At 43.3% G+C, this 72,089-nt stretch overlaps 1 long non-coding RNA gene across 50 annotated transcripts; it reads left to right on the forward strand.

Moving 5' to 3' along the window:
• Nucleotides 1-7,578: 7,578 nt before the first annotated feature.
• On the forward strand, nucleotides 7,579-31,628 carry LOC123128546 (uncharacterized). Of its 50 annotated transcripts, none has more exons than XR_006463197.1 (20): nucleotides 7,579-8,435; nucleotides 8,522-8,609; nucleotides 8,813-8,972; nucleotides 9,103-9,147; nucleotides 9,445-9,553; nucleotides 10,433-11,244; nucleotides 11,329-11,369; nucleotides 11,873-14,626; nucleotides 14,710-14,809; nucleotides 15,292-15,371; nucleotides 15,622-15,701; nucleotides 15,855-16,001; nucleotides 17,111-17,541; nucleotides 17,689-17,874; nucleotides 17,954-28,115; nucleotides 28,450-28,693; nucleotides 29,315-29,707; nucleotides 29,788-29,896; nucleotides 30,000-30,143; nucleotides 30,612-31,628. It is a non-coding gene; the product is annotated as an uncharacterized lncRNA (long non-coding RNA). The 50 variants fall into 50 exon arrangements; XR_006463204.1 differs by having other exon boundaries at nucleotides 18,806-28,115; XR_006463201.1 differs by having other exon boundaries at nucleotides 19,099-28,115.
• The last annotated feature ends 40,461 nt before the right edge of the window (nucleotides 31,629-72,089 follow it).

Raw genomic sequence — 72,089 nt, forward strand, 5'->3', positions numbered from 1 at the left:
GTCTTCGCCCACATCTCCTCACGCCGGTGGGCGTGCCGCCTCCGGCCGTGACTCGGTAAATGAACAGAGCATGTGCTCGCGGCGGAGGATGCTCTCTCACTCCCGCGGAACGCTCGCCTCGCCCACCACGACGGACAAGGTAGATACCCTCCTACAGCGTGATGTTGTTGCTTCCCAGCTGTTTGCCGCGTGATGCTCCTGCTTCCCACTGTTTGCCGCGTGATGCTCTGCTGCTGCTACTACTTTGCTACTGCTGCTAATTTGCCCCTCTGGAACTCACAAGGAAGATACAAATTTTGTGACTAAAGCATATTTGATCAGCTGTCCTATTACAAAACATAGATTTTTTATAGCATCAGGCAAAGAATCATAATGTGCACTCAGTTCACACAGCACACACTCTTTTTCTTTAGGGAAACATATACGAAATTGTGATTTGAAAGGACTATCAATCTACATAAATCATGGAAAGTTTCCTAGTACATTTTTCGGTGCGGGTTCATTGAGGAGATTCAAGATACAATCTGCTGCTGCTAATTTGCTTTAGTGCTATTTTAAAGATGATGATGACAGATTACCACCATCAAGCATTTGCTAATGTCGAGGTAGAAATTTTCTATAGTTGCTAGCCAATGGAAAAAGCAAATCAGCAAGAGTTCTATTTCTCATTAGATGAATGCCAGAAATGGATTATTTCTTTAGATTATGAACTTAGCACGCTGTGAAATAGTACAACAATGTGTAGAATATGAAGTTCAATGAATGGCTGAAGATCATTATGGACAGGCTCAGCTTGCACCATGTCACTTGATTCGTTTATTTAGGTGATGATGTCAGAAGAAGGTAAATTGTTAGGTTTTCAAGTAGATTCTCATACGGTGTCCCTGGTTATAGTTAGTGACATGTGTTATCAGTAGGTTCTCATACGGTTGCCAGCTATCTGTTCCTGAATGGTTTGTGGCAAGATAGTGGGAAAACACATCAGTTGTTCCAGCACTTATGATGAATGCTGCCCTCCTGAGAAGTTGATCAGCTCTTCTTGGTCTGACTAATCTTTGGAGGTTTATTCTGTTACGCCATAGGTCCTCGACTTGATTGGAAAATGATAGTGTATTCTATCATGGAGAAAAAAAAACACAGCTAGCTAATTAGTACCTAAAATACTGGCTCTGGATAATCGGAATAGCTTGATTTATAAACTTGCTATCCACTCTTTTGTGATCTTGCAACTAGTTGAATTTGGTGAATGTTATTTCTGTATGTAATTGGCATGTGCTAGTAGAATGTTACTCCCTCAGTTCACATATATAAGATGTTCTACCTTTTTCTCTGATTCAGATGCATATAGATGCATTTTAGTGCGTTTGTTCACTCATTTCAGTCCGTATGTTGTCCATATTGAAAATATTTCTCTTTCGTTTATCTTTTGTTTTTTTACTTTCTTTTGATTGTTCTTGGCATTTTTTTGTGTTTTCTTTTTGCTGTTTCTTTTGTCTTTGTGTTTAAGTTGGAGACGTTAAAAAAAAGCTGCAAAACCCAAAAATTCCACAAAGATATCTCGTTTGAGTCTTAAGTGTTTGTAGTGTTTTTTTGCTTCCTATTGTTTCTTTTGTTTTTTGTTCTTTGCTTTTAAAAGAAACCCCAAAAGATTTCTTTGTCCTTTTGTACTTTTGTTCTTTTGAAGTTCTTTGAGAAAATAATAATATATTTCTTTGTTCCTTTTGCTTTTCCTTTGGATGTTTATTTGATTTCCTCTTTGTTGAAACTTTGGAAATCTTTTATCTTCGCTTCGCTTTGCATTCTTGTTTGCCTTATTTGAGAAAAAATACCAAAATTATTTCTATTGTGTTTCTCTAAGTTCTTTGCCTTTTATGTTTCAGAAAATCCAAAAATATTTCTCTTTTGTTGTTCTTTTATTTTTCTTTGTTTTTTTTGCCTTTTTCTGTTGTTTTCTTTTTGTCGTTTCTTTTGTCTTTGCGTTTATTTAAGTTGCAAAAGTTAAAAGTTCCAAAAAGATTTCTCGTCTTAAGTGTTGAAGTGAACGTACTTCTGATTGGCTCTTATGTGCTTTATTGTTGAACTAATGAAAAGACCAAAAATATTTCCCTAGTCTACTCTTTTGTACAAATTGTCCAGTAGTAAAACCTGCAAAACCTATCGATGGAGAACCAAAAGAAGCAGCTAGCAGACACTGAAGTCGTGTAATCTCAAGTGTAGTGAGGGGCTCAACTGAAGAGCTTGACGAAGAAGCACAAGGCTATGAATAAAAACTAAAAGAAGTAGGTGTCGAAGTCATGTAATCTCTGTTCCTCCTTGATCCGGTTTGGCGTCCTTCCCCTGGTTGCAGGTTTTGTGGCACTGACTTGATGTTGCATCCCATGTTCCCTTTGGTGGCCCTTGGCCCTGGTGGCAGGTAGCGTCGTGCACACATCCTATGGGTTAGACTAATGTTGAGGAAATCGTTAACTGGTAACTGCTCGCTCAGCTTGGGATTAGTGATTAATCGTTGAATCGGTTTATTAACTGGATTAATCGGTCAACCACTAGAAGCAAATTTTGTATGGAGGGAAAATTTAAATTGCAACTAGGAGGCAAATGGCACCATTTCTTTTCTCAATAGATCACAAACATGTATAGAGCAACAATCATCCATGCGGGGATCAGAAGTCATCTACGAACATGTATAAAACAACATTTTTGCTAATTTTTGCCTGCGTCACAACTCTGAGAGATGGTGGCCACACGATAACGACAGATAGAGGGAAGGTGGCGGCCTGCACGCTGGGCATCTGAACGAGTCGGTTGCCGGAGGTGGTAGGTCATGAAGGAGGGGAAGTAGCAGCGTGTAGAGGGAGAAGAGGAAGCGGCGACACACAGGGGAGGAAGGAAGTGGCAGCACGTCGACGAGGACCTGGTCAGTCGTCATCTAGGTCGGGAGGGGATGAGAGGAGCAGGAGGGGTTCTAAGCCCTAGATATTTAGGAGCGAGAGGGTTTATGGGCCAAATAATTAGGCTTTGTTTGCCCACAAGTTAACAGGCCAGCAACGATTAATCAGCTTGACAACAGATTAGTCGGTCCAATCAACCATTTCATTGGCCTGGCAAGTTAACGCGATGAATATGTGTTATTCGAGTCGGCCACCCGATGAGTAGCGATTAACTGATTAATCGGGTGAATTCTTGAACAATTGGTTAGACATTGCGGTGACGACTGCCCCTGCTCTTGCTTCGCCGATAGGTGGTGCTTGAGCATTCGACTATGGCGCCCACTAGGGGAAGATGAGTTGTGGGATCGAGACAGTGACAGAGGAACCCGTAGCCAGACAAAGGATGCTCAACCGGACTGACATGGAGCGGAGCGTGCATGAGGGGTGTGGTGGAGGGGTGAAAAAGCCGTCGAGAGCGGACCGCCGCCGCCATTTAGCTTTTGGACCTGGAGTTGAGCGGTGAGGGGATGGCGACAGGGAAGCAAGGAAGGCCGGAAGAGGGCACCGAGAGGAGAAAGGCATCATCCACCCTACTATTGTGCATTAGCCGCTACGGCGGGCGGTTGTGGGCAGATCCGGTGTCTACATGTGGATCTACTACTCGGGATGAGATGACATGCTTGTTGAGTGAGGTGTCACAACTATTGGGCCGTGTGGGTGGGTTTGGAGAGTCTGTGTTGTGCTCCGGTTAAGCCTTCATGAAGAAACAGACCAAGTGTAAATCAAAAGGCACATATTGAAGAGTAATAATATGATCCTGCACTATGGAGTGCATGAATGCACGAACGAGGCATGCACATTAATATGCTTGGTGAGCTCATGCTTCATATGGTGAGGTGCAATCTTGATAGCACATATACTGTATGGTGTGACAAGAGAAGAGTAATGTAGTGATAGAAAAAACAAAATCCTCAAGGTCGTTAATCGAAAGGCACATACTAAACGAGAGAGAGGGAAGCCGTGTGCTGTGCTCTGTCTGAGTCTTTGTGAAGAAACGGACCAAGTGTAAATCAAAAGGCACATACTAAACGTAGTTTGTTTCTTTGTCTTCCGTGCAATGAGAAAACCATCAAGAAAACGCAGTAAGTAGAAAGGGACGAGTGAACTTGAGCATAGGATTAAGAGAGACGGGGAGAGGTAGTTCCACAAAGATATCATAGAACAGGGGGGAGGTGACTCAAGTGGATGAAAGTGGGAGCAGAGACAAACTGACTTAGAATGAGAATGTGATATGAAATGTCTGGACGAGTGACATCTAAATAGACAAGACTCCCGACAAGATGACGACAGCGCGTCAGATACAACAAAGGCTCATTGTCGGAAGCACAAAGGTGGACGTTGAGTTCCATGGGAGTGTCAACAGTGACCTTATCACTAAGAGCATCACAAGTAGGAAGATACTGAATGTACTTCTCTTTGGGAAATAAAGAAGCCATCAGAGGCAGAAGAAACCTCAATTCCAACGAAGTAGGGAAGAGGACCAATATCAAACATAAAAACTATTCACTAAGACGAGCCTTCAAAAAGGCAAATGCACTTAGAGTTGTTGGCAGTGATGGTCATGTCATCGACATATAGAAGCAATGTTCGACCTTGAGCTGAAAGGTGGATATAGTGTAGATCATGCATGAGCATTGGCAAAAAGTAGTTGCAGTCATTGCTGAAACAGAACACTCAAATCGGACGATACGGGCTAAAGGCATAGGGATAGCGACGAAGACGCCAGATTGTGCCATCAGGAAAACGATATCTAGGTGTTGGCTACATGTAGACCCTCTCATGCAACTCACGATTAAGAAAGACATTCTTGACATCAAGCTGAGAGACAGATCAGTGGCGAACAAATATCACAGCGAGAAGTGTGAGAAGAGTGGTCATGTGGGCCATATGAGAAAATGGTTCATCTTAGTCATAGCCATGATCCCGTTGAAAGCCACGGGTCACAAGATGAGCTTTCTTACGCAAGAGAACCATTAGAGTCTAAATCTTGTAGACCCACTTACAAGATACAAGTGATGGGATGAGCATAGGGAAGAAGGGGAAATGAGATCCCACGCGTCGGTGCGTTCAAGAGCAGCAATCTCCTCTGCCATCGCATGTCGCTGTTCGGGATGAGCATGGCGTCACGGTATGTCGTATTGAGAAGAGCAGCGCTAGAATACCCATAGTGATCTATATGCGGAAGCGGGCGAGCGCAGAAGCCAGAAGTAGGTTGAGCTAGAGGCGGTGCATTGCCAACAGAAGGAGATATAATAGTCGAGGGAGATGGCTCATTAGAAGAATCCGCAAGATGCGGATGACTAGTGCAGTAAAGAAGAGGATTGGGTGGAATTATCGGGGAAGTCTTAGGGAATGAATGAGGTGGGGAAGCCGCAGGTGATGATGACGTGGGGTCTACGACAATAGTACAAGAAGACACATTGGAATGGAAGAGGGCAATACGTGAGTGATAGGACGCATCAACACCATTATGGTTGGTGAGTTCATGCTTTTCATGGTTATGCGCAATATTGGTAGCATTTGTACTGTCTGGCAGATGGACCCCTGAGATCATATTGAACAAGGTCAAAAGGACGACGAGACACTGTCTCACTATGAGTATAAAGTAATTGGACAGTGGATTAGGGACATCATCGGAGACGGATCCAAGAAGACCAAGTCGAACTAAGGATGAGAGATAACAAGTGATCCAACAGGATGATGCCAATCCTGGAAATAACTGGTAGACAAGGCAACAGAGGTAGAGACTGGCGATGGTGGCAGCAGAGGGACTTGATCCAGCATCCCATGTGCCTATGCACTCTTCGTACCCCACCGATGCGGTTTGGCGTTCTTTTCCTGTTTGCGGGTTGTGGGTCGCGCACTTGATTAAGCACCCCATGTTCTCCTACTGCGCCCTTGGCCTTGACTTTAGGTAGCGCCTGTCCTCGGCTCGTCCCGTGCATAAACCAGGTACGCGTCGACTGTCCGAGCTCTTGCTCACCATTGGTGGTGCTCGAGCGTGCGGTTATGGTGTCGCACATAAAGGGAACACGAGATGTGGGATCGAGACAGTACTCATAGCAGCCTGCAGCAAGGCAAAGAATGCCCATCCAGACTGGTAGGGAGCAAAGGTGGACATTGGCTCTAGTCTCAATAGTGCGCTCATTAGTAAGAGCAGCATTAGCAATCTCAAGGAAGTAGCGAAGAGGACCAAGATTCAGTTGTGACCTTATCACTATGAGCAGCATGAGCAAGATCCTAAATGTACTTCTCTTGGGAAATAAAGAAGCCATCAGAGGTAGAAGAAACCTCAGTTCCAAGTAGTGAAAGGGACCAAGATCAGACATTAAATCTATTCACTAAGACGAGCCTTCAAAAAGGCAATGCACTCAAAGTTGTCGGTAGTGATGATCATGTATATAAAGCAGAAGCTCGACCACGAGCTTAAAGACATATAGGAGCAAAGCTCGACCACGAGCTTAAAGATGGATATAAAGTACAAAATGATGAGCATTTGGCAAAAACTAGTTGCAGTCATCGCTGAGACAAAAAACCTCAAACCGTGCACGAGGGCTAAAGGCATAGAGAGAGAACTGACTTGGATAGAAAGGACGAGGCTCATCAAGAGCAGCACGAGCAAGAAGATACTAAATGAATTCTCTTAGGAAATAAAGAAGCCATCAGAAGTAGAATAAACCTCAATTCCAAGGAAGTAACAAAGTGGACCAATATTAGACATAAAAACTATTCACTAGGACGAACCTTCAAAAAAGGCAATGCACTCAGAGTTGACCCTGAGCTAAAAGATGCTATAAAGTGCAGATCATAAGCATTTGGCAAAAACTAGTTGCAGTCATCGCTGAGACAAACACTCATACCGGACACGAGAGGCTAAAGGCATAGAGAGAGCGACAAAAAGGCAGATCGTGCCATCAGGAAAAAATATCTAGGTGGTGGCTAAATGTATGCCTTCTCATGCAACTCACCATTAAGAAAGACATTCTTGACATCAAGCTGAGAGACAGACCAGTGGCGAACAAATATCACATGAGAAGTGCGCGAAGAGTGGTCATGTGAGCCATATGAGCAAATGTCTCATCGTAGTCATAGCCATCTTCATGTTGAAAGCCACGGGTCACAAGACGGGCTCTCTAACGCAAGAGACCATTAGAGTCTAAATCTTATAGACCTACTTACAATATACAAGTGATGGGATGAGCATGGGAGGAAGGAAAATGAGATCTTACACGTGTCAGTGCGTTCAATAGCAGCAATATCCTGTGCCATCACATGTCGGTGTTCGGAATGAACATGGCGTCACGGTAAGTCGTATTGAGAAGAGCAACGCTAGAATACCCATAGCGATCAATAAGCGGAAGCAGGCGAGCGTAGAAGCCATAAGTAGGTTGAGCTGGAGGAGGTGCGTTGTCAACAGAAGGAGACATTGAACATATAAACCTTGCTAGAGTGGTAGTCACAACGAAGGCAGCCACATCGCCTTTAAATCGCTCGTGCCACCGCCTGTTATTTTCGTGCCCCGCCGAGGGCATTTTTGTCATTTCGCATCCGGGCGTATAAAAGCCAACCGCTCCTGTGGAGAGGACCTGGCCGCCGCTCTCCTCTTCCTGCCGCCTCGGCTCACTCCTCCCACCTCAGCTCTCTCCTCCCTCCAAACCCTAGCCCCACACGCCGCCGGTCGCGCGGCTCCGCCTCCTACTCTCCTCCCCTCGAAGCCCGAGCGCGTCTGACCATGGGGCGGCCGGCGGCAGCGGGCGAGCGGGGGCGGCTGGGCGCGCCGAGCGGGGGCCGGTGTGGCAGGCGAACAGCGGCAGCCGGAGGCGAGGCCAAGGGCGGGCGAGCAGCAAGCGCACGGGGCTGGCAAGGCAGCGCGGGCGCGGGCGCGTCTGCGGGCAGCAACGGCAACAGCGCGTAGCAGCAGGCAGCGGCGACCGCGAGCGCGCGGGGCTGGCGAGGATGCGGCAGCGTGGCAGGGCGGCGAGCAACGGGAAGTAGCAGGAGCTCGCCGCGCGTGTGGAGCTGCGTGGACCAGCGGGTCGACGCTCCGTGCTCTCCCTACGCCGCAGCAGCCTCTTCGCGTCTCCCCGCCCCTGCCGCCGCCGGTGACCCCTGTGCCCCTTCTTCTCCGTGCTCGGCCACCCCGCGCCACTGCTGCACCTGTCGCTTCTCCCTCCGCCTCTAGACTGGGCATGTGGAGCGCGGCGCTGTCGCCATTGTCCTCGACGTACGGGGAGCGCTGGCTGCAGAGAAGGCCATCCACGGTGCCGTCGCCCCACAACAGAGAAGGTCGAGAAGGATTCTGGGTGGTTTGGCCTATCCCTTATGCTTTTCCCTTTTCAATTTACGCTTTGCTGCTCTTCGATTTGATCCATTATAGTGTTGTAGCTGCAAGTGTTGGACTGGTCGTTCCTCTAACCGGAGGCCTTGCGATGGTTCTGTTGGGTTCAGGTTAGTCACTTTCTTTTGCTCCATTTATTTTCTGAATATCTAAATTTATTCTGGATAGTCATGTTTATATTGTTGGTTTATTATAGGTAAAACCAGGCAATGAACTTTGGAGTTAGTATCCTCAAGTTACTTTTTAACTGCATTACTAGACAGCGGTTGGCTTTCAGTTACCAGGTTAGTATCATATCTGAAAGAATGGCAATTGTGACAGTAACTTTATGCTGCTTGATACTGTGCTGTACTACACATATATATCATTACCAATCTATTTTTTGTTTACCTTTTCCTGACTTTAGAAAGGTGATGTTTCATTATGCTTGGTACAACCAACTGGCAGCTATGGTGCCTTCCTAATCCAAGCATATGTTATTTTTCAGGCTTTTCAGGTTTTGCTGCTGTTAATTGTATTTGGTAAGTTGCCTCTCATTGTGCTTGTTGTCGGAACCAGCAACAGCAGAAGCTTGCCTGCTGCCCTACCTCTTCAGCAATCTGATGGATTTACAGGCTTGTTTGTTTCATTGGTGGCTTGCTGCTCGGGTATGCGATCACATCAGTTGGTTATTTGCACTCGGAGCTAAGATCTTTTCTTCTCGTCTCCTGAATCCTGTTCGATAAAATGTGTCTGAGCTGAGACATTTTTTTCTTCCATGTTCCTTTCTATGTGCAGGTTCTTTGTTGATTTTGTTGGATGTGTGTGTTGTTTACCAACAAGGTTAGGTTTCCTATTGGCTTGCTTGATTAGGTCTTGGTACATATTCCATGAACTGGTGCCTTTGTGCGGTCAGCTTGGCTATATATAAATTTTGAGGTTCACCTGCTATGGATATGCTTTTCTAATTGTAGTGTGACAGCTTTAACCAAAGTCTGTTTAGTTCACTCAGCCTTCTATTCATTGATTTTGTATATGGTTCTTGGAAGTAGAGCTTGCTAAGCATTTGAGAGTGTTCCAGTTTGCTTAATCACTGCGACTATGTGCTCTGGGTTAAAATTCTAAATTTTCTCTTTGTAGGAGCTTCATAAGGGTTGCTCACCAATGAACTAGAAGATTGTTTTGTCCTGGGCACTCACACGATTAAGGAAGAAATTGGTTATTCCTGGATGTGCTATGCAGATCAAAGGTGAGCTCATCATATTTTCTTTCTTCAATCTTAGCCGAAGATTTATCTCCGGTTTACTTGCATTTGTCATGTTGGTTCTTTGTGTAGATGTGCCAGCTAGCTTAGAATCTGTATCATCATCTTTGTCTTTGAGTAGAACTGAACTGGGGATTTGCTTTGTTCTGTATAGTTTTTATAAAAGATTTTAAATTCCTGCTCATTTCTGTCGACTTTACTGTAAATGTTTTACATTTAAATTTATCGCATGGACAAGAGCAAAATTTCTTCTGAGAGTTATATTGTTTTGCGTCTGTTACAGATTTTGCAGGTTATTTAGCCATTCCCGTGCTTCCAAAGCAACTCATGACCCCTCTTATAACTCTGCCTGCAATACTTAGGTGTTACAATAACAGTTTGACCATTTTTGCCTTATAATGAGAGTCCTTTCACTATTTTGGAGATTGGTGCATTCTTTCTGCAGTTTAACACCTGCATTGGTACTTTTAACCTTTCATTTAGCGAGTTGACAAGGTCATCGTGTTAGATTGCGCAGAGCTTCTGAGGCCATCTAAATATATTCCATGCACTGAATGAAAGCACGTACCTTGTTGTGACCAGAAACTGAAGTGAGTATAGCCCAAGTCGACTCTGGCTTTTTGTGACCAAAAACTGAACTGAGTATAGCCCAAGTCGATATTTACCTATTCTGTAGTGCAGACCAGCAGCTGAGAATGTTCATTAGATGTTTTGTTCTGTTCCAAACGCGCAAGCAACTTGCAGGGGGGTCCATTTCTTAGAAACGCGTCGTCAGTTAACTATATGTATGCTTATTTCATAATGTAGACTAGCAGCTTGGAATTTCTAATCAGATGATTTGTTTAGTTGTTTCCAAATGTGCAGGCAACTGGAAGGAGAATGCACATCTCTTGTCATTATGTTGTACAAGCTCATGTGGAATTCAATTTTAGGTTGTTTGATATGGTGCAAGGGCATGCCCTAAATGAGAGAAAGAACCAACACAAGGGGAGGAGCAGGGGTCAAACAACCGATATCTTGGCAATCACTCTATTTCTGACTTTCTATGTTATTGTTTTCATTCGTTATGAGGAAGGGGATAACCATCTGATTCGGATATACAAAATTGTGTATTAAACCATTTAATCATATTGACCTACTGGACTATTACCTTGTGTGAAGTTGCTTACCATGGGCCTCTATTCCTATAGTAGACTTCTAATTTCATGATGCTACTGAGTTTACAATTGAAGTTGCTTACCATGGGCCTGTATTGCTTTTCTAATTTCATCAATTGAGTACTTTGATGTTTCAGAGTTTATACCATGAGTGCATCTGCAGCAATTTGGTATCTGGTTTTTATTTCATTTTCTTACAATTCACAATAAGCCTTCTCGAATAAATCACAGTGTGACCTAATCTTACGTGATTGGATGTCGCCTAAGTATGCTTCCTGCTATTTTTTACACTATTGTTAACGCCAAACTGTTGTCATGACTTACTGGTGAAATTTAGAAGTGATATATCTGCGCATATATACGGGTATTTAACATAACATGATCTGCATATTCTGAATCTGCAGTTCTGCACTATGCTTTGCTGGATGTCGCCTAAGCAGAGGATGCGGCAGTCTTGGCCACATTTGGTTTTCATAAGCTAATATGGGGTTTCTTTCCCTTTTATTCTTGCAAGATATGGTAAGATCTTTCCTGCCGTCTCCTGTTCGATGAAATGCCTGTGAGCTGAAACATTTTGCGTTGCATGTTTCTCTGCCTGTGCAGGTTCTTTGTTGGTTCATTCGACCATGCCGTTAACCAACAAGGTTAGATCTGCTCAGATTGCCTTGGCTTATTACTTCTTGATAATATAGGCCATGAACTCCTGCATTGGTGCGGCTAGGTTGCATGTCTATGTGTTTCATGGTTCACCTATTATGTTTGCCGTGCTTTGTATGGGTTTTCCTTCATATCTTGTTAGAAAAAATGTGTTCTTGTTTACTTATGCTTGTCCTGGTGGTTTTCTTCCTGGGTGATTGTGTGCTCATATGCCATTGGTCGATATCCATGTTTATAGAGGATGCCCACTTTTCTTAGTTTCATACGGATTCTTAATAGTCTTGCAATGCCTGCTCGGGTTAGTTCTTTGAATGAATAGAGATAATAAATGTATGGGGGTTCCAATATCAAGTGTACCACCTGGTTATTGCTTACCCAACTAATACGTGCTGCTTGTTGATAAAGGAAAAACAGCTAGAAAAATAATTAATAAAGTGTACCATCTTATTGTTTTATACACAGTCGCTTGATTCTTTTTGTTCCTCTATAGGCCTCTGATCCTGTCTGTAGTGTGCGGCTAGGTTGTTCCTCCGCCTGGGTTGTAGCTTCTTTCCTTTCTGCCGACGGCAGGTACAAGACTCGAGCAATGGTTAACGGGCAAGCACTATATACACCATTCATCTATGCTAATATAATCTGTCTTTTAAAGCCAATGTATGCTATCACCAAGTGATCTGAATATTTTGTTTCAAGCATCAAGCTTTCATGTAATGGAATATAAGTATCTTTAAGTTGATTCTAAATCAATCTCATACACATGCTTTGAATGCTTGGCTCGCTTTTGCTTTTTGTGCCATGGTCAAACATGGAGCGATGACTCTGTCTAATGTTTATCACTTCATAGCGCCTATATGTGACTATCTACTTTCTTTGCTAATAACATTGTAAATAATTAATCGTAAGCTTCTTAGAACACTAAGTACCATCACTAAGCATCTATCTACCAGCAATAGGTACTTATTTTCATATGTTTCAATATGTGCCCGAATAATATTAATGTACACTCTTTCAATACATGGCATACTCTCGGCCTTTGCGCCATTGGCGCAACCAGTCACCTAGTAGTAGTCGAGGGAGATAGCTCATCGAAAGATGACGCATCAGAAGAATTCACAAGATGTGGACGACTAGTTTAGTAAAGAAGAGGATGAGGATGAGGATGAATCACCTGGGAAGCCTTAGGGGACGAACGAGGTTGGGAAGCCGCAGATGACGATGACGTGCGGTCTACAACAGTCGTACAGGAAGACACATTGGAATGGATGGACAAGGGCAATACATGAGTAATAGGTGTATCGGCAAAAGCCAGGAAAGAAATGTCCTCAATGAGAGAGGCCGAAGGAGAGAATTGACGTGGATAGAAAGGACGAGGCTCATCAAAAGTCGCACCCCGAGAAATGCTTATCCGCCGATCGATACGATCCCAACACTGATAGTCCTTGTGCTCATCAGCGTAACCTAAGAAGAAACATTCAATATACTAAGCAACCAGTTTGAGGGGGCAAGAACATATTAATCGCAACAAAACAAAGGAAGCGTTGTGTAGCCATGAGAACGACCAAAAAGACACTCGAGAGGAATATCGCCCTACAAAGCAAGGAAGGTTGACTGTTGATCAGGTAGGTGGATGTAGAAACAACCTCAACCCAAAAGTGACCTAAAAAGACACATTCAATATACTAAGCAGTCAATTTGAGGGGCAAGAAGAATGTATTAAACGCAACAAAACAAACGAAGCACTGAGTAGCCATGAGAACGACCAAAAAGACACTCGACAGGAATATCACCCTGCAAAGCAAGGAAGGATAACTGTTGATCAGGTAGGTGGATGTAGAAGCAACCTCAACCCAAAAGTAAGGTGGAAGAGATGCGTTGATCTTCAATGCACAAGCTGCCTCAAGAAGGTGACGATGCTTAGCAAACAATTCTGATCATAAGACCATGACAAGAGAACTGAGAAAGTGCGCCCTGCTCAGCAAGGAATCCGCTTAATAAATGATTGATAAACTCGCATGCAAAATCTGCATGGAAGACACAGGAAGGAGTGGAAAACCGGGTATGAAGCATGGCGGCAAACTTCTTACTGATAAGACCTTGCTAGAAGAAAAGCATAAAATATATCCATGTGTGTTCGAGAGAAATCATATATAAAGATGATATAGTAGTGATGTCCTCCTTTTGAGGCAAAGGGACCTGGACCCCAAACATCGAAGTGAACATCTTGTGAATTCTTTTGATGCGTCATCTTTCGATGAGCTATCTTTACTATGAGGACGATGAGACACAATCTCACTATGAGGATAATGTAACTTAACCTGTTTGCTAAGCTGACAAACTGACAGCCTAAAGACACACCGCCAGAGACAGATCCAAGAAGACCACGTCGAACTAAGGATGAGAGACTAGAGCCACACAAGTGACCAAGACAATGATTCTAAAAGAATTGGTAAAGAAAGTAACCGGGGCAGAGAGACTGGCGGCGGTGGCAGGAAAGGGAAGGTTAAGCCAGATAAGCACCTAGAGGACTTGGGAATTACAACGTCGAGGGCCAACACCAAGTAGAGCACCCGTGTAAGGACTCTAATCAGAACATGAACATGAGAATCTGGAGGTCGAATGGCTGACAAACTGGAAGAATCATAAGTTATATGAAAATACATCCAGTACCAAGGATCCATGGAGATGTACCTGGTTGTGTAAAAAGTCGTCACTCGGTACAAGAAAAATTTACCTTATAAAGGATGAAGGGGTTGTTAGTCACGACCAAGCCATCCACGTCGGCTATGAACAGTTAGCAAGCGGGCAGCGAGCGCGAGCGGGTAGCGAGAGAAAAAGGGTACACGTGCGCTGCGAGAGAAAATATCTCGTCTCTCTCCCGAGCGGGCAGCGAGAGAAAAAGGGTACACGTCCGTTGCGAGAGAAAATATCTCGTCTCTCTCCCTCCTCCCTTCCCGTCGCCTCCTCCTCTTCCCCGTCCCTCACGGCCTCCTCGCCCCCTCCGCCTTCAGCACCTCTTCCTCCCCTTCCTCTCCTCCTTCCCTGCCTTCGGTTCCAGGCATGGAGGGATGAACCCGGAGAGCTGTAGCCGGTGGATGCCGCGACGTACGGGGAGGCGATGGCGAAGGGGAGTTTCGGTCAAGTGGAATCTGATGGGTTGCAGGGCGAGGAGCAGGGAGTAGCCTGGCGTAGATACAGAATATCGGCCTCTCCTCACGACCCACCTTTCCCACCAGAGCACAACTAGGTTGACCTCTGCCTCCCTTTTGATTGCAATTCCTTGTGTGAGATCCTCCCTCTAATTCATGTCCTCCTAATTAATTTTTTCAGTCATCTAGGGTTTGGATGGGTCTGGGTTCCTACAACGATGGCAGCAGAGGCGACAAAGACCACTTTGCAACCTCGCCGAACTGTGTTACTGAACTGAAAGGTACTGTAGCAATCCTTCTGGTTTGGTAGCTAAAACCAAGATACTTAGCTTGTTAATGCCTTCATTCTTTTTGTAGTAAAAACCATGATTCCAGCACCTGTAGAGTATTAGATTTCAGTTGTTTGTTGTAGTTTGTTTTCTGGGTTTTTGTATCAAGCGAGAATGAGCAAGGCTCGCTTCTGATTGTTGTATGCCAATCCATGTTTTCTATTTGTAGATGGTTGTGTTTTTTCAGTTGGCCTACATGTAATAATTAGTAATTAATGTCTGGATTACTTTCGACCAAATATTTCGAAGGTTGCTTGTTCTTTTGTACGTATCTATGTTGGATTATCAATGCATGATCTAATTATCGTTTTCTTCATATCGATATCCTATTAATTACTACTACATCAAGGGACATCTTCATGTTGTTGGTTTTCTTACAAATCCACTCGTTGCTTGTGGACATGATGGTTTAATTTCTTTGATATTTTCTTCAGTTTAGGGACGGCAGTAGTTCTACCACCGATGGTGTTGCATGTAAGCTGGATGTTCTCATTGTTCTGTTGGCTCTGATCGGGTGAGTTCTAACCTATTTCCTTTTTTGATGCCTCCATATGCTCAACCTATCATGGTTTTAGTTGTAGTGTGAATGTTTTACAGTTTATATATATTTCTGTGTTCTCTGGCAGTGTGGATGCTATGAAGTTAAGGTTCTTAAGATGATTGATGTTTATAGAGGGTAGATACAGTTTTGTCATTCATTCATGATCATATTTGGCCTCTCTTAGTGGACAGTCTATGGTAAATCTAATAGTTGGTCTTGATAGTGATGCAGGATGTGAGGTACAACTATCAAAGTGACATTAATTTTGGTTTTGCTTCCTATCCGCAGCCTCTTCTACACTAGGTGAGAAACTGGTTAAAAGAGTAAATTTTATTACTTTCCTAAAAATATCTACCAAGAAACATGATTATTATGTTCAGTAGTGTTGCTTCGCTATTCCAAAGGCACATGGAAGTTTACATAAAAAAATCTTATAGTTGTTTTTTTTATCTTCAGAAAAGGAAAACACTCGACGATCTGGCTCTGTCTCAGGTATATGCTCCCTCGCCCGCAAGATCCGCTCTCTCCCATCTATGCATCACGGCAGCACTTCAGCTCCTCTTGTGGATTCTCACCAGATTAGGCCACCTCACTCACCTTCAGGTAAGCCTTGAGCGACGACACAGTATGTTTTCGCGAACTAATCTTCTTTAGTCAACCTATCGATCCTTGTTGCGTGTGCTTCTTAATCGACATGTGAATAATCTGTTGATGCATGGAAATACATGCTGATCCCCTATTTTCTTGCTGCCTGCAAGATAGTATATGCATGAATCCTGTTCAACTACAACAACCTGAAAGCCCTGTTATTCTCAGAAAAATTATCATCTACGGTTGTATGCATATGCCTCTTGATATTTACCAGCTCTCCTTTAAGATTTCCTAACTAGCATACATATCCTAGCTAAAACATAAGGGTTCGAATTTGTACATGTGAACTGCACATTAAGTTACTATCACCATTGTTTAACGGCACTGTTGATTATGACTCAGGTTTGTAAACAGTCATCCATACCATAGGTACATACGCTAATGCAGAAGCACTACTATTGAATTAGATGTAGTAACTGCATTATTCTGAACATTTTAGCAAGTTCATGCATTAACCGCTTACGGTCCATCGATGAAACAAAACCAATCATATGAATTGAAGGAGCTACTGAAATAAAATGGAAAGAACAAAGAGAAAATTGAAGGTTATCTATATGAAAATTCAGAGAATGGGATAGGAGAGGTGGTTCTTCCCAATAGGAAAAAGAGTGGAGTATAGTACTGTTATCCTGCCTTTTCTACTACAATCCCAGTTAGCATAATAATGTGACATGGAAAATCATATTATCGATTCAATTATGATTCAAGCAACATGAACAATTATCTGTGAAATACACTTATAAACCCTGGTTTTATTTAGTTTTAACTTCAGGATAGGCATTTACTGTATTGTAATTGCCAGACTTCCAAAATTCTACTATTACCATTGTTTAACAACACTCTTTTTGTCACGGGAAAATAATAGATGGATAAACGTCTCAAATCATACACTATGAAGCTTCCAACACTTGCTTACAGTGTCTTTCTTGTGTAATCAGTCTGTCGTGATGGACAAAGTTAAGATCCCAACGAAAAGTGCTTCTTGATACTATGATGCAGCAACTTAACCTTCCAAACTGTAGTTTACTAATCAGAAAGTGCTTCTTGATGCTATGATACAGCTTCTTGATGCTATGATGCAGAAACTTTATGCTATGGGCAAGTGATTCATGCTGCTCTTGGTTCTTCTGTACACTTGAAATAAGGAACAATATTCCAAAGTATGATAGTGTTTGGTTAAAACATATACCTTAGTCCACTACTTCAGTTTCTTCTTCTGAAGTTATGTTCTGCTTTTCTACTTCTTTGCTCTGCTTTACACAATTTACATGGCTTTCGAGTCCTTTTATTTATGACCAGGGAAAAACCTCTAATTGTTAACTTTGTATTTTCCCACTGACTAGCGCATATCTTGCCTAAGCGCAGGCTTAAGCAATGCGTTTTGTTCTGCCCTAGCGCCTAGGTGCTTACACCCTTTCCCCCTACTGATTTAAGAGGTGTGGAGATTTTTTAAGGAGGTGTTGCTCGCTTTGTTGTTCAGATCACAGAAGAAGTATGTACAAGTATACATCACCGCTGTTACTTGCTTGCAATTACAGTGTATTTTAAAACACACACTTGGCGAACATCTGCTCGTGCTTACAATGATCTATGAGGGAAATAATAGATCAACACTTGCTTTTTTGCTCCTTTTGAACAGTTGTCAGGACCTCACCGGCAGATCCCTCAGCTATCAGGGAAAGCAGTCATCAGCGGAGATTGAGGGTGCCTCTCCGGCAAGAGTGCTCGTGTCGTGGTGGTTTCCCACCAGCAGCATGGGGGAGACGGTGTCCTCTGCAGCTAGGTCTACTTGCTGGCGACCTCACCGTCACCAGCCCATCTGCAGGTATGCTAGCTCATCTTCTATTAGTGCAAAAAGGAGATGCTCAAATGGATTGAGTGGTACCCTCCTGAAACTATTGTAGGGATGGACATATGGATTGATTGGTTGGCCCCTGAAAGCTACACAGATCTGAACCAATAACTTTAATAAGAATGTGTATCCCAGCTCCTTTTATAATCTTGAATCCTTCTCGGTCCTACTAAACTGTAACTCATGTTTATTTTTGGAAACAATATTTTGGACATTCCTAACCTGGTCAAGGGAATGTATTGCCCACCTACAGTGAGAGACACATACGAAGTAGGTCCTACTAAACACCTAAAAGGATGAGTTACAGTAGGTGTGCATAGAGTACTAACATTTTTGCTATCTTTATGCTCCTCCATATGGATGGGAACTAAAAGGATGATGATATTATTCTACCTTTCAATATTTGGTGGTGCATATTTAAGAAAATCACAGCTAAGCATGTCACTTTCTAAAAAGACGCTTGACTGGAATGTATATGTATATAGTTAATAAAATCATAGTGACTGATTGTTCAGTTCCTCTGTTTAGATTAGAGGTGTCTGCATGCATCCAAGTGAACGGTCTTTCCAGCTCAAAAGAGAAAGTGACCGATGTTTTGGCATATTTTCCTATTAGGAATAAATGGATATGCCCATGCACGTATGCACACAGATTTCAGGTTACAGTTTAATTAGGAAACAGATGATACCTCATTGTGTCGTATTGGTCTAAGAAGAGGGGATATACTTGGTGAATATATATGTTCCACCTGACCGTTAATTTCAGAGAAAAGGACATGCACTTCAGTAGCAAAAATTTGATTGTTATGTACTATCTGTAATGCTAAGCATTTATTTGCTAATATCTCCTCATCTGAATTTGTATTTTGTGCCATTTGGCCTTTTAACCATATGGGCATATGCAGATGGTCTGAAAACCAAGGTATGCCACAGATAATAACTATATGGGCTGCTCCAGATGGACTAAGAATGGAACCATATCCTAGGCCTACATGCTAATATTGTACAGCAATGAATATCTTAACTTATTTATACTTAATCAGCTGTGTAATAATAAGCGTGATATTAGCTTTCGTACCCATCTTCATGGTTGAAATACTTTTCTGCAATATGTGACACATTTGCTTCAGTTTCCATGTCTTGCTTCATGCTATCAACATTGTTAATCATTTATCTTTATCTTTCTTCCCCTTTACAGCCTACTTGAATGGATATGGTTCCTGAGAGACCATTTCTTATGCATCAGGTCCTGAAGGTGGATGATGCTTGTTTAGATATCTATGATTCCAAATTATTCAAAACGGTTCATGTTATACTGGATGCTATTTTATTGAGAGTGGCTTCGAACAATATGGCATGAACATATTTGTTTTCTCTTTGGCCAATAATGAAATGATCTGTGTGCATATAAAATGGTTATCGATACCATAATTCTTGGTTTTAATTAGCTTTTTGCGCTAACCGGTTTAAGCCATTCTACTATATGTAATACAATCCACATTGCATCATCTTTCCATTTACGTCTCTTACTTATTCACTACTAACATTCCTTCTAAATGGCTTCTTGCGCCATTGGCGCAACCGGGTCATCTAGTTAGTAGCAAAACCTGTTAATGTTGAACCAAAAGAAGCCGCTAGTAGATACTAAAGTCACCTAACTTTCGGTGTAGTCAGGGTCTCAACCGGAGGTTGACAAAGAAGTAATGGGCAATGAAACTAGAAGTAGGAAGTAGGTGTTTTGTTAAAGATCGAAAACCCAAATGTATTTCTCGTTCTTCTTGTTTGGCTTCATTTGTTTTTTTATCTCTTTCTTTTGTGTTCTTTATGGTTCTTTTCCTTCTAATTATTTCTTTTGTTTATTTGTTTGCTTTTACAAGAAAAAATACAAAACATTTCTTTCTCCCTTTTTTCTTTTGAAGTTCTTTGAGAAAACAACAAATATTTCTTCATTCTTTTTGCTTTTTCTTTGGAAGTTTATCTGATTGCCTCTTTGTTGAAACTTTGGAAATCTTGTATCTTTGCTTGTCACTTTGCATTATTGTTTGCCTTCTTTGGGAAAACCAAAAATTCCAAAAATACTTAAGTGGTGTTTCTCTTAGTTCTTTGCCTTTTATATTTCAAAAAATCAAAAAAAAAAATTCTCTTTCATTTTTCTTTTGTTTTCCTTCGTTTGCTTTTGATTGTTCTTTTTGGCTTTTCTCGCTGTTTCTTTTTGTTGTTTCTTTCGTCTTTGTGTTTAAGTTGTAAAACCCAAAAAATCCAAAAAGATTTCTTGTTTGTATCTTATTGAGTCTTGAGTGTTCAAAATGTTCTTCTTTTTTCTTCCTATCTTTTCTTTTGTATGTTTCTTTGTTGTTTTCTAGAAACCCCAAAAGATTTCATTGTGCTTTTGTTCTTTTGATGTTCTTTGAGAAAACAACAAAGATATTTTCTCGTTCGTTTTGCTTTTTCTTTGGAAGTGTATTTTATTGCCTCTTTGTTGAAACTTTGAAAATATTTTATCTTTGCTTGTCTTCACATTCTTCTTTGCCTTCTTCGAGAAAAAAATTCCAAAAATATTTTTGTTGTGTTTCTTTAAGTTCTTCTTTGCCTTTTATCTTTTCGAAAATCCAAAAACATTTCTCTTTCGTTGTTTGTTTGTTTTCCTTGCTTTCTTTTGGTTGTTCATTTTGGCTTTTCTTTGTTGTTTTCTTTTCATCGTTCCTTTTGTCTTTGTGTTTAAGTTGCAAAACCCAAAAATTCCAACAACATTTCTCTTTTGCCCTTATTGATTGTCAAATATTTGAGGTGTTCTTTTGTTTTTTTCTTCCTATTTCTCTTTTGGATGTTTGTTTGTTGTTTGCTTCTAATAGTAATCCCAAAAGATTTCTTTGTCCTTTCGTTCTTTTGAAGTTCTTTGAGAAAAAAAATATTTTCTCGTTCGTTTTGCTTTTTCTTTGAAAGTTATTTGATTGCCTCTTTGTTGAAACTTTGAAAATATTTTATCTTTGCTTCTCTTTACGGTCTTGTTTGCCTTCTTTGAGAAAAACAAAAGTTTGAAAAAAATTTCTGTTGTGTTTCCTTAAGTTCCTTTTGGCCTCCAAAATTCCAAAAAATATTTCTCTTTTGGTGTTCTTTTGTTTTCTTTTGGTTTTTCTTTTTGGCTTTTCTTTTTGGCTTTTCTTTGCTGTTTTCTTTTTGTCGTTTATTTCATCTCTGTTTTTAAGTTGCAAAACCCAAAAACTCCAAAAGATTTCTCGTTTGCGTCTTCTTGAGTGTCAATTGTTTGAAGTGTTCTTTTTGATTTATTTTTCTTCCTATTTTTTCTTTTATTTGTTTGTTTGTTGTTTGCTTTTAAAACAAACCCTAAAATATTTCTTTGTCCTTTCGTTCTTTTGAAGTTCTTTGAGAAAACAACAAAAATATTTCCTCGTTCATTTTGCTTTTTCTTTGGCAGTTTATTTCATTGCCTCTTTGTTGAAACTTTGTAAATATTTTATCTTTGCTTCGCATTACGTTCTTGTATGCCTTTGAGAAAAAACCAAAATTCCAAAAAATATTTCTATTGTTTTTTTTAAGTTTTTTCCTTTTATGTTTTTGAAAATCCAAAAATATTTCTCTTCCGTTCATCTTTTGTTCTCTTTTGGTTGTTCCATTTGGCTTTTCTTTGTTTTCTTTTTGTCATTTTTTTGTCTTTGTGTTTAAGTTGCAAAACACAAAAATTGCAAAAAGATTTCTTGTATGCGTCTTATTTAGTTGAACTGTTGTTTGGATCACTCTTCGAACCTCCTAACTGTTTGGATGTTAATCCCTTCTTGATTACTTCTTGATTTTTTATCAAATTTTATTCCTTGACGATTCTCACTTGGATTACTCGAGGTTCTCTAGAAGCTTGGATTATCACATATGTCTATGCATTAGCAACTTATCTGTTTATTTATCTTTGTTTGTATGATCTCTCCTGTTTAATTTCTTCTTCGTCTATGTTTTCAACAATTCTGGTTTGCATTTGTCTCCTTTGCCTAGAAATTTGGATTGTACGTCTTAACGGGAGTGTCTTCATGATGAGTTAGGATTATAGTTATCCTATTTCTTTTCTTTTCTTCAGGGTTTAACTTTGTCATGAATTCTGATTTGGATTTGTTGGTGTTCTTTGAAAATTGGAATTATAGGGTTGGTAGACTTCGATGATCTCGTTTTGGTATGTATGTATGTATGTTTTCTTTGGATGCCACATAAACGGAGGGTAGTAGTTCCGTAGAGATGAATCAATGGCCGGAGTGGTTTTGTTTTTGTTAATGGCTAATTTGATTTATTATGGTTCAACGTTTTTTTTATTTGGTCAGATCTTCTTGGATGATGTTTCGGTGTTGTACTGGAGTTTGATTATTTGGATTATAACCCCTTTTGATTACTTCTTGTTTGCATAGTATAATTTAGTCCCTTATATGATTCTTACTTGGATTATTGGTGGTTCTAAATATGGCTTGGCGGGAGCAACTTATTTGTTAATCTATTTTGGATGACCTATCTTTATTTAATTTGTTCTCAGCTTCCACCTTGTATGTATCCCTTGCATATGTAGGGTTGGGTACTCTCCAATATGCATAGAGATCAGGTTCTTCAAGGGCATCATCATATTCTTCACCTTCTAAAGATTCATCTTCCTCCTTGTTGTCGCCATCGTCATTTTCCTCCTCTTCAGGCGGTGCGGCGGTCTTCCCCTTTGTAGGAGGAGCGCAGCGAGCCGCATTCACCTTCACTGGCTCCAGCTCGAGCAGTGCTGCCATTGCTGGGCTCAGAGCTTTTGCCCGAGCAACAGAGGTACGGATAGGAAGGCGACGAAAGCCACGAACTACTGCGAACATCAACAAGTCGAGGCAGGACGAAGAAGAGAAGGAAAGCCACTATGAATCTTAAGGCCACATGGCCCCGGGCTCAAGAACACTTACGTCACTTGAGGGCTAGCAACGCTAAAAGGCTCCATTACGACAGTGAGCGGAATTTTGTTTGACCCTAGATCTCTTAGGGTGTCGATGCGGGCTCGCAGCTCGTCGTTGCTGAGCTCTCGTGTCGTTGCTCGAGTCGGATCTTAAGGCCCCATGTAAAGATACATGGGGTGAGCCCGAGTGGCTAGACTCGCCGCTCGAGTCGCGTCTTCAAGACTTGCTCCCTGGTCAGCCCGCGGTCGATCAGGCTCTCCACCGCGTCGATCTGCCGCCGGGCGTTGCTGGATGTCTTCTTCATCGACTTCCAAGATCTCTCAGATGCTTGGGGTGGCTCATTGATGAAGGGCGGCAGATCCCCCGCGAGCCCGAAGCATAGAACCAACCCTTATGCCAGTTGGAGACTGACTTTGCCAAAGCAATCTTGAAGTAGTCCGATTCAAGCCGGAGCTGGAGGCAGTGGCGGAGCCAGCTCGGCCGGTGAGCCGGGGCAAAGTACACGACGCTCCTACCTGCTGGTTGTTTGCCCCTGCAAAATGATGCTTGACTCTCCATTAACTGCTAGTGGTCAAAGGAGAATGCATGGCACAGCCCGGGCAGCCCCCCGGCTAGCCGGGAGGTGGCTCCGCCACTGGCTGGAGGTTGGCGCCTTCAAGGTCGTGGATATCATTGCCATTCTTCTGGACCTTCACCAGGAAGTAGTATCAAAACAACTCGAAGTTCGGGTTCGTCCCAAGGAAGCATTCGCAATGGGTGATGTAGTTGGCGATGTGGAGAATGGCGTTGGGTGTCAGATGATGCAACTGACACCCGTAGGAGAACAAAAGCCCACACACAAAGCTGTCCAGCTGGAAAGGCAAACCTCGACAAAAGAACTGCTGGTGCAACACTCGCTTGTGCTGGCTGGTGGCAGGATGGCCACGGCCCCCGCCGTCCTCCATTGAAGTACCTCCCAAGGCAGCAGAAAGTCATCTTGAACCAACATAGTGGAGAACCACTTGCATGTGGTCTCGCCTGCCTCCTCGTTGGCGGAAGCGTTGTCCTTCCGCTCGTCAGTGGTGGTGGCCTTGGGAACGGTCCGGCCATGACCTCGACCATGGTCTCCCTTGCCTCGCACCATCAGCGGCTCGCTTGGGTGGAGAAGGAAAGAAAGGGAGGGCTCGAGGAGCAAGAGCTTGCGACAATGGCGGTTCCAACAGGGGAGGGAGAAGCAGTAGCGGGATCTGCGAGAGGAACAGAGGAAGTGGGGAAATGTCTCTCCCCCCTCTTTATATCCCACCGGGAAACCCAAGCAACGGCTTCGGTAGGTCGACATATGCCCCATTTCCTTCGCGGTTTCCCACTACACAGGATGTGGGCGCGGAGATCCAGGCATTAACATCATGTTGCAGCGGTCAAAGCGAAACCGACTGGCCATCTCCCTATCTTTTGACAGTGATGACGGGATGTGACAAGGCGAGTGGCAGCGACGCCTAGGTTCCTATGGCTAGCAAGAAATGATTTGAAGAAGACTTGCCACCAGAGGCCGTTCAACCATGAAGCTGCGAAGATGCGACGCCGGAGGCCATGCAGACGTGAAGCCGCAACATTGCAAAGACGCAGGCCGCGAAGCCATGAAGGTGAAAGATGCAAAGCCGCTAGATCGCGGCACCACAAAATCAGGAGCTACGAAGCCACAAAGATGCGTTGCTGGGGGGCGCGCGATAGCCAAGTACATAGATTTTGAGGTTGGGCTACCGAGAGCTAGACTATCTCCATCACTGAAAAAGAGCCTGCCTGGATTTCGTTCTCAAGGCAGCAAGACTCCACAACTCCAGACAAGCTCGGCCACTACTGATGGTACAATATACCGAGGGTGGCTCGTCCACCGGGAAGCTCGAGACTTGGCTGGCTTCAGGGCCCAAGAGGCCTAGCGGCATCCTTACCCAGCGATCGGTCCAGGGGTCTAGGCTTGGAGATAAAATTTATCCTTGGCGTGCAAGCCAAGAAGCTCTTACAGTAAAGTCAGTTAGGATCCCTATCAACCCTAGCTCTCATCCCCTTTATAAGGCGAGGCTAGGGGTAGTTCGAGGCATCTGTTCCATTGCTCAGACCTTGGTAGCATTCATCATCCTCCACTTGTAACCCCCTCGCATGAGGTCCTCCCACATCAATCCAAAACAAAGCAAGAGTAGGGTATTACCTCAATCATGAGGCCCCGAACCTGGGTAAAACTTCCGTGCGAACTCCCTTTACTTCCGACTACGGTCTGCACCCTAACTTGGTCACTGACGGTTTTCTTCACCATCACTGGTACTCTGGTAGTGAGTTGGAATCTGTTTAAATCGTTTGGTTTGCAATCTCTCTCTCTAGGTTCGGTCCATTATATGTACCCTTGATCCCCGTGTTGGTTTTCTGCGCCTGTCGGTTGCACGATATATTTAGGAGGTTTGGTCTCATGGGCAAACCTTTGCTCTTTAACCGAGTCAGGTTAGTGCCTTTTCGGTGGTTTGTTTGATTCATTTGTGTTGGCCTCCATGCATTGGTTGCAGGACTGAATTTGGTATGTGGAGATCATGTCGAAGGGGGTTTGAGGAAGGTCTGATTTGAGTTCATGAGTTCCATCATTCATCATTTAATAGGAGGTGGATTCAGTGTCCTGATTGATTCTTATTGTAGCAGTTGATCTTGCTTTTGGTATGTGTGTATGTTCTCCTTTAGTTGCAGTAGAAGCAGGAGGGTAGTAGTTCTGCAGAGATGAATCAAAGGCTGGAGAGGTTTGGTTTCTGTTCACGGCTGATTTGATTCGTTACGGTCAACTGTTATTTTCATTTGGTCAGATCTTCTCGAATGTGGGGTTGAAGTACTCATCAACCTAGAACTTCGTGATTGTTTGGATGATATAATCCCTTCTCGATTCAGCTTATTCATTTGCACAGTACTCCCTCTGTAAACTAATATAAGAGCGTTTAGAATACTAAATTAGTGGTCTAAATGCTCTTATATTGTTTACAGAGCGAGTACAATTTAGTCACTGATTATTCTTACCTGGATTATTGGTGGTTCTCCAGAAATTAGGATTATATTATTTGCTGCATGGCCATCATCTTTTTGGTTCGGTTTTGGTGTGGACCAGTTGGTTATTGGGTGAACAAATTTCACAAGGAGTAACATTTTTCACTCAACCTTGATATGAGAAGTGTTAGTTTCATACCACTGTCTTATTTGGTTTAGATAATTTAGTTCCTCTATTTGGTGCCAGTTGCCTTTAGTAAAAAAAATTGTGTTCAAAGCTAGCAAATATTATGCAACTTAACTAAATAAATCAGTTGATTAATCTCTTTTCAACCTTAACATAGAAGATTGTGATATTTGTTTGATTAAACCTGTGAAGAAAATTCAGGTTCGTACAAATTTTTGTGTAGATACTCTTTGCTGCTTGACCATGATCTTTTTTGTTTGGTTTTGGTGTACACTAGTTGGTTATTGTGGGGACAAATTTTATAAGTAACATTTTATACTCAAACTTGATTCAGATAGTTCGGTACCTCTACTTGGTGCAATTGGACACCAGTACCTTTTTGTGTGTGTTCAAAGCTAGTTAAAACTATGGAACTTAAATATACAAATCAGTTGATTAATCTCTTTCAAACCTTACATGAGAAAATTGTGATTTCTGTTTGGTTTAGCCTGTGAACAAAATTCAGGTTCCTACAATTTTAAATTAATCTAGTTTCTGCATGTGAGCTGTATTGTTTTCAGGTTTTGTACATGACTTGTATTATTTGGTCTTGTTATTTTTTATGTTGGAAAAGTCTGATATTTAGATTGTTGATCTGCTTCCTACATATCTCTTTGTCACGAAATGTACTGGTGGTCTTTAATCTATTTTGCACAATGCACATATGTTGGTGTCCATTGTGCTTACTACATGAACATGATATTTGGAGTCTTACTTTAGTGGAGTGCTAATCTGATCATGCTTGGAAAAGGGATATCATGATAGGTTTTGTTAGCCTGGGGCTTGTCTGAAACTGTTGTAGTCCTGTAAATACAAAAGTAAAAAGTGTTGAATGGGAACAGTAGTAGGTGTCATTGTCATCTGGATTTATCAGTCTGTAGTGTACACCTGGTAAAAGATGGTCTGAACTCTGAAGCTAGTAGAAACTACTGGTTCCACATTTATTTTCTTGATTCAGATAATTCACTTCGTTCATTTCGTAACATTTTGCTTCTAGTACAAAACCTAGTAAAAGATGACCGAGAAGGCTGTCAGGTGTTGCAGAGAGAACCCAACTGAAAACGTGATCATGCCGGTTGGTACTACTTTCGACTTTTTGGGCGAAGCATACGACTTGTGTGTACATGTAGGTGAATATCATCCGGAAAGCATGGTAAAGCAGGTGTGTCGTCCTTGTGTATGATGTTATGTCGTACTTCAGCGAGTCAGCAGATAACTGCTTCTGTATTGACACCTTGTGCAAGAATGAGAATCGGGCAACACCAGAGTCTGCTTGACATGAAAGTCATAAGTTAGCGCAGATAAAGTGCGTCAAATGAAATCAACAGGAATGATAAGCTTAGTTGCGAGCTTCAAACTAGAGAGTGACGGGCTTACTGAGAATTCAGGTTCGATGGGGTGCCTCCAGCTTAAATAAGGGTTTTTGGTTTCTGCTTCATAATCAAGTTGAGCAAAACGGCGGAAAAACCAAGGGCATCAGTTCATGACCAATTATTCTGTTGCCGACAAGCTGGTCCCTAATTGTATAGCCTATAATCCGAACGAATCTTGGCTCCTCGTGAACAATGAAGTTGCTGCATTGTTGGGGACATCTTTGTTAGTGCGGCCAAAATAAACAAGCTGAGGGTGAGGGGTGGACTATTGGGTTAGACTAGTGTAGTGATGCGCATGAATACCAGGCTGGCTCACTGTTTGGTGCATATATCAACTGCTCAAGGAGTTCAGCAACACTAGCTTATTTCCTTCAAAGAGGACTGTGATCTCAAACTTTTTATTTATGTCTTCAGTATCTGCCTATTTTAGTTATTCCCTTCATTTTTTGTCTTACCATAGTATCTTAGGCTCTAGTTGTTCATTTCTATTTATTCAGTCACCCATTTCTGTTAGTGTTCAGTTTTTATGTTCATTGCTCTATCTGCAATTTACATGAGGTAACTCTCTCAGTCATCACTCTTTATTCATTAGTCCATGTTGAGTCCCTCAATTTTTCCTTTTTCTTTTTTGGCAGTCTATGCTGCTTGCTTGTCAGTGAGCCTGTCAACAGGAAAGGGAGAGGGTAGAAGTTGAGCGGTAATCTCTTCATTCAGATGTTTTCCTTGGCAATCGTTTGACGCAGAGCGTTCTTGTCTGGATTTTATGGACGTTGAAACTAACATGCATGATTCGAAAAGGGACAACTTAACGGTTGACATTCAGTAAACTTTCTGTTGAATTGTTAGTGAACTTTTGATATAGAGCGTAGATATCAGTTTTTTTTTTCTATTTTAGATTTCTTTTGTTTAATTCATTGTTCTTTTAATTCATTGCCATTTCTTCAGTCTATATTCAGTTTATGTGTTTTCAGTCTATTATTCACTTTATCATTTCAGTTTTTAGTCTTCATTTTATTTTCTTCATCATTCAGAACCCATGGATCGAATGAGGTTTCAGTGGCGTCGAATCGCACCATGATCAGATACATGCTGTGAAATCATATTTTGCGTGGGGGCGCCAAAAAGCCTGCCGACAGCAATGTCACTTCCAGAGTTCCAGTGGCTGTAGCAGCCAAGAAGGAACTGCCTATTGCCGGCGGGGCTCAAGCGGTGTCACTTTCAGTGGCTATAGCAGCCAAAAAAACCAAAACCCCTCTATATTCTGATGGCAAATCTGTAAGCATCTCACTAATGAAAGAGCTTATCACCATGACGTGTACGTGTGCGTTTTAAAAATGTGAGGCTAAGGTCAACCATCAACCCAAAATGTTTCTCTGTCACTAACCACCTGAAATTTATGTACAACTTTTCAGTTTTATTGATTGATTGATGGCTTTGTTCTTGACAATCCTTTACGAATCTACTCTGCTTTTGTGGATAGGCGAAAAAGATTGTTTTTTAGTATTTTTTCTTCAGTAGATTATTGAACGAGGTTTCAGAGCAGATTGAGAGAAAAAGAGAAATGTTAGTTCATGCTTCAGTACATTATTTTTCTTCATTACTCTTTTCAATATTTCTTGCTTCAGTACATTATTTTTCTCTTACTACATTTCTTTGTTCTTTTCATTCGAAAAGGCTACCTTAGTAGCACAACTACGCTTTTTTTTCCTTTTCAGCTCTCAAACTGCACCCTAGTTTTGTTGTTAGTTCTCTGTTTTTGATGGATCTGATATGGTTAGCCCTATCTAGTTTTTTTGTATGTGCTACGCCTAGTTATAACTACTTCCATCTTTTAATAGCTGTCCTAGTTTTGTTGCTCACCGGCTGACACCTTCTTTTTCTTTCTCTTTTTATCAGATGTATGAATTGCACGTGGCATCACATAAATTACCATTCGAGATAAGTTGCAGTCTGCAGATCTCGGGGGACAGTATGGCTGGAATACGCTTGGTAACAGGGAGCATTACCACTGCTGTGTAGTAAGACCGAATCAAATTTAAGGGAGTGAATTGCAAAAAACCACCACATTAAAGCCTAGGGTTGCAGAAAAGACTCTTCTACGTTTTTGTGCCAGAAAACACTGATTTCGCGCCTAATCATTTGCAGAAAACATCAAACCTTCTGTTGGGGCATTTTAAGCACTATTATGATAGGTGGGGCCCGATTTTGGGGACGTGGCGTCACGGCCGCGAGCTCACGCCGTCTAACGGCGTGGCGGCCGCTACTGCTCCGGCGTGTGGGTAAAAACAGGTTCGATCCAGCTCTCTCCTCACACTCTCGCCTCTGCCTCGCCCTCTCCTCACTCTATTCTTCCTCCCCGGCGCCGCCAGACCGCCGACTGCCGTTCTGCTGCTCCCCGGTGCCATGGTGTCGTGGAGCGACGAGACCAGTGAGGATTCAGTCCTGAACATCTCCTCCTCCTGCGATGGCATCATCAAGGTCAGTTGGTTAGATACCTAGAGTTAGGGTTAGGGTTAGTGAATTGGGGATTTTTTCACTGAGCTCGATCTGAACCTAGCCTTCTCTTTGCTTGCTCCCGCAGCTTCCAGCTACGATGCACGATCCGAATTTCAATGGTACTGAAGCAGATGTGAATGTGTTGTGTGAACACGGTGAGCCGGCCGAACGCTTTGTAGCATTTGAAGGGATGCACACGGGCAGGAGGTTTCTTGGATGTGCTAAGAAGGTATGATTCACATCATGTGTAAAGGAAGCTGTTTGCTTAATGCTTTGTTTATCAAGCTCTTAAGATTTTTTTTAGCTTGGTCTTTGTTTAGCCTGTTATGACATGCCTTGTCATTAGTGGATTTTTTTAGCTTGTTCTGACCAGACATTGTTTATTGTGGTCAGTGCTTACTCCTTTGTTTATCAAGTTGTTAAGCTTGGTTAAGTGCTTTGTCTTTGTTTAATTTGCTTTAGCCACTGTGTTGGAGTGTGTTCTCATTAGTGGATGGTAGTCATTGTTTATCATGGTCAATGCTTAATGACTTGTTTATCAGTGGGCATTGTTAATTTGTCTGCTGTATGGTAAGGAACCTATGAGTGCTTAGTGACTTGTTAATTTGTCTGTTTAGCAGTGCACACATTAGATACATGAACCTGTTGGTTTGATGGTCTTAGACAATTATTTATTCTTTTATTGTTTATAATACAGGAAGGCATAAACTGTGGAGTAGTTTAATGGATTGATTTTGAATGGCCAGACTCAATGGAGAAGGCATTGGCCAAGCTATGGGATATGTATGAGGAGACTAAGTCAGCTAGGACCAATGACAATCTAGAGAGTTCCTTTGCAATTCACAACCTGACAGAAGAGAAGAAGAAACTACAGGAGAACTATGACAGTTTGTATGCTGATGTGAATGCTCTTTTGAATGCCCAGCAGGAGAGAGGTGTGGAGTTAACCAATCAAAAGGAGCAGAAGCAATATCTTGAAGTGAAGATTGCTGAGCTTGAAAATGTAGTTGGCAACTTGACGGCAGAGTTGTCAAAGAAAGAGGAGGAGAAGAAGAAACTATAGGAGAACTATGACAGTTTGTATGCTGATGTGAATTCTCTCTTGGATGCCCAGCAGCAGAGGGGTGTGGAGTTAAACAATCAGAAGGAGCAGAAGGAATATGTTGATGTGAAGATTGTTGAGCTTGAGACTGTAGTGGGGAACTTGAAGGCAGAGCTGTCAAAGACAGAGGAGAAGAAGAAGAAGATGTTGCTAAACTATGAAACTCTGAAGAACCTGACATGTGCTCAAGCCAATGTGATTAGGAACTTGAAGTTCAATCATTTGAAGGAGAAGGAGATGCTCACAGAAGAGAGGCTTAAACTGCAGTATCACATTTCTGAGCTTCAAAAGTCTGAGGAAAAGATGAAGTTGAAGCTTCAGGGTGTGAAGGCCATCTTAGATGAGTAGGGGCCTTCTAGTATGATAATCATCTATCAGTTTCTAGATGATAATCTTCTATCCAATACTTTAGTATGAACTTGTGACACAAGTACTTCAGTGATGAATTTGTGATCTATGGTGTTGGATCCAGCAGTGTTGTAATCTAGATGATAATCATCTACTAAGTACTTTAGTATCTATTTTTGAACCTTTGTCTATGTATTTTGTGAGATCAGGTGTTGGATCCAACCTTGATGAACCTTTATGAATGTGAGTGCACTTTGATTGTCATGTGCTAAGTTAGTAAATTCTGTCATCTAGATTCATGGATTTGACCCTAGGGTTCACCTTGAGCCTCATCTTGTCGACATATCGATGATTTGACCCTAGGGTTCACCTTGAGCCTCATCTTGTCGACATATTGATGATTTGATCCTAGGGTTTACCTTGAGCCTCATCTTGTCGACATATCGATGATTTGACCCTAGGGTTTACCTTGAGCCTCATCTTGTCGATATATCGATGATTTGACCCTAGAGGTTACCTTGAGCCTCATCTTGTCGATATATCGATGGTTTGACCCTAGGTGTCACCTTGAGCCTCATCTTGTCGACATATCGATGATTTGACCCAAGGGGTTACCTTGAGCCTCATCTTGTCGATATATCGATGATTTGACCCTAGGGGTGACCTTGAGCCTCATCTTGTCGATATATCGATGATTTGACCCTAGGTGTCACCTTGAGCCTCATCTTGTCCATATATCGATGATTTGTCCCTAGGGGTCACCTTGAGCCTCATCTTGTCGATATATCGATGATTTGACCCTAGGGTTTACCTTGAGCCTCATCTCGTTGATATATCGATGATTTGACCCTAGGGTGTCACCTTGAGCCTCATCTTGTCGATATATCGATGATTTGACCCTAGGGTTCACCTTGAGCCTCATCTTGTCGATATATCGACGATTTGACCCTAGGGGTCACCTTGAGCCTCATCTTGTCGATATATCGATGATTTGACCCTAGGGTTTACCTTGAGCCTCATCTTGTCGATATATCGATGATTTGACCCTAGGGTGTCACCTTGAGCCTCATCTTGTCGATATATCGATGATTTGACCCTAGGGTTCACCTTGAGCCTCATCTTGTCGATATATCGATGATTTGACCCTAGGGGTCACCTTGAGCCTCATCTTGTCGATATATCGATGATTTGACCCTAGGGGTCACCTTGAGCCTCATCTTGTCGATATATTGATGATTTGACCCTAGGGTTTACCTTGAGCCTCATCTTGTCGATATATCCGTGATTTGACCCTAGGGTGTCACCTTGAGCCTCATCTTGTCGATATATCGATGATTTGACCCTAGGGTTCACCTTGAGCCTCATCTTGTCGACATATCGATGATTTGACCCTAGGGGTTACCTTGAGCCTCATCTTGTCGATATATCGATGATTTGACCTTAGGTGTCACCTTGAGCCTCATCTTGTCGATATATCGATGATTTGACCCTAGGGTGTCACCTTGAGCCTCATCTTGTCGATATATCGATGATTTGACCCTAGGGTTTACCTTGAGCCTCATCTTGTCGATATATCGATGATTTGACCCTAGGGTGTCACCTTGAGACTCATCTTGTCGATATATCGATGATTTGACCCTAGGGTTCACCTTGAGCCTCATCTTGTCGATATATCGATGATTTGACCCTAGGTGTCACCTTGAGCCTCATCGTGTCGATATATCGATGATTTGACCCTAGGGGTCACCTTGAGCCTCATCGTGTCGATATATCGATGATTTGACCCTAGGGTTTACCTTGAGCCTCATCTTGTTGATATATCGATGATTTGACCATAGGGTGTCACCTTGAGCCTCATCTTGTCGATATATCGATGATTTGACCCTAGGGTTCACCTTGAGCCTCATCTTGTCGACATATCGATGATTTGACCCTAGGGGTTACCTTGAGCCTCATCTTGTCGATATATTGATGATTTGACCCTAGGTGTCACCTTGAGCCTCATCTTGTCGACATATCGATGATTTGACCCTAGGGTGTCACCTTGAGCCTCATCTTGTCGATATATCGATGATTTGACCCTAGGGTGTCACCTTGAGCCTCATCTTGTCGATATATCGATTGTTTTGACCCTAGGTGTCACCTTGAGCCTCATCTTGTTGACATATCGATGATTTGATCCAACAAGCCAATTTGAACATTGTAATGGCCTAAACAATCCAACAAGCTAACAGTGCATCATATAACAATTACTAGTGAACATTGTAATGGCCATAATAATAAGCCAACTTGACAGAAATAGAGAGGCTTAAGTACATTGCATCATATAGATTCATAGGTTCATAGATTACAGTACCATATCACATCATCATGAAACCAGATCCAACAACATAGCAAATACTAGTTCAGCCAGATTACAGTACCACAAGTTGTTGCCAAAATAGATCTTAGCAATTACTAGTTTAGCTAGATCACATCATCATCAAGGTTCAACATCAGTTCCCAGAAGCATAGAAATAGTCTTTCAGCCTGCTGGGTTGCTTTCTTTGTCTTGGTGGCAAGAATGGTGCTGATGTGGATGCTGCAGCTATTGAACCTCTCCTACTTGCTATAGCTGAAGAAGCTCTCCTGGCAGGAGTTGAGCTGGCTGCCCTTGTTGCTGCACCTATAGTTGAAGAAGTTGCCCTTGGTGTTGGAGCTGTTGAAGAAGCTGCCCTTGGTGCTGGAGCTGTTGAAGAAGTTGCCCTTGGTGCTCCCCTTGGTGCTGCACTTGTTGATCCCCTTGGTGCTGTTGGTGCCCTGCTTCCTTGCGTGCTACCCTTCTCTGTGCTGTTAGACTGCATATAAGAATTGTAGCAAGTTAATACATTCAAGTGTTAGAAAACAAAATCTGGCTGAACCTGGTGCTTGTACATACCTGATGCTTGTTCTTTCTCAATGCTAACCCTGATTTTAGAGGCTGTTTGCATGATGTGTATCTGTGACCTACAAGCTGGCAGTTGCTGCATGTAATTGAAGCCATCCTAGATGTATCTTTGGGTGCTGGTGGCTCAAACTGGCTCCTTCTCCTCTTGGTTTGCTTCTTCCCTGGCTTATCCTTGAACACTGGAGGTTCTATGTCTCTGCTATTGGTCTTGGGCCACAGATCTTGTCCTGGTACAGGGAATATGATGGGGTTGTATGCTGCCAGATACAGTGGCTTTTTGAGAAAGTCATGTACAAAGTCTTCAGGCCTCAGTTTGGCTTTGGTGCTAGCTGATACTGCATGATTGCATGGGACAGCAGTCATGTCCCATTTCCTACACCCACATGTCCTATGCTGCAGGTTAACTGAATAAGTTCTCTCATTGCTTGTCACTTGGTAGATATTTGGCCCAGCCATCAATGCTTGACAGTTCCTAGATTTTTTTCTTTGCTTCTTCATGCAACTCAGCATATGTTGGGCATATATCCCACTTGGCTACCTCTGTCTTAGTCCTATTGCCATTGAACCTAACCATCAACTTAGTCCTGATTACATCTATCATGCTCTTTATTGGTTTGCCCCTCACATCTAATATCATCTTGTTAAAGACCTCACTAATATTGTTGACAACTAGGTCAGTTTGTGACCATAATCACAACTAAGCAATGTATATGACCAACAACTAATTAAGAAATTATGAACTATGCAATTGTGAACTATGCAATTATGAACTAAGCAATTATGAACTATGCAATTATGAACTAAGCAATTATGAAGCAATGTATATTATAAAATACAACTAAACATGGGAATTACCTTTTGTCTATCAGAGATTATGGTGTAATAACCAAATCTCCCTGATTCTCCACCAATTGCTATCTTCAGTTCAGATAGAAACCAAGTCCAACTGTTTGTGTCTTCTTTGTCCACAACTGCAAAAGCAATGGGATATATGTTATTACTCCCATCCCTTCCTGTGGCAGCCAGGATTTGTTGGCCAGTAGACAGCTTGATGAAGCATCCATCCACACCTGCATTGGCACACAACACAAGTAAGAAACAAGGCATTCAAACAAGGCAAAGTAAAGAAAGTAAAGTAATCACCTATGAATGGTCTACATCCATTCAGAAATCCTTCCTTGCAAGCATTCAAACAGATGAACAGACCATGGAACCTTGGATTTTTGCTTGGATGCTCCTTTAAGAACTTAGTAGTGACAATGCACCTACTACCTGGATTTGTGTCCAAGACAGCCTGCAAGTAATCCCTGATTCTGGTATACTGACCCCTCTGATCTCCTTGCACCATCTCAACTGCTTTGTTCTTAGCCCTGTAGGCCATATGAGTGCTGATCTCAACTCCATACTTGCTCTTCAGGTTTTGCATTATTGTAGTTATTGGTGTGTTCAAGTCTGTTCTTATTGCTTATAACACCTGATGTGTGACCCACTTGGTAGTCACCTTGGTGCTCTCTGCTACAGCTGGACATGTGTGCAAAATTTTTGCCTTTCTAATGCAAAATGTTCTCTCATTTGCCAACACAGAAGCTGCAATGAAAAAAGGGCAATCTTCATGTTTGCAAATAGCTATGATTTTGTCATTGCAGTTCCTATGAACCACATAGTTTCTGTTTTGAGCTATGTGGAATGTGAGAAGTGCCCTTCTAAATTGGTAAACACTTTCAAAACAAAGCTTTTTTACAAACTGCATCTCTGGGCTCTCTCTATCCTCATCATACAAGATTCTTGGTTTGGGTTTTTTGGCCCTACTCTTATTGCCAAGCACAAAAGCTAGGGGTACTGCCCCATCATCCTCCTCCTCCTTCAAATCACCAGGATTTGGATCCTCATCAGATGATGGCACCCAAACATCCTCAAATTGTTGCTCCAAACTTGCATGTGATCTACTAGTTGGCCCCTTTCTACTTTCAACTTCTTCCTCTTTTCCCCTTGTGGTACCACCCCTTCTTCAATTTCCTCATCCTCTCCATGTTCCTCATGCACTACCTCTTCTTCTAGCTCATAAGGTTCTCCAACATCAGTGTCACCTTCAAAGTGTAAAAATGGGTCCTATCTTTGCCTCCTCATCTCAGCCATCCTATCCATGAAATCCTCATCTTGCTCCAAGTCAGAATCATCTTCAGTTAGTAAAACAGGAAGTTTTCTTTTAATTGCCTCCACCCTCTCAACACTCTTCTTATGCTTCTTATACCTCTGTATTTTATTCCTCCTCTTAAGCTCCATACTTCTTTCCAACTCCTCTTGCTCCAAATCAACATCTCATGTGTGCTCTGCTCTCTGGAGTAAAATTGTATTGGATGTGCCTCCTGCTCATCAACTTGTGCAACTCTCCTTGTTTTTTTGGATGGTGACCTGTACACCACACCTTCATCACTGACCTCATACACAGTCCTCTCGCCAACACTATCTATAGGGACCTGCTGCTCACAAACATGACTTATGTTTAAATCTCCAGGTCTGGGCTCACTACCCCTAACTACTGTCAGATTAACTATGGTCTGATCTCTGTTGGCAATGTGGTCTAGCATCTCATTAACCTTGTCATCATCATATATCTCTTCCAAACCAGCTACTCCCAAGCCAGCATCCCTAACAAAGTACATGTAGTCATCCTCTCCATAGCCTGCTGTCTCTATTAGTGCTATTAGATTCAGAAATGTTATGTCTGAAACACACATGGTCCTTTCCAAATTGTCCCTGTCATGAAAGTGGAGCCTAACTTCCCACACATCATCACACAAACTACAAAGCAAAGAAGTGCATATTCAGTTAACTGAAATATTACAAATTACTAGGTGAAACTAACACATATTCAGTTAACTGAAATCTTTTGAACACTAAAAAAATTCAGTTAAGTTCATACAGTGAAGAAAATCCATTTAACTTCATACACTACCCTAATCCAGTTCATACGCTAATAGAATTCAGTTAACTATTGACACTAAACAATATTCAGTTAATGTCATACAGTGAAGCAAATCCATTTAACTTCATACACTACCCTAATCCAGTTAACTTCAGACGCTTCATACACAGGAGCAAATTCTGGGCCTTTACAAACTATTGACACTAAACAATATTCAGTCAACTGAAAAACTTGTGTACACTGAGAAAATTCAGTTAACTTCATACACAGGAGCAAATTCATCTAACTGATAGGATACATATCAGAGGTTAGACTACAAACAATATTGACCTACAGTTCATTCAAATCGAAGACTAACTATTGAACTATGAGAAATTGATTCCTAACCCTAACCCTAGAAATTGATCCCTAACCCAGAAGGAGGGGGAGAACTTACTCGACGCCGCCAAATGCAGAAGCCCATTGATGGCTACTCGTCGGAGTAGCATGCACAGCATGGGCAAAAGCGCCGGCGACGCGGTACTCAAGCAACGGCGACAGTGCTCTCCCCTTCGGGGGGTTTGAGTTGCCGCACACCTCCTCCACTTTGGTGCTTAAAATGCTTAAAATGCCCCAATAGAAGGTTTGATGTTTTCTGCAAATGATTAGGCGCGAAATCAGTGTTTTCTGGCACAAAAACGTAGAAGAGTCTTTTCTGCAACCGTAGGCTTCAATGTGGTGGTTTTCTGCAATTCACTCAATTTAAGGAGGGATGGAAGGAGTTTATTATGGGGAAGGACCTAAGGTTTGGCAATGCTATACTAATCACTTTCAGGTGCAGAACATTTGAGGAGTTCATAAGGATAATGATCATCAACAAGATTTAAGCGTTGCTTGAGTTCAGTCAGGAGGACGATGATGTGATTTTCGGAAGTATAATTCGTTCACGGCATGCAGTTTTTAATTTGTTATTGTTGTCAGTGGAACAATCAATTATCAGTGTGTCCATATGTATATGTTTGCTAAGCTACTGGAACCTTTGTATGAACCATCTGTTTTCAGTATATTTTTCTTCAATCTGCTTTCATGCATGTAGCTGTAGTTCCCAATCATTCCATAGTTGCATCAGCATCCGTATACGGCTAAAAATTATCCACAAGCTAGATCATATACAGGGTTACAATGTACTCAAGCAACAGTTGTGAAGTGCACTTTATCTAGCGCACCAGGTGTCAGTAATCTATTTGTTGGTCGCAAGCTTGCTAAAATGGAAGGTAACATACAGAGAACGTTTACTGGAGAGTGGCCATAGAGTGGACGAGCTCACTTGCTCCTGCTAGGTGGACCAATGGAACAATCAGGCATTGGTAGGTGTATTAAGTGCGGGCGTAGGAAGCAGGGAAAGATGCGCGGCGTCCAACAGTAGTATATGGTGACGGTGCCGTTTAATATGACTGCACGATGACGGTAGAACGTGCACACGTTCCGGCACCAACCGAGTGACTTCCCAACATTATCAGCTTGGCAGTTGTGTGAACCATCTTGTCAGGACCCCGACTCAATGCCACATCGATCTAGCATGTAACACCTCATATCACTTTGCGGCCTCACGCACGGTATTCCCACGGGTGTCACCTTACCTTAGCCCGGGACCGTTTGCGCCTTTTGGCACACGTATATGACAGTGTCGCTAGCATCCATATGATAAGGAGCCCGGGCTGACATGGCTAGTCGTAAACCCAAAGTGGCACAGACTTACAGGGACAGGCATCCATGACCCAGCATCGAACGTGTCGGTCATCAGCGAGTGAATCCAGGCTGTAGCACTGGGCTAGCAGGACTCCGGTGAACCGGGCTGTAGCAGGCTAACAGGACTCCGGTATTCATCGCGTGACATTTCCCCGAAGGGACAGACACAAGAACGAAGAAGGACACATGCCGGCCAGCCTAAGTGTTCCGGAGCAGTAGCGAGCTACCATGGCTCGGTGGAAACACTAGGAGACATTTCGCGGTAAGAGAGGCTACTAAAGATAAACAACTAGATGGTCAGATCCCACACATACCAAGCATTTCAATAACATACACACAATATGCTCGATATGTGCAAATACAACATGGCATCACAACATGACTCTACGACTCAAGTATTTTATCAATAGGCTCCGAGGAGCGAGATATTACAAACATGGGTCTCATGACCCAACATTCAGAGCATACAAAACAAAACACAAGCGGAAGCTATCATGTCTGAGTACAGACATCTATAAATGAAAAAGGCTGAGAAGCCTGACTATCTACCAAATCCTGCCGAGGCACAAGATCGTAGCTGAGGTAACAAGCTAAACATCGAAGTCCACGCGAAACTACTAGTGAGACCGAAGTCTCTCTGCAAAAACATAAAATAGGCAAACGTGAGTACAAATGTACCCAGCAAGACTTACATCAGAACTAACTACATATGCATCATTATCAACAAAGGGATGGTGGGGTTTAACTGCAGCAAGCCAGCTTTGACTCGGTGGCTATCCTAAACTACGACTGCAAGCGACTCTTTTGAGGTGGCGCACACGAGTCCACATATTCACCATATCAATACACCACTATGGATCCGCTCTCGTCTCCCTACGAGAACACCATCCATAGCACTCACGCTTATCTTGCGTATTTTAGGGTATCCACTTTCACTTGTCTATGAACTGATATAAGCAACCCAGAAGTCCTTTACCGCGGACACAGCTATTCGAATAGATGATGTTAACCCTGCAGGGGTGTACTTCTTCATACATGTTTCCACCACTTAGCGTCTGCACACGACATGTGCTCGGCAGACTTCAAGCGAAAGCCGACGTGGGTGTAGACCACGACCTACCTAAACACTCAAGTCTCTAGTCCAGGTTTATCGCCTATTCGGGTTCCATCCATGAGGAGATCCGGCCGGAGTTTCGCTCACAGCCCCAAACGATGTGAACAGGGTTCCGTGACACCAAACGGGCGCCCGGTATACCCGGCCACGTGCCTACCGCATCACAGCCCACCCCTACGGTCAGCGCTGTCCACGGCCTCCAGCATACTACAAACACCAGAAACTACTTGCAACTCCTGGACAGAGGACAAGGGTGAATAAGAAGTCGAGCGGGGTCATATTTCAGGGCCCAATGTATGGTAGTAGCTGAATCATGGATCACAAACACAGAACTCAGTTCCTGAGGACGGCTTCAATGAGACAACCCACCATGTACTCCTACATGGCCTCTCACCGCTACCTTTACCAAATCATGTTCACACACTTAGCTCTCAATGGTAGGACATGTTCACACACCTCTGATCCATTCCCGATGAATCAGACCTGACACAACTCTAAGCAGTAGCAGGCATGACAAACAAGCAAGAATGAGTAGGCACAACAGGGCTCAAACAACTCCTACTCATGCTAGTGGGTTTCATCTATTTACTGTGGCAATGACAGGTCATGCAAAGGATAAAGGGGTTCAACTACCGCAACAAGTAACAGATGAATCGTTGTTGTCCTAATGCAGTAAAAGAGAGCAGGAGCGAGAGAGTGGGTTTGTATCGAAATGAACAAGGGGGTTTTGCTTGCCTGGCACTTCTGAAGATAACATTGAGTCTTCATCAGTGTCAACGATCACAACGTCGGAACATCGTCTACCGGGAGGGAACAGATACCGGCAACAAAGAAGAAATACAATCAATGCAATGCACAATATGATGCATGCTCATGACATGGCAATATGAATGTGTTTTGAGCTAATGCAACTAGCAACAGATTAAATGAAGTTGGTTTGAATACAAGATTCAAATTCAAACTCCATATGTGATTATTCAAATGCCATTTAATTGATTTGTGCTAAACAGCAGCTATAAGTTGTTCTAACATGCATGAAATGGTACAGATGGATTCCTTGAATTTTTCTGATAATTTTTCATATATAAATTATTTAATTTGGAGTTACGGTTGAATTACTATGAATTTTTGAAGTTTTGAACATTTTCTGGAATTTCCTGAATATTAATAATTCCAGTAATTCATTAATGCGTCAGCCTGACGTCAGCATGACGTCAGCGAGTCAACGGCCAGGTCCAGGTCAAACCTGACGTGTGGGGTCCACACGTCAGTGACACAGGTTAGACAGGGGGGTTAGTTTAGTTTAATTAAAGATTAGGGGCACTAGGGCCCACATGTCAGTGGCTCTAGGCCTGGGTTAGCGGGGTGGTTAGGCCCTAATGACCGGCCACGTCAGCTCTCGCCGGAGTTTAGCCGGCGACGACCACAGAGCACGGCGGGGGACGCCCGACTTGCGCTAGGGGCATCGGATCGACGCGCCAAGGGCACCAGGAGGTAGCCCGTGCCCGTGCGCATCTAGGGGGACCAACGGGAGGTGCGGGGGTGGCCGGGGTTCGCCGGAGTGGAGCCTGAGGCGGCGGCCGGAGCTCGGGGTTGGGGCGAGTTAGTGCTACAGTGCGCAAACGAGCGAGGTGAGAGGCTAGCGGGGCGCTATGCGGTGCGGGGAGCGAGTTAGGCATGCCAGGGTGACCAAATGGTCACCGGAGCTACGCCGGCGACGAGCTCAGGCGGCGGCATGCTACGGCCAGCTATGAAATGGCGGCTACGGCGAGCGGCAAGCCACGGGGTTAGGGGCAAAACGTGCAGGAGCTCACGGTGGTTCGGATGGGGTAGATGACGAGCTCGGGGAAGCGGAGACGGCGGCGAATCGACGGTGAAGATCCTCGGCGGCCGGCGATGGAAACGGCGATGGTGGCGGCGTTGCAGCGTGTCCGGGACCTTGTGGCTCGGTGGGGAGAAAGAGGGGGTCGAGGCGGAGCCTTTGAGCGCATCGGCGAGGCTAGGGGGTGGCGGTGGCCGCGAGGGAGCTCGTCGGTGGCGGCGGCTCCGTTCGGGCGAGTGAGAGAGAGGTCCAGGGGAGAGGATGAGGACGCGGGAGAGTGAGGGAGAGAGGCAGGGAGGTGCGTGGCGTCTCCGGGGCATCGAGGAGGAAGCAGGAGGTGGCCAGGGGAAGCAGGAGGTGGCCGAGGCCTCTCAGGCGCGCGCCACGCCTCGCCTCTGCCTACTGGCAGAGGAAGACGACAGGGGGGGAGTGGAGATGGGCTGGGCCGTGCTGGGCCAGGTAAGTGGGCGCCAGGTAACTTCCTTCTCTCTCTCTCTCTTTTATTTCTTTTCTATTTCTGTTATTTTGTTCTTGATTTGATTTAAAATACCAAATCATTTAATAAAATCCTGGAAACAATTATGGGTGCTTTCTGAATTATTTCAGTGACCCTTAACAATTTCCAACATTTATTTGAACATTTAAATTATTTATAGTATTTAAATGCCCAAAGTCAAATACAATATGATTTAATTCAAAAATCCAAAAATGACCTAAGAATATATTCATCATTTTTGGCAGAGGTTTCCACCTTAACCAGAAATCATGAACTTTTCTTAGGAACCTTTTGGGTTTATTGAAAAGATTTTAATTCACCCTAGTTGAGTTGATTTAATGCTAGGGTTTGAACATCCCCATTTCAATTTTAGGCAAAATTTAAACATGATGCAACACATGACTAGCTAGCTCAGAGCAAACCAGAAGCTAGGGATGTGACAACTCACCCCCACTAAACAAGAATCTCGTCTCGAGATTCAAGCGTAGGGGAAGGTGAAGGGGGAACGCAAACTAGCACAATCTTCACGATCCAGGTTGCACTTCAATTGAACGTTGATTCGTTCACCATCATCGTCTCGACGTCTTGTTCTGAGAACTCCAGCCAACAGGACAACGAGAGGAGAAGGAGACTCTAGAAGGATCGATCTTCTAGAAGACTGAACACCTCAGCATCTCTTGAGCTGAGAGACGAAGCACACCTCTAGAGGGATGGAGTGGAACAGATGACGAGGGTTCACTAGGTAGACAACAATTTCACGCTTAAGAAGGTGGTAATCGATTGTCAACGTAGCGAGGAGTTGAGTTGCCATGAAACCACAACGAGGCACCTTAGGGAAGGTGACTCGTAGAAATATCCCCTTAAGTGGCAAAAGAATTACCTTTGATTCATAGATCATTGAAACTCTTTAAACCAGCCTAAGACAATTCTCGAGCGATCGTTTGGAGGTGGTCGGTAGAATGGCATACTCGGACTTGGATGATGTGGATTACCTTGTTGAAGACAACGTAATGGATGAATTTGCTTATCACCGAAAATGGAAGGGACCCATGGTAGAATGGCACATTGGCGGTGCAAGCTGGGAACAAAATGCAAATGATGGGAATGATTCTAGTAACTGGGGAGAGGCTCAACAATAGAGAGTTATTCCACTATTGGAATGGTTATAGCATTGCCGAGGTAACTGAGAGCGCTATACAGTTAATGCCGACGATCAAACCTAGCACTTGCGCGTGCTCTCAAGAACTTGAGCAATTCCATAATCATCAAGGTTTTACCAACATCCGTGTCAAGGGTCCGGTAACACAACTTACTACCATGATGAATGGTGATGGAGGATGCAGATGCAAAGGAAGATAACACTTCTCAGATTTCATCTTAGCGAGGCCAAGGAAATAAAATCTGGATGATCGACCGAGAGACATTTAGCACTCCGCTTCTAATGTTCTCCTTGATGTGCTAGTGTAACCCATTCATAGATATGGTTTGATAACTAGAACATCAAGTAAAAGGTCGGACTTCGGGAGCAATAGAATCCATAAGGAACAGTTACGGAGGTAAATCCTACGAAATCCTTATGGGGAGGTGGCCAACTTCTTCAATCAAGATACTACAATATTAGGTCTCCCGGCGGGGTGTGTTGGCCACGACATCCACTGTACCGGTTTCCGAGGGACCAATATTATAGTTCTTGGGGAAATGTTCCAACCATCATATCTGCCTGAGATTCAGATCTGGTTGGTGTCAGGATATTCCAGGCTCATCGAGTCTAGGAAGAAAAACGAAAGTTTGCAACACAAATCGATGAGATGACGTTGCGAGATTCTCGGGAATGAACTACGATAGCAAGCTCCAAACATGAGCTGGTTCTGCTACTAACATGTGAACACGCTGTCCCAGACAAGCATGACCACATAGTAGTCTTATAATAAAACACTACCGAGTTCAGGTGGGGAACCATCAACAAGGGTATCGAAGTCCTTACATAAGTCCGGATTAGCTCTTATGAAGATACTCCTTCTCCTTGAACAAATCAGTCAGTGGCTTGGTGTGCTAGGATACACATATGGAATGAAGGTTGCAAGTCTCCAGACCACAGAATACTTCGCACGTGTGCATGACTGACTTGCGATGATTCCAGAGGAAGCAACATTGACTTTCTCGAATCCACGGCGGCAACTTGCATCAAATGCACATGAACTAGAGGAAGTCACTTCTTACATCCGACATATGCTTCATGAGCTAGCATGAACAAATGCTTTCAAAAGTTTCCAACACTAGCTTAATGTTCAGCAAAATTATGGAGAAGACAAGGATGTTGTCAATGGGCTCAACAACAATTCATCTAGGTTTCCTTTTTAAAGGAATTCCATAGTTAAGTGAACACGGTGATAGCATTGGTCAGACCAAAGATATAATGGTGTATGCTCGAGGGATCAACCACGAGTAAGACATCATTACGAATATTGTTGGTTCTGGTCTGATTGGATGATAGCCCATACTCCAATCAAAGGTTAGATAAAAATGATAGGTCCAGCAACTGATCACAGGGACCAATCGATGAAGATATCATCTTTCGTCAACACATACTACACAAGAATATCCCTTTGGAACGAACTAAGTCAGGCAAGCTTTTATCTTCCAATTCTCCAAGTTGTCGTTTAGCTTAACCAACTAACTCAGGGATATCTAACACCGATTCTTGGAGAGAAGGTGGTTCACAAGAAACCAACTTGATCACGAGCTCAACATAGCGGTCAGGTGACAACCTGGTAATACTTCCGAGAAGATCTTCGGAAAATCACGAACCACCGATATGTTACTAAGCTCGAGAACAATCTCGCTTTTGAGGGCAAGACGATATGATCAAATGGATGAGGACTTGACAAGATCCTAACTCATCAATCGAAGGGTGCACCAAAATAAGGACTAGGTAGCACGATCAATCTTAGAATGGTGATTCAATAACCAACATACTAAGAATAAGATTATTGTCCATTAACTACCAAGCAATGGGGTTGCTAGGAGTATTGAGTTCACACATCATGATTCACTTGTCGGCACTCCGGCTGCAACAACACGGAACCGAGGAATGAAAAAGGATGGCGAGAAGTATCACTATGTCAAGAATTCACAAAAGGTGGTGCAATTCTCATGAAATTCTTGATATAAAGATGGTAATACTCCAAGGTAGAACAAAACCAAAAGCTGGATTGGCATTTGATCTGCGGAATACAACTACTTTGACCCAATCCTACATATGGATGAGGTACTGGAGTTTGTTTCTCCTAGTCATTCTACGTTAGAATGGCTTGACGGACCACAAGAATAATAAGCATCGATAAACGAATGCATGCATACTCTTGACTATCAATTGATAGACGAGGGTCAGAATGCAACTAAAGAGAGACAACTCAAAGGAACATACGATTTTCTGAGTTGTGGATGCATGGTTTAGCATGTCGAACGAAGTTCAACATATTTCTTCCGGATAACCCATGCAGAAAGGTAGAACTGGCAGAGCCACAATATATAATGGAGAACTCCTCAAGAATAATCCTGTTGTGATATTTCAGTTCAACGAGGAACTTCTGCCATAAGTAGTTCATGGTATTTGGAAGAAGAAGATACCACGGACTTCAAGGACTATCACAAAGGTTACTAATATCCTAAAGGCACTAGCAATTACTATCAACATGGAGTAGGTAGAGTGAATCTCGGGTTCAGAACTCAGGAGTAGAATACCTACTACTAAGTAGCATCACGGAATGCTTTCGAGGATAAAGGCCAGAATCATCACACTAGGACACAAATCATGGCTAAATTACTAGATGATCCCCTAAGACACCTAGGGTCATAATAATATCTCCAACATATATGTCAAGGTAACGGAGTACCTCAACTCAACAATTAGTGTGATTGAGCTGGCATAAAGGAACATCGAAACCAGAGGGAAAGGATTTTGCAAATGCATCAGACTATTTAGAAACCTGGAATGACTCGGACATCATAACGGCTGTAAATGCTCAGAAAAGATTTGAGACATTCACAAAAATGGTGGCATAACCACTCAGAAGCACAATATCAAGGTTTCGAGATCAACAATTAACATACGGAAGATAGTAGGAACTGAACTGGGGCTTGAATCAACAATCTTATAAGTCTACGGATTAGTAACACGTGATCCTGATAGAAAGAAGAGATAGCCTAGTTCTTAATCCCCGTAGAAGAGAAGATGATGACTCAGATCAGAAGGCCATGAGGTATAAGGAGTAAAAAGAGCCTTACGTTCCATCCCACAATCAATTCCCTTATATAACTAAAGAATTTCTAGACTCAACTTCGACCAGTTTGGCTTGGTAATCCTACAGGCAGTCAAGCTCTGATACCAACGCTGTCAGGACCCCGACTCAATGCCACATCGATCTAGCATGTAACACCTCATATCACTTTGCGGCCTCACGCACGGTATTCCCACGGGTGTCGCCTTACCTTAGCCCGGGACCGTTTGCGCCTTTTGGCACACGTATATGACAGTGTCGCTAGCATCCATATGATAAGGAGCCCGGGCTGACATGGCTAGTCATAAACCCAAAGTGGCACAGACTTACAGGGACAGGCATCCATGACCCAGCATCGAACGTGTCGGTCATCAGCGAGTGAATCCAGGCTGTAGCACTGGGCTAGCAGGACTCCGGTGAACCGGGCTGTAGCAGGCTAACAGGACTCCGGTATTCATCGCGTGACATTTCCCCGAAGGGACAGACACAGGAACGAAGAAGGACACATGCCGGCCAGCCTAAGTGTTCCGGAGCAGTAGCGAGCTACCATGGCTCGGTGGAAACACTAGGAGACATTTCGCGGTAAGAGAGGCTACTAAAGATAAACAACTAGATGGTCAGATCCCACACATACCAAGCATTTCAATAACATACACACAATATGCTCGATATGTGCAAATACAACATGGCATCACAACATGACTCTACGACTCAAGTATTTTATCAATAGGCTCCGAGGAGCGAGATATTACAAACATGGGTCTCATGACCCAACATTCAGAGCATACAAAACAAAACACAAGCGGAAGCTATCATGTCTGAGTACAGACATCTATAAATGAAAAAGGCTGAGAAGCCTGACTATCTACCAAATCCTGCCGAGGCACAAGATCGTAGCTGAGGTAACAAGCTAAACGTCGAAGTCCACGCGAAACTACTAGTGAGACCGAAGTCTCTCTGCAAAAACATAAAATAGGCAAACGTGAGTACAAATGTACCCAGCAAGACTTACATCAGAACTAACTACATATGCATCATTATCAACAAAGGGATGGTGGGGTTTAACTGCAGCAAGCCAGCTTTGACTCGGTGGCTATCCTAAACTACGACTGCAAGCGACTCTTTTGAGGTGGCGCACACGAGTCCACATATTCACCATATCAATACACCACTATGGATCCGCTCTCGTCTCCCTACGAGAACGCCATCCATAGCACTCACGCTTATCTTGCGTATTTTAGGGTATCCACTTTCACTTGTCTATGAACTGATATAAGCAACCCAGAAGTCCTTTACCGCGGACACGGCTATTCGAATAGATGATGTTAACCCTGCAGGGGTGTACTTCTTCATACATGTTTCCACCACTTAGCGTCTGCACACGACATGTGCTCGGCAGACTTCAAGTGAAAGCCGACGTGGGTGTAGACCACGACCTACCTAAACACTCAAGTCTCTAGTCCAGGTTTATCGCCTATTCGGGTTCCATCCATGAGGAGATCCGGCCGGAGTTTCGCTCACAGCCCCAAACGATGTGAACAGGGTTCCGTGACACCAAACGGGCGCCCGGTATACCCGGCCACGTGCCTACCGCATCACAGCCCACCCCTACGGTCAGCGCTGTCCACGGCCTCCAGCATACTACAAACACCAGAAACTACTTGCAACTCCTGGACAGAGGACAAGGGTGAATAAGAAGTCGAGCGGGGTCATATTTCAGGGCCCAATGTATGGTAGTAGCTGAATCATGGATCACAAACACAGAACTCAGTTCCTGAGGACGGCTTCAATGAGACAACCCACCATGTACTCCTACATGGCCTCTCACCGCTACCTTTACCAAATCATGTTCACACACTTAGCTCTCAATGGTAGGACATGTTCACACACCTCTGATCCATTCCCGATGAATCAGACCTGACACAACTCTAAGCAGTAGCAGGCATGACAAACAAGCAAGAATGAGTAGGCACAACAGGGCTCAAACAACTCCTACTCATGCTAGTGGGTTTCATCTATTTACTGTGGCAATGACAGGTCATGCAAAGGATAAAGGGGTTCAACTACCGCAACAAGTAACAGATGAATCGTTGTTGTCCTAATGCAGTAAAAGAGAGCAGGAGCGAGAGAGTGGGTTTGTATCGAAATGAACAAGGGGGTTTTGCTTGCCTGACACTTCTGAAGATAACATTGAGTCTTCATCAGTGTCAACGATCACAACGTCGGAACATCGTCTACCGGGAGGGAACAGATACCGGCAACAAAGAAGAAATACAATCAATGCAATGCACAATATGATGCATGCTCATGACATGGCAATATGAATGTGTTTTGAGCTAATGCAACTAGCAACAGATTAAATGAAGTTGGTTTGAATACAAGATTCAAATTCAAACTCCATATGTGATTATTCAAATGCCATTTAATTGATTTGTGCTAAACAGCAGCTATAAGTTGTTCTAACATGCATGAAAATGGTACAGATGGATTCCTTGAATTTTTCTGATAATTTTTCATATATAAATTATTTAATTTGGAGTTACGGTTGAATTACTATGAATTTTTGAAGTTTTGAACATTTTCTGGAATTTCCTGAATATTAATAATTCCAGTAATTCATTAATGCGTCAGCCTGACGTCAGCATGACGTCAGCGAGTCAACGGCCAGGTCCAGGTCAAACCTGACGTGTGGGGTCCACACGTCAGTGACACAGGTTAGACAGGGGGGTTAGTTTAGTTTAATTAAAGATTAGGGGTACTAGGGCCCACATGTCAGTGGCTCTAGGCCTGGGTTAGCGGGGTGGTTAGGCCCTAATGACCGGCCACGTCAGCTCTCGCCGGAGTTTAGCCGGCGACGACCACAGAGCACGGCGGGGGACGCCCGACTTGCGCTAGGGGCATCGGATCGACGCGCCAAGGGCACCAGGAGGTAGCCCGTGCCCGTGCGCATCTAGGGGGACCAACGGGAGGTGCGGGGGTGGCCGGGGTTCGCCGGAGTGGAGCCTGAGGCGGCGGCCGGAGCTCGGGGTTGGGGCGAGTTAGTGCTATAGTGCGCAAACGAGCGAGGTGAGAGGCTAGCGGGGCGCTATGCGGTGCGGGGAGCGAGTTAGGCATGCCAGGGTGACCAAATGGTCACCGGAGCTACGCCGGCGACGAGCTCAGGCGGCGGCATGCTACGGCCAGCTATGAAATGGCGGCTACGGCGAGCGGCAAGCCACGGGGTTAGGGGCAAAACGTGCAGGAGCTCACGGTGGTTCGGATGGGGTAGATGACGAGCTCGGGGAAGCGGAGACGGCGGCGAATCGACGGTGAAGATCCTCGGCGGCCGGCGATGGAAACGGCGATGGTGGCGGCGTTGCAGCGTGTCCGGGACCTTGTGGCTCGGTGGGGAGAAAGAGGGGGTCGAGGCGGAGCCTTTGAGTGCATCGGCGAGGCTAGGGGGTGGCGGTGGCCGCGAGGGAGCTCGTCGGTGGCGGCGGCTCCGTTCGGGCGAGTGAGAGAGAGGTCCAAGGGAGAGGATGAGGACGCGGGAGAGTGAGGGAGAGAGGCAGGGAGGTGCGTGGCGTCTCCGGGGCGTCGAGGAGGAAGCAGGAGGTGGCCAGGGGAAGCAGAAGGTGGCCGAGGCCTCTCGGGCGCGCGCCATGCCTCGCCTCTGCCTACTGGCAGAGGAAGACGACAGGGGGGGGGGAGTGGAGATGGGCTGGGCCGTGCTGGGCCAGGTAAGTGGGCGCCAGGTAACTTCCTTCTCTCTCTCTCTTTTATTTCTTTTCTATTTCTGTTATTTTGTTCTTGATTTGATTTAAAATACCAAATCATTTAATAAAATCCTGGAAACAATTATGGGTGCTTTTTGAATTATTTCAGTGACCCTTAACAATTTCCAACATTTATTTGAACATTTAAATTATTTATAGTATTTAAATGCCCAAAGTCAAATACAATATGATTTAATTCAAAAATCCAAAAATGACCTAAGAATATATTCATCATTTTTGGCAGAGGTTTCCACCTTAACCAGAAATCATGAACTTTTCTTAGGAACCTTTTGGGTTTATTGAAAAGATTTTAATTCACCCTAGTTGAGTTGATTTAATGCTAGGGTTTGAACATCCCCATTTCAATTTTAGGCAAAATTTAAACATGATGCAACACATGACTAGCTAGCTCAGAGCAAACCAGAAGCTAGGGATGTGACACATCTGAAGAGTAAACCTAAGTTGATCTTGATCCAAAGCGCTAGAGGATAATAACAAAATGGAATTTCCTAAGTTATTCAGGACTTTTGGTTCGCTGCACATTCTTGCACCTCTGATGCTTTTGTGCAGCAATCTACCCGCTCGATGGAGAAAGTGTAGAGGGGCAATCTTGCCAACCAAGTGTAGTGAAATACCAAAAAAGCAAGTGTAGTGTAAAATAGGTACACTTCCTAGATTCCCATGCTATCTGCAAGTGCCTAAACTAAACGAAGCTTTATATTGCCCCTCTGTCTATAACAAGCAGTCTAAAACAGCAGATTGTTTTGGCTTTTAGGGAAAAGAGTTATTGGTGGAACTTGAGCTTAATCTGAATATTTTCGGTACATGTTTGTGGTGGTAGTAGATATGCAGATCAGCATATGGTTTTGCTGGAGAAAGATACAAAAGGCTTGAAGGGAGAGGGGGAGACATGAGAGCGCCGATTCAATAGCCCACATTTTAGCGCGCGATTTTTTTGGAAGACACGTTTCGGAGGTGGAAATACAACACATCATCACCGTAGATTCCTGTTTATTAATAGTATAAAATATCTGAAAACTTTGATTTTTAAGTTCAAAACTGGCATAAAACCCCCGATTGTTGCGTCTCTCACATCACACATCCAAAAACTCTAAAATATTTTCAGAATAGTCGATGATATATTTAGGTTTTACTGTAAAATAAAAAATAAACAAGTGAAAGTTTCACTTTGCAGAAAGATAATCTGCTTGTCAATTTGTAATGAGATATTTATCTTCCTTGCAAGTGATACTCCCTCCATCCAGATTTATAAGTCTGGTTCGGATTTGTAGATCTTCGACGCGACTAGCAAAATATGTGTTATTTGTCAAAATAAATTTTTAGGAACTTAATCGATGATGAACTTCTCAAAAAGCGAGTTTGTCATTATCATGATTGAAATATACCCAAATGTGAAAAATTGTCGTCTTTCAATATTTCAAATACATGATTATAAACTAATAAACATAGTAAAAGTTGCCATGACACAATGAAAAAAAAATCCACCTATATGTAATATGAAATTGCCATGCTACATACAGAACAAAAATTTGCTATGGTATAGTGAATAGATTTGCCATGGCACACTCAATAAATTTGTGGTGGTACAATACATAAAAAGCATACACAGGATAAAATTGACATGGTGTTAGTACAAGAAAACATGTACAATTAAAATTTACCATCAGCCATGCCAACTTTGGAAGAAAATGTTCTATAGATCATGGGAAACTTATAAAAAAGGTTTGTACTTGTAAAGGATTTTTATTTGTTATATAAGACATGACAAATTGTTGGGAAACCTGTAATCATCACATGAGAACTTGTTGGAAAAAGCTTAGTTTATCACATAGCAAATTAGGAAATCATAGATGTCTATATGTAGGCAATATGTAGGAAATTTTGTACTTCAACATGGCAAAAATCAATTTAAACATGTCTAGTGGCATGGCAAATACAGACAACAAAAGGATGAATATGTGTAGGGAAGTGTAAGAAAATTGTACTAGTGATATGGCAAAAAAAAAATTAAAATGTCATGTCACTAGATCAACCGTTCTTGAATTTTCCATGACGCAAAATAGAAATGCACCTACATTTTCCTTAAATGCAACAAAAAGGTTCCCTGTTAACACATGTTGTATAACATATCTAACTTAGGGTAGTACACATGATGGCAAAAATATGAAAAACATAATACAAAAATGACACGGCAATTTTACCAAAATTTTCTCTATTTGTCATGGCAAAATGCTGATAATATGTGTGTTGCATGGCAAATTTAGGAAAAAAAATCTCACTGAACATAGCTAAAGTGTGTGTGTGTGTGTGTGTGTGTGTGAAGGTCACATGGCAACGTTCACGAAGTCCGATGAGGAGCGACTTGGTTCCGTGCGGACCCTGACCTCGAAGAGGCCTAGGCTCGCGACCTATCGCTACCCAAAGCGGAGACGGTCATGTGGCGCCTACGCCGCCTCGACGGGGAGCTCGTGAAGATCGGAGAGGAGTGGTCTCTCAGCGGGACTGACGCTGCGGAAGCAGGGGCATGGCTAAGGCTCCCAACCAGGGTCGGCGTTGGCCATGGTCGCCCTCTGCATGACAAAATAGGAAGCGGAGCGGATCCTCCGGGGGCGCCAGGCGGTGGTCGAGCAGAGCTGCCGCGCCCCGCCGCCCTTCTATCATTGGAGAGATCACTCCGACGATGAACCACTGGCGATGGAGGTGCCGTCGGCCAGCCTTGTCACGCATACGAGGTCATCGTCTGCTACAATCTAGTTTAGTTCTTTTATGTTTACACACAAAATATGGTTTGATTTATGTAAAATATATCGAACTTATGTACATTTGAACGAATTCGCCGTGTTTCCATGAATTACCTCCAAGTTAGTTTGAATTGCGGACGGAGGTTTGCGGGAAGAGTTGGAAGACTGGCCCCCATATCACTGTCCACGGACGCGTCGAGACGCATTCATTGACGGATAGTGTGTCTGTACATTGGAGTGCCCTTAGCTCTATTGCTAGTTTTGCATCTAAGAGCATATACAACCAAATACACCAAATCTAGACCATCAAACATCCGCTGACGCGCCTAGATCCGTCTATGGATAGTGACCAGTCACACCTCAAGTTATCGTTTTCACAATTGGATACTTCAATTACAAATCTCAAATCGACACAATTACATGCAACGCGAAACCTAATCTAGAGCGGAGCTCGTCTGGCTTTGCCGTATCCATGTACGACGGCCGGCTGCGCCCCTCAGAGTGAAGGTGCGGTCGCCAGCGAGGTAGAGTAAGACATCGGACATGCACTAGCTCACGGTACTCGAGGCGTCACTATTGGGGATATACCCCACGGTACCCAACCAGGAATGACATGGAACCACATGGTGGGTCATTATCAGACTAGCTGTGTGGGCCGTAAAGATTATGACATCCAAGGCCCAGGAGGCGACTCATGGAGCGGGCCGGCTCGACAAGGAGACAAAGGAAACTCCCTTACTTGGAAGGTAAGATAAGTAAGAAGTAGATTAGGTCACGGGTTGTACTTTGACCCGGACACTGTTGTAAGCCCAGGGCCTCTACCTGTATATAAAGGAGAGTCCCTGAGGTAGGAAACATAAGTTACAAGCCCTCGAGTAGTAGGTTAGCCAAGTTGCACCCTTATAATCAAGATCTCAAGCAATAATCAAGTAGGAAGTAGGCTATTACCTCCACCGTGAGGGGCCGAACCTAGGTAAACACTTCTCTCGATTTTGATCAACCCCGTTCAAGCTACCACCTACCCGCGATGGCCTCACGACTAAGTTCTTTCATTAGGACACCTAATGTGACAAAACCATGACAATTGGCGCCCACCGTGGGGCTATCGCTTGGCGGTGTTGAGTTCTTGGAGGGAGCTCTCACAGGGATCGAGGGATATGCGATCGGCCGGATGACCAATAGTCGCCGTGGCAAGCTCTACATTGACGATTCATGCTGAGGCCCTGAGGCCGACTCGATTGAGTACGGGTACCGGGTACCCTTTGGCAAGATCCATGTCTTCATCGCCAAGATTAGCGAGTCAGGACCCAAGCCGGACATCTACACCGACATCATCGAGCCGGCTCGGCGCTCCCAACCCGGCCGGGCTCAAGCCGGCCGGAAGCACGTCTTCACTCAGGGAGTCGATCTCGCGGACAACTCCGCGTCCGGCGGGGACACTCTTGTCTATTCTGATGGCGAGTCTTCGGTCGGCGAAACCGAGTCGATCCTTTCACTTTATGATGGTGGGCTCGGGAGCTACTCTGATGATGAGCTGGCCCGGGACACTTTCGACACACCACTCCGGGCTACCGTCTATATGTTAGGCACTGCTCCGGCTCTTAACACCGCAGCGGCTGGCGCTACGATGAAAACCGGCACCTCAGCGCCAGCTTCGGGAGCGGCCGGCTCAGCCATACTGCCGGCTCAAGCTTTAGCAGGGTTGGCAGCCGCCTTAGAAACACTCCTTGAGACACTGGTGCCTGCGAAGAATTAGGCAGAACGTAACACGGAGGTGACTAAACTTCGCGAACAGATGGCAAAGGTCCAGGAAGATATCAATGCTAAAAACGCTCGCATGGTGGAGCTGTAGACTCAGGTCCATAATGAGGTAGAGTGCCTGAAAATCGAAGCCTGGCGCATGGGCCTCCATCATAGTGCTTCAGAGGCGGTTCATCAGAGGATACATATGAGCCGCCTGCCACCCGATTTTGAGCCCATGCGACTTTCAACATGCGGCAAGACATGCCTGTTCCCGGGGCTGGGACAGGAGCCCGGAAGAACTAGTTATACCCCAATTAACCCGGGTCGCACCCTCGAACGGAGACGGACAGCCACCACCGGTTCAACCTCATCAGCCGACTCAACATCCCCAGCATGAGCCAACCCCTCGCCCTCTAATTGTTTAGATGCCTCTGCAACGTTTCCTGATGCTGGCGGGTCACTTCTCCAATCCCGTTGATAACCTGTTGACAGGAGTAACCAACTTGGCCGCGCTTCCGATCACAAGGAATTGCTAGTTGAGATCGAGGCCCGGAACGCCATTGAGATGTTAAAGACTATGGTTGCCCAGCAAGCAAACTACTCTTACAGTCAGCAACGACTCCACTCTACCCCGCACCCGAGCCGCAGTAGGAGCCGCCATGCTGAGTCGCCCGCGGTCTCCAGCAGTGCTCATCGGCGATGTGAGCAGTACATGACCCGGCTCGACTTGGGGGCTCAGACGCTTAGGCAATCGTCGACACGACTCGGGCTCAACGTGTAGCAGAGGCAGCAACCACGACAACGCAAGTACCGCCTGCTACAACCCAATTAGCTTCAAGTATCAGAACCATTGGGATACCCTGTCTAGCGTCGGCTCTACGCAATGAGCGCATGCCCAAAGATTTCAAAGGGCCCCGCAAGGTCCCCAATTACATGACTGATCATGAGACGACTGCTTGGATCGAGAGCTACGAGATCGCCATGGATATGTTGGATGTTAGTGACGCAGTTTGTGCCATGTACCTGACTATGATGTTGGAGGGGCCGGCCCATACATGGCTGAAGAACCTGCCCCCAACTCCATCAACACATGGGAAGAATTGAAGGAGCGCTTCATCAAGAATTTCCAAGGAACTTGCAAACTCCCGATGATGATTGTTGACCTGCGGCATTGCGTCCAACGCGAGGGAGAGTCAGTTCATCAATGGTCACGCCAGGTTGCAGACATCATTCACTCCTCTAACAGTATAACAACTGCTCAAGTTGTTTTGATCCTGGAAAATAATTGCCATTTTGACCCCCGCACAAGGACTCCACATACTTTTCATGCGTGATCGCCTGTGACTTTGATGTTACACAGAGATTCCCCCTCTGTGCAACCGTGTGTTTCGAAATGCCACCAACCTACAGTGCTGTGTGCATCTGGCCTGAGTACAGGCGTGACTCTCTAAATGAGTATTCGAACCAATGCCTGTGGTGCCACACACCCGTGCCTTTAGAGATTTCACACCTATGCATCCACAATGGTGCCTCCCTATCTCAGTATTCGCAATCCACTACTACAAAAAGGGCTATAGCTAATATGGACATTAATGGTGCAACATGTATGTGGTGCGCCACTGCTATATAGCAGTGGCGCACCAGATACAGGTACGCCATTATTGACATATTACTAATGGTGCACCTGGTTGTGGTGCGCCATTACTAGTTTTGAAAAAAAATAAAAAAAATTGTTAGCATGGCGCACCTGTACAAAGTGCGTCATTACTATGTGTATGACTGGGTCAAACCTTGGTCAAACTTAGTAATGGCGCACTTTGCATAGGTGCGCCTACTATGTCAAACTTAGTAATGGCGCACCTACACTAAGTGCGCCATTACTAACTTTGACTAAGGTTTGACCAAGTCATACACATAGTAATGGCGTACTTTGTGAAGGTGCGCCATTACTAACTTTCTTTGCACCCCCCCTGGACCGCCTTTTCAGTTTTAGAAAAAATAAAAGAAAATGATGGAAATGTCAAAAGATAAAAGAAACTAAGTTTCCCATGTGATATGTGGTCTAATTGTTGGGAAAATTTACAAATATGAATTTCGACTTTATTTGCAAAATTTCTCTGGAATTTAGTAAAATGGGCATAACTTTTGCATACGAACTCGGATTAAAAAGTTTTTATATGAAAAATCATCTACTCGAAAATTTACATCCGAATTCAACCAGGGAAACCTCGTTGAAGATTTTTAGAATCCCAAAAGACCTAACAGAACGAAAGATACGGGGCTTTTAAGATCTAGAGGGGGGAAATGGAAAAAAATCAAACTTAGTAATGGCGCACCATTTGGTAGGTGCGCCACTAGTAACAGAAAAAAAATTCGTTTCGAATTTTGTTTTTTGAAAAATGTTCAAAATATGATACGTAATATGACTGGGAAGTTTGAAATAGTTTTTCAAAATTTCATCACACTCATGAACATGAACAAAGTCATAGACATCAACAAGGTTTAATAGGACTGATATGATAGATATATCAACAAGTGCTTGTTAAGTGAGCTGGTGCTGGGGTTGGATAGAACTGTGAAGTTAAGCGTGCTCAGGCTGGAGTAGTGTGAGGATGGGTGACCTCCCGAGAAGTTTGACCATGGAGTGCGATTTGACTTGAGATTAAGCATATTGACTCGAGATTAAGCCATAGTGGCCCGAGATTAAGAAAAAAAATGAAAAAAATTGATTTTTTTGAAAAAAATTGTTAGTAATGGCGCACCACATATCTGGTGCACCATTACTAAGTCAGATAGTAATGGCAAACTATGTGGTGCGCCACTATTATCTGGTATACTAATGGCACACCAGGGGTGCGCCATTAGTACTTGTTACTAGTGGCGTGATGATAGCGGCGCACCTATAGTGCGTCATTAATGGCCAAAATAGGTGCGCCACTAACATGCCTTTTCCTAGTAGTGAGCATGCCTCTTCTACCACACCACCATGCGTCCAGAGGGTTGAGACCGGTGCCTCGCGAAGCCCCACGCCCCTACCATGACTCTTACATGCCCGTGATGCCAGACACGCGTGACTCTATAGGCTTCAGAACTATGACTCCCTAACTGCGTATTCGGAAGCATGCCTCTAGTACCACACTTTTGTGCACCCACAGGGTTGATACCTGTTCGCCTCGAGAAACCCAACATCTATGCCTCTGGTGGCTTCACTTCCATGCCTTCCGTGCCTGCATCCACGTGCCTAACGTGTCATGCCCCATGACTCTTACGTGGTCGCGGTACCACACCCATGTGGCTTCGCAGACGTCGCAACCGTGCATCTCTAATAGAGCATTCACACACATGCCTCTGCCACCACACTCTTGTGCATCCACATGGTTGATACTCGTGCATCGAGAAGTCCCAAGTCCGCCCCGTGCCTTCCGTACCTGCATCCACGTTCCTCACATGACACTTGTTGTGACTCTTACATGCCCCCATGGTGTCACACCCCCATGGCTCTGTACACTTCAAAACCGTGCCCCTCTAACTGAGTATTCGGACCTCACCTCTCCTACTCGGTCCACGTGCCTCTGGATGCTTGTGGTGCCTTCACTTCTGTGCCTTTGGATCCTTGTGGTGCCTTCACTTATGTAGAGACTTCAAACCTGTGCCGGAGGCCGGAGGCACGGAAGTGAAGTCCATTCCCCTGGAGCCATACGACAGTGGCTCTGGTGCTTACACACCCGTACCTCATGACGTGGTTCTCTAAATGTCTATTCAATCCCATGCCTCTGGAGCCACACGACAGTGGCTCTAGAAATTTCACAACTGTGCCTCTCTAACTGATGGTCTCTAAATGTACTTAGTGTTTTTGAAGTACTGGAACTGTTATCCTTAACCCGTTAGTGCTTAAGAAAATGCCAAATGATGCTTCTTAGGATTTTTTGTCGTAGTGCTTATTAATTTTTCGGCCCGGTAGAAACTGATTTTTTAAAGAAAGACCGTAAAGGAGGCCCCTACAATATAATTGATGCGACAAACCCAAATTGCAAGTACCATGCCTTGAACCTGGGTGGGTGGGAAGGCATCAACCCCTTCCCACCACTAGGCTATGCCTTAGTCTGCCGATAGAAACTAATTTATTTAGTATTGAATGTTTTGATCGGCTAGAACTTACGGCATTTAGTGTGATGGCACCTTTTTTGTCATTATTTTTCACTGTACTTCTAGGACTTTTTTTGTGGCAGTACTTGTGTGCCCAACTAAACTGTACTTAGCATCCAAGGCTGCTTTGTATTTTGTTGTTCTTAGAGTGAAGAGCAACATAACTACTTCTAGAGCCACTATCGTGTGAAAATAACTTGTTCAATCATATAAACAAACTACGAAATTGACATAAGCAAACTTGTTTAACCTAATACAAATGACATTAGAAACTGGTTCATTCTAACAGAAGTAAACTACGAACTTGAAACAATAGAAAGGACAAGCACAAACACAAGCAAATCCAAGGCCAGATTTTTAAGTTTTCGTCATCACTAGTAGCCGTAGTAGGGATCGTCGTAATTCTTCTCTACCTCTTTTGCACTCTCTAGACCTTCTCCGATGTTTTCAATTTTATTCCACGACTCGTAGGTGGCGTACGCATCTATCGATGCATACTCGATGAGGTAATTTGGCAGTGGGTTGATCCCCCGGAGTTTATGGTCTTCATCCCTGTCAATCTTTTTCTCATCTTGTTGTCGAATGGGTGGATCACGCTTCCTGCAACATCAGCCAACGAGTGGAACCTCTTTCTTTCCTTGAACAGAACTCTCCACTTGCGTTGGATGTCGATGTACTTGTCGGGGTTGATCTCCAAACCAGATTTCTGCAGCTTCTATTTGTCACCTTCAATACTGAAGCGGCAAAGGTGTATAACTTGTCCTCCTTCAGGAACGGGCATAGGCTCTTGGGCCTGCAAGGGGGATGATAGATTGAAGGTGAATCCATCAACTACTATACAAAGTTCAGAAATTAAATTCAAGCACAACATGTTATTTTTCTTTTGGTATTTACACTTGAGTCAATGATCTATCTGCTTCTTAGCTACTTTATTACATCAATTCAAGAAACCGTAGTATTGCATCAAGAATAGAAACTACACTAGAACATCAAGTTCAGAAAATAATCTCGTACATACAATTCATAAATTGATCTAGTGCATCAAATTCATAAACTAATCTGGCGCGTCAGGTTCAAAATCTATTCTACTACATCTACTTCAGAAACTTCACAAGTACATCAAGTTCATAAACAAATTTAATCAAATTTCAGGGTGCATCACTAATTAAACAGATGCATGAAGAGGTTGAATTTGTAGGATGGTTCACCATTTTGTTGCCACGGTGATGTGGTATACGAGGCAGAGTTCCTCCACGCATAACTGTAGAACTACTGCCCTCTGCAGAGGTTCGTCTTCCCTAGTATACTCCACATAAACGCCGATGTACCGAGGGTACAAGCCGCCGACCCTCTTCCTGATCCCGGTGATCATCTTGTCTGCTTCATCTAGATTGCTGGTGCATACGACATCCAGCTTCTCCTTGCCATGGATGTCAACCTCCTTGAGGTACCTGGTGTAGTCGAGCTTCTGACCGGGGACCTGAACGTCATCGACCTCGGTGGTCTTGTCGGACGTCTCACCACGGGGACGCTTGGCAGATGGTTCCTCCGCCATTACCCTCCTTAGTGCTACCTCTTGAGCATGCGTTGGTTTTCCCTTGAAGAGGAAATCGTGATGCAGCAAAGTAGCATAAGTATTTCCCTCAGTTTTTTAGAACCAAGGTATCAATCCAGTAGGAGACTACACGCAAGTCGCCTAGTACCTGCACAAACAAACAAGAACCTCGCAACCAACATGATAAAGGGGTTGTAAATCCCTTCACGATCACTTACGAAAGTGAGATCTGATAGAGATAATAAGATAAATATTTTTGGTATTTTTGTTGTATAGATTGAAAAGTAAAGATTGCAAAATAAACAACGATAGAAATAGCTAGCTGACGGGTAAATAGTATGATGTAAAGTAGACCCGGGGCCATAGGTTTCACTAGTGGCTTCTCTCAAGGTAGCATATGTTACGGTGGGTGAACAAACTACTGCCGAGCAATTGATAGAAAAGCACATAGTTATGATGATATCTAGGCATGCTCATGAACATAGGCATCACGTCCGTGTCAAGTAGACAGAAACGATTCTTCATCTACTAATATTACTCCACACATCGACCGCTATCCAACATGCATCTAGAGTATTAAGTTCATAAGAACAGAGTAACACATTAGGCAAGATGACATGATGTAGAGGGATAAACTCAAGCAATATGATATAAACCCCATCTTTTTATCCTCGATGGCAACAATACAATACGTGCCTTGCTGCCCCTGCTGTCACTGGGAAAGGACACCGCAAGATTGAACCCAAAGCTAAGCACTTCTCCCATTGCAAGAAAGATCAATCTAGTAGGCCAAACCAAACTGATAATTCGAAGAGACTTGCAAAGATATCAAATCATGCATATAAGAATTCAGAGAAGAATCAAATATTGTTCATAGATAATCTTAATCATAAACCCACAATTCATCGGATCTCGGCAAACACAACGCAAAAAGAATTACATCGAATAGATCTCCAAGAACATCGAGGAGAACTTTGTATTGAGACTGAAAGAGAGATAAGAAGCCATCTAGCTAATAACTATGGACCCGAAGGTCTGTGGTAAACTACTCACACATCATCGGAGAGGCTATGGTGTTGATGTAGAAGCCCTCCGTGATCGAATCCCCCTCCGGCAGATCGCCGGAAAAGGTCCCCAGATGGGATCTCACGGGTACAAAAGGTTGTGGCGGTGGAAAAGTGGTTTTGTGGCTCCCCTGGATGTTTTTAGGGTATAAGAGTATATATAGGCGAAAGAAGTAGATCGGTGGAGCCACGAGGGGCCCACGAGGGTGGGGGGCGTGCCTACCCTGGTTGCGCCGCCCTACCTCGTGGCCGCCTTGTTGCTTCCTTGACCTCCACTCCAAGTCTCCTGGATTGCGTTATTTCCAAAAAAGATCCTCGCGAAGGTTTCATTCCGTTTGGATTCCATTTGATATTCCTTTTCTGCGAAACACTGAAATAGGCAAAAAAAACATCAATTTGCACTGGGCCTTCGGTTAATAGGTTAGTCCCAAAAATAATATCAAAGTGCATAATAAAGCCCATTAAACATCCAAAATAGATAATATAATAGCATGGAATAATAAAAAAATATTGATACATTGGAGACGTATCAAGCATCCCCAAGCTTAATTCCTGCTTGTCCTCGAGTAGGTAAATGATAAAAACAGAATTTTTGATGTGGAATGCTACCTAACATAATTTTCAATGTATTCTCTTTATTGCGGCAGGAATGTTTAGATCCAAAAGATTCTAGATAGAAGTTTAATATTGACATAAAAATAATAATACTTCAAGCATGCTAACCAAGCAATTATGTCTTATCAAAATAACATAGCCAAAGGAAGCTTATCCCTACAAAATCATATAGTTTGGCCATGCTTCATTTTCATCACACAAAATGCTTCCATCATGCACAACCTCGATGACAAGCCAAGCAATTGTTTCATACTTTAGCCTTTTCAAACTCTTTCAACTTTCACGCAATATATGAGCGCGAGCCATGGACATAGAACTATGGGTGGAATAGAATATGATGATGGAGGTTGTGTGAGAAGACAAAAAGGGAGAAAGTCTCACATTGACGTGGCTAATCAACGGGCTATGGAGATGCCCATCAATTGATTTCAATGCAAGGAGTGGGGATTGCCATGCAACAGATGCACTAGAGCTATAAATATATGAAAGCTCAACAAAAGAAACTAAGTGGGTGTGCATCCAACTTGCTTGCTCACGGAGACCTAGGGCATTTTTGAGGAAGCCCATCATTGGAATATACAAGCCAAGTTCTATAATGAAAAATTACCACTAGTATATGAAAGTGACAAAATAGGAGACTCTCTATCATGAAGATCATGGTGCTACTTTGAAGCACAAGTGTGGAAAAAGGATAGTAACATTGCCCCTTCTCTCTTTTTCTCTCATTTTTTCTTTCCCTCTTTTTTCTCTCTTTTTTTCTCGAAGAACTTTCCTCACATGGGATAATGCTCTAATAATGAAAATCATCACACTTTTATTTACTTACAACTCGATACTTAGAACAAAATATGACTTTATGTGAATGCCTCCGACGGTGTACCGGGATATGCAATGAATCAAGAGTGGCATGTATGAAAGAATTATGAAGGTGGCTTTGCCACAAATACGATGTCAACTACATGATCATGCAAGGCAATATGACAATGATGGAGCGTGTCATAATAAACAGAATGGCGGAAAGTTGCATGGCAATATATTTCGGAATGGCTATGGAAATGCCATAATAGGTAGGTATGGTGGCTGTTTGGAGGAAGATATAAGGAGGCTTATGTGTGATAGAGTGTATCATATCACAGGGTTTGGATGCACCGGCAAAGTTTGCACCAACTCTCGAGGTGAGAAAGGGCAATGCACAGTACCGAAGAGGCTAGCAATGATGGAAGGGTGAGAGTGCGTATAATCCATGGACTCAACATTAGTCATAAAGAACTCACATACTTATTGCAAAAATCTACAAGTCATCAAAACCAAGCACTACACACATGCTCCTAGGGGGATAGATTGGTAGGAAAAGACCATCGCTCGTCCCCGACCGCCACTCATAAGGAAAGCAATCAAAGAACACCCCATGCTTCAAATTTGTCACACAACATTTACCATACATGCATACTACGGGACTTGCCAACTTCAACACAAGTATTTATCAATTCCACAATTACTCAACTAGCACAACTCTAATATTACCATCTTTATATCTCAAAACAACTATCAAGTATCAAGCTTCTCATAACATTTAATGCACTCTATATGAAAGTTTTTATTATACCATCTTGGATGCCTATCATATTAGGACTAATTTTATAGCCAAAACAAATTACCATGCCATTCTAAAAGACTCTCAAAATAATATAAGTGAAGCATGAGAGATCAATTATTTCTATAAAATAAAACCGCCAACGTGCTCTAAAAAGATATAAGTGAAGCACTAGAGCAAAATTATCTAGCTCAAAAGATATACGTGAAGCACATAAAGTATTCTAATAAATTCCGATTCATGTGTGTCTCTCCCAAAAGGTGTGTACAGCAAGGACGATTGTGGTAAACTAAAAGCAAAGTCTCAAATCATACAAGACGCTCCAAGCAAAACACATATCATGTGTTGAATAAAAATATAGCCTCAAGTAAAGTTACCGATAGATGAAGACGAAAGAGGGGATGCCTTCCCGGGCATCCCCAAGCTTAGGATTTTGGTTGTCCTTGAATTTTGCCTTGGGGTGCCTTGGGCATCCCCAAGCTTAGGCTATTTCCACTCCTTGTTCCGAAATCCATCAAATCTTTACCCAAAAACTTGAAAACTTCACAACACAAAACTCAACCAAAAAATCTCATGAACTCCATTAGTATAAGAAAACAAATAATCACCTTAAGGTACTGTAATAAGCTCATTCTTTATTTGTTTTGGTGTTAAACATACTGTATTCCAACTTCTCTATGGTTCATACCCCCGATACTAGCCATAGATTCATCAAAATAAGCAAACAACACACGAAAAACAGAATCTGTCAAAAACAGAACAGTCTGTAGTAATCTGTAGGTTTCGAATACTTCTATAACTCTAAAAATCCTGAGAAATCAGGACATCCTAAATAATTTGTATAATGGTCTACTGCAGTTCGAATTAGTATTTTATCGCTCTCTGGTAAAAAGTGAAAATTATTCTCGTGAGCGCATACTTTCTATTTTTTCAGCAAGATCAAATAACAATCATCCAAGAAGATCCTAAAGGCTTTACTTGGCACAAACATTAATTAAAACATAAAAAACACAATCATAACAGAGGATAGATGATTTATTTATTACTAAACAGGAACAAAAAGCAATGAAAAAAAATAAAATTGGGTTGCCTCCCAACAAGCGCTATCGTTTAATGCCCCTAGCTAGGCATAAAAGCAAGAATAGATATAGGTATTATCATCTTTGGTATGCAATCCATATGTGGCTCTCATAATAGATTCATAAGGTAATTTAATTTTCTTTCTAGGAAAGTGTTCCATACCTTTCCTTAACGGAAATTGGAATCTAATATTTCCTTCTTTCATGTCAATAATTGCACCAATCGTTCTAAGGAAAGGTCTACCAAGAATAATTGGACATGTAGGATTGCAATCTATATCAAGAACGATGAAATCTACGGGCACATAATTCCTATTTGCAACAATAAGAACATCATTAATCCTTCCCATAGGTTTCTTAATGGTGGAATCCGCAAGATGCAAATTTAAAGAACAATCATCAAATTCACGAAAACCTAACACATCACACAAAGTTTTTGAAATAGTGGAAACACTAGCACCCAAATCACATAAAGCATAGCATTCATGATCTTTAATCTTAATTTTAATAGTAGGTTCTCACTCATCATAAAGTTTTCTAGGGATAGAAACTTCTAATTCAAGTTTTTCTTCATGGGATTGCATTAAAGCATCAACGGTATGTTTAGTAAAAACTTTATTTTGATCATAAGAATGAGGAGAATTTAGCATGGATTGCAAAAAGGAAATACAATCTATCAAAGAGCAATTATCATAATTAAATTCCTTGAAATCCAAAATAGTGGGTTCATTGCTATGTAAAGTTTTGACCTCTTCAATCCCACCTTTACCAATTTTTGCATCAAGATCTAAAAACTCCGATTAATTGGGACGCCTTCTAACTAAAGTTGACTCATCTCCAGTCCCATCTTTATTAAGATTCATATTGGCAAACAAAGATTTAATAGGAGACACACCAATCAGTTTTAGATCTTCATCATTATTATCATGAAAACTAGAAGAACACGCCTTCACAAAGCAATCTTTTTTAGCACACATCCTAGTGGTTCTTTCTTTGCACTCATCAATGGAAATTCTCATGGCTTTGAGAGACTCATTGATATCATGGTTAGGTGGAATAGATCTAAGTTTCAAAGAATCAACATCAAGAGAAATTCTATCCACGTTCCTAGCCAATCTTAAGCAATTTTTCTTCAAGCAAAGCATTGAAATTCTTCTGCGAATTCATAAATTCTTTAACACTAGTCTCAAAATCAGAGGGCATATTATTAAAATTTCCATAAGAGTCGTTGTAGGAATTACCATAATTATTAGAGGAATTACTAGGAAACGACCTAGAATTAAAATTTCCTCTATATGCGTTGTTACCAAAATTGTTCCTACCAACAAAATTCACATCCATAGATTCATTATTATTCTCAATCAAAGTGGACAAAGGCATATCATTAGGATCAGAAGAAGCACTCTTATTAGCAAACAATTTCATAAGTTCGTCCATCTTTCCACTCAAAACATTAATCTCTTCAATCGCATGAACTTTTTTATTAGTAGATCTTTCGGTGTGCCATTGATAATAATTAACCATAATATTATCTAGGATTTTAGTAGCTTCTCCCAAAGTGATTTACATAAAAGTGCCTCCCGCGGCCGAATCTAAAAGATTTCTAGCAGCAAAATTTAATCCAACATAAAATATCCGTATAATCATCCACAAATTCAAACCGTGTGTAGGGCAATCACGTATCATTAATTTCATCCTCTCCCATGCTTGTGCAACATGCTCATGATCAAGTTGCTTAAAGTTCATAATATCGTTTCTAAGAGAGATGATCTTAGCGGGAGGAAAATACTTAGAGATAAAAGCATCTTTGCACTTATTCCATGAATCAATACTATTTTTAGGCAAAGAAGAGAACCAAGTTTTAGCACGACATTTAAGAGAAAACGGAAATAGCTTCAATTTAACAATATCATTATCCACATCTTTCTTCTTTTGCATATCACATAAATCAACAAAGATGTTTAGATGGGTAGCGACATCTTCACTAGGAAGGCCAGCAAATTGACCTTTCATGACAAGATTCAGCAAAGCAGTATTAATTTCACAAGATTCAGCATCGGTAAGAGAAGCAATCAGAGTGCTAATAAAATCATTATTGTTGGTATTGGAAAAGTCACATAATTTAGTATTATCTTGAGCCATCGTGACAAACAATCAATCCAACAAACAATCACACAAGAGGCAAGCGAAAGAAGGCGAACGGAAAAAGGGCGAACGGAAAACTGGCGAATAAAACGGCAAGGGTGAAGTGGGGGAGAGGAAAACGAGAGGCAAATGTCAAATAATGTAATGCGAGGGATAAGAGTTTGTGATGGGTACTTGGTATGTCCTGATTTGGCGTAGATCTCCTCGGCAACAGCGCCAGAAATCCTTCTTGCTACCTCTTGAGCATGCGTTGGTTTTCCTTTAAGAGGAAAGGGTGATGCAGCAAAGTAGCATAAGTATTTTCCTCAGTTTTTGAGAACCAAGGTATCAATCCAGTAGGAGACTACAGGAAAGTCGCCTAGTACCTACACAAACAAACAAGAACCTCGCAACCAACACGATAAAGGGGTTGTCAATCCCTTCACGATCACTTACAAAAGTGAGATCTGATAGAGATAATAAGATAAATATTTTTGGTATTTTTGTTGTATAGATTGAAAAGTAAAGATTGCAAAATAAACGGCGACAGAAATAGCTAGTTAACGGGAAAATAATATGATGTAAAGTAGACCCGGGGGCTATAGGTTTCACTAGTGGCTTCTCTCAAGGTAGCATATGTTACAATGGGTGAACAAATTACTGCCGAGCAATTGATAGAAAAGCGCATAGTTATGATGATATCTAGGCATGATCATGAACATAGGCATCATGTCCGTGTCAAGTAGACCGAAACGATTTTGTATCTACTACTATTACTCCACACATCGACCGCTATCCATCATGCATCTAGAGTATTAAGTTCATAAGAACAGAGTAACGCATTAGGCAAGATGATATGATGTAGGGGATAAACTCAAGAAATATGATATAAACCCCATATTTTTATCCTCGATGGCAACAATACAATACGTGCCTTGCTGCCCCTGCTGTCACTGGGAAAGGACACCGCAAGATTGAACCCAAAGCTAAGCACTTCTCCCATTGCAAGAAAGATCAATCTAGTAGGCCAAACCAAACTGATAATTCGAAGAAACTTGCAAAGATACCAAATCATGCATATAAGAATTCAGAGAAGAATCAAATATTGTTCATAGATAATCTTAATCATAAACCCACAATTCATTGGATCTCGGCAAACACACTACAAAAAGAATTACATCGAATAGATCTCCAAGAACATCGAGGAGAACTTTGTATTGAGATCCAAAGAGAGAGAAGAAGCCATCTAGCTAATAACTATGGACCCGAAGGTCTGTGGTAAACTACTCACACATCATCGGAGAGGCTATGGTGTTGATGTAGAAGCCCTCCATGATCGAATCCCCCTCCGGCAGATCACCGGAAAAGGTCACCAGATGGGATCTCACGGGTACAGAAGGTTGTGGCGGTGGAAAAGTAGTTTCGTGGCTCCCCTGGATGTTTTTAGGGTATAAGAGTATATATAGGCGAAAGAAGTAGGTCGGTGGAGCCACAAGGGGCCCACGAGGGTGGGGGCGCGTCACCCTACCTCGTGGCCGCCTCATTGCTTCCTTAACCTCCACTCCAAGTCTCCTGGATTGCGTTTGTTCCAAAAAAAGATCCTCTCGAAGGTTTCATTCCGTTTGGATTCCGTTTGATATTCCTTTTCTGCGAAACACTGAAATAGGCAAAAAAACAACAATTTGCACTGGGCCTTCGGTTAATAGGTTAGTCCTAAAAATAATATAAAAGTGCATAATAAAGCCCATTAAACATCCAAAACAGATAATATAATAGCATGGAACAATCAAAAATTATAGATACGTTGGAGACGTATCACTCAGCTATGGAGGGCTTGAGACAGAGATTGTGGGGAGTTGAGCGGAAATGGTGTTTTCAGAATTGAGCAGCAATGGAAGCGGAGTTGCCTTTTTGTGGCATGGTTTGGGTCGTGGAGGAGGCGGTTGGACGCAGCCTCGTCGTGGTAGTGGGGGTGGTAGACATGCGCTCACCATTGCAGTGTGTTGGGGCAACCGCCGAGTGGCAGTGCTCGCGGTTGATGGGAAAAAGCAACCGCCAAAGCGTCTGTTTAAGCACGTACAAACGTTTTTGCATACATTGTTTAAGCACCTACTTCACTGGCCTGTGTAGATAGTGTGCATTCTTTGGCTACTATGTTGAACTGCGTGCACCTTTCCCGACGCACGCCACTGTTACCACCCTTTTGTGTATCCAAAGGGTTGATAGTAGCAGTGCCTCGAGAACCGCACCTCCATGCTTATAGAGGCTTCACTTCCGTGCCTCACATGTGTCCACCCACGTGCTTCACGTGACATGGACCGTGCCTCTCTAACTGAGTATTCGCATGCATGCCACTGCTACGACACTCTTGTGTATCCAGAGGGTTGATAGTAGCAATGCCCCAACCCCACGTCTGTGCTTATAGAGGATTCAATTTCGTGCCTCGTGTGCATGAATTCACATGCCTCACGTGGCATGATGTATGTGCTTGTGTTTCCACACAACCGTGACTCCACACACTTCACAACCGTGCCTCTCTAACTGGGTATCCGGATGCATGCCACAACTACCGCACTTTTGTACTTCCAGAGGGTTGATACCCATGCCTCTGCCCCACGTCCCTGCATGTACAAGCATCACTCCCGTGCCTCTGCCCCACGTCCCTTTGTGCATAGGCTTCAATGCAGTGCCTCTTATGCGTACACAACCGTGCCTTAAACAGTGGCTATTTAAATGTTTATTCGAACACATGCATGTGGTACCGCACGACCAATGCTGTAGAGACTTCACACATGTGGACCCACAACCGATCCTCTCTAACTAGGCATTCAAACCCATGCCTCTACTACCACACTTTCGGAACCATGATTCTTACGTGACCGTGGTGACACATGCCTATAACTCTGAAGACTTCACAACCGTGCCTCTCTAAGATAGTCTTCGGATGGATGCCTTTGCCACCACACATTTGTGCATCCACAGGGTTGATACCAGTGCCTCGAGAATCCTAACGTCTGTGCCTGTAGAGACTGGACTTCCGTGCCTCGGCCGGACGCATCCACGTGCCTCACACGTCTGTTAAGATGCTATAGCGAACAAAAAAACCACAGCTAGGCGGCATGAATCTTGCTGCTCAAGCGGACCGTCGAAGATTACAGACGGTTCCACCAGTTCCATCTCTACCACCTCTACTACTCTCTTGCTTCCTCTCTCCCACAGTAAATCTCAAAACATTCTGCACTCACACATGGTCTCCTCATCCCTTCTACACATGAACCCAAATCCGAAGTAGAGTTTGCCTCACCGCACAACCGCCACTGCGCTTTGCCAACCGCCCTCCACTTCGAGATACAGACCGTCAAACGGTGCCCCCAACAACACAAAGTCCCCACCCGGCGGCGATGAAGCGAGGACTTCAACACCGGCGACGGAGATCACAATAAAAAAATAGGAAAAACAGAATAGACCAATGGAGGTGAGAAGCCGAACACAAGCAATCAAAGGTAAATATCAATCTATCCCATTGCATTCCTCGAGGTAGATCATAGTGATTTCTCCATTTCCCGGGACATCAACCCTGGCCACCGCAACAACCGAGTTTTCCACTAGACAAAATCAATTTGTCTAACAAATTGAACTGCCGTACACACGAGATTGAATAGAAATGCTACTGCTCCCCGCTATGGAATTTTCACCACAAATATGTGCTTAAACGTACTATACCTGCCATATCACTAACTAGAATACCTCAATAGATTCAAACACTGCGAACACCCTGAAAGCTCAAACCTGGTAATTACACCAGATTTTCTCTGTCCCTTGTCCCTTGATTGTAACTGTTTTCAAATTAAGTGCCTCATGTCTGTCACTGCAGTGGCTTTACTTATGTGCCTCCCGTACCTGCATCCACCTGCCTCACGTGACACACACCATGACTCTTACATGCCCATACAGCCTGTTTGTTTGGGGGGAGTTGGAGCTAGGGAATGGGAATTTAAGGTGACTGGGACTAAAAATCTCTTGATTGGTTCATTGACTTGGGCATTAACAAGGGAAGGGGAAGGGGAATTAGGAGGCCCAACTCCCATCGATCTCTTCCTTGGGGGGACCCTGGTAATTCTGCGAAGGAATGGGAGTTGGCTCCTGGAAGAAAATTGTTACAAATTTATTGTCCCACCTCCCACAAAGAAAGGAAAAAACTCCATGGAAATCCTACTTGCAGCGACATCATTTTTCCTCCAAATAAATCAGCCAGCTCTAACTGTTTACTGATCTGCAGATGCAATGCCAAGCATGAGCACATCTCATGCAAGAGGGGCAGGCAGCAGCTTGTAGCCCATCTGATTTTGCTATGTAACAAAGTTTGATTCGTTTATCTTTCCTTCACAGACCGATGCAGATCTATTTCCCTTTTCTACTCTCTTTTTTGCCTTCACATGTTACGATTTTGTTTCAACATTTGCGTGTCCCCTTCTTTCTCCATTGTTCATTAGAATTATTCCCACATATAATTCCCACCCCACACCAAACGTGGGATTAGGACTAATAGTCCACTTGCCAAGCCTAATCCCTCAGGAAACTCCCTCTCATAAATTCCCAATCCCTTTCCCTTAAACAACCAAACGCGCTGATAGTGCCACACCCATGTGACTTCACAACAGTGGTTCTCTAACCGAGTATTCGGACCCATGACTCTGCCACCACATTTTTGTGCATCCAGAGGGCCCACGTACATGCCTGTGGTGGCTTCACTTTTGTGTCGTCCGTGCCTGCACCCACGTGCCTAACGTGAACGGCGCCGTGAGTCTTACGTGGTCCTGGTGCCATGCCCACGTGGCTCCTGAGACTTCACAACCGTGCCTATGTAACCGAGCATTCTGACACATGCCTCTGCCACCACACTCTTGTGCATCCATAGTGTGGATACCCGTGCCTCAAGAAGCCACAAGTCCGTGCCTGTGTTGCCTTCAATGTTATGCCTCCCGTGCCTACATCC

The sequence above is a fragment of the Triticum aestivum genome, chromosome 6A, assembly GCF_018294505.1.
Source record: "Triticum aestivum cultivar Chinese Spring chromosome 6A, IWGSC CS RefSeq v2.1, whole genome shotgun sequence".
Lineage (NCBI taxonomy): Eukaryota > Viridiplantae > Streptophyta > Magnoliopsida > Poales > Poaceae > Triticum > Triticum aestivum.